The sequence below is a fragment of the Ixodes scapularis genome, unplaced genomic scaffold (genome assembly GCF_016920785.2).
Source record: "Ixodes scapularis isolate PalLabHiFi unplaced genomic scaffold, ASM1692078v2 PGA_scaffold10__122_contigs__length_95168666, whole genome shotgun sequence".
Taxonomy (NCBI): Eukaryota; Metazoa; Arthropoda; class Arachnida; order Ixodida; family Ixodidae; genus Ixodes; species Ixodes scapularis.
In genome coordinates this window covers 92,358,452-92,430,540 of record NW_024609836.1, presented here as the reverse complement: position 1 = coordinate 92,430,540, position 72,089 = coordinate 92,358,452, and the positions used below count along the sequence as shown (strand labels likewise).

Genomic DNA, 72,089 nt, shown 5'->3' with positions numbered 1-72,089 from the left:
CGGATGCCGGAGTTGGTTGAATGCCGTCGCATATGCACCACGGCGGAATGTTTTTACGGCGAGACGCGGGTGTCGTGTAGTACTTCATAAGGAGTTTCCGCTTCTGTATCACTTAGTGGGCGAACGCGGTTATGTTCCCCAGAAGTGACTATTAAATGATTAACTATCAGGTTTCCGAGGAAGGCTTACTAGCGTTACTATAGAGCGTTCCAGAAGGAGAGCTCCGCTCTGGATGGGGGATAGCTCCGCCTGTAGTCCGCGAGAGCGCGCGTTTACGGTTTACGGGCTCGTTGCATAACGTTAATACATTTGCTGTTAACGCGATGTTAGAAACAGGGCTCCTAGAATCGTTATTTAGTCAGCAGTCAACTTATACAACAATCCTCCCCCCATTTCTTTTTTTTTTTCGCTGGCAACACAGTATTATAAAATAGTTGGTTGGAATGTGTTTTTTTTTTTTGGTTTGGGTACGGTTTTTCCCGTACAGGAATGCCATATGGGGCCATATCAAGAATTAAACAAGTAAGGTCATATATGGCCATATTTTTTATTTGGTCATGTATGGCATTTCTGTACGGGTTGGCCTGTTTTCGACATGGTGGTAACAATAGCGCACACGAACTCGCAAATACTTTTTATAGAACAGGGGCGACTCAGCGGTCATAACGTAGAAGTAAAGTATGACGTACGCAGGGACTCAGTAGACTCAAACCCGTAACGGTGATACGTAGTGGCAGTTTGAGTTTATTGAGGAGCGTGATGAACCTCCAAAAGCGCATTTTTGCCGTTACAATTTAGCGATTTATTACGTTTATTTTTGTCTAGACTGTTTCGGCCAAAACAACAAGCAGAACTCTTCTGAACCTTTTAGCGCCTTTCTGCATTAGAGGATCCCAACTTAACGTTCGTTCATTTCAAGGTGTTCTCCGGCGTTTTCTTCATAGACCCGAATTTGCCTGGAAATTTGCTAAACATACCAGCAAACAACACTGAAATAGCTACTAAAATATTAGGCAAAATTAATTTTATTTTTTTCGCGCAATTATTGAATTTACAATTTTGGTCCTCATCGTGTTTTTTCTAGTGAAAATCCCTAGGGGCAACAATGAAAAAGATGACGTCAGCGAAAGTCAGGGGTTCACACTTTGAACTGTAGACTTGGTTCCCAACTGATTACAAGCAGTTTCATGAACGCTTTGGAAGCTCGCTTCAGCACCGTGCCGCAGCACGAAACATATGCTGGGCATGGTCCATTTTTAGACTGCCCGCTCGACCTGCAAGCCTGCCTGCCCTGACGTCACAGTATTGAAAGCGCGGGTATATTTGAATATTAGTTTTGACATCATGTTCACGTGCCGACTTCTTAATCACTATTTTGAATTGCGCGAAACTAAATAGCATACCGAAAAGGGTAAATACCGGTGATTCCGAAAATATAGTTAGGGTAGCTCAAAAAGTCACTGGGGTGAATCCCGGAGAAAAGCTCACCGAAGCTAATCTCACCGGAGAAAAGCTCACCGCAAAACCGGCGGATGCGGAGAAAAGCTCAGCAACCCTTGAGCGTATGCGGAGAAAAGCTCACCGATTTCTTTTTCTTCTTTTTATATGCAGGCTGTTTGATCGTCCTAAGATATGTCAATTTATTATCATTAAAATTCGTCAGCCTTGTAAAAAAGAAAATGTCCTTTTATGAAATATTTGTTGAGCTTATTGGGTATATTGCTCCCAAATCAATAACTGCGAGTGAGTGTTTTCTGTTGCTTACTCTCTAAGCAACGAAAGCCTAACTGAAAACTTTACGGACTTGAAGAACAGGAAAAAGTTCGAAAACTTAATAATGTCAGCCTAAAACCTAAAAATACAAACTGTAAATGCCAAAAATCCGAAAGTCCATGCGCAACAACGCGGTGCCGGAAATTCACTTTGAAGCTTTTGTTAACCTTTGCAAACAGGATAAAACAGTCAGTAGGATGATCGAGGCTTCTTTTTTCCACGGACATGCACGTTTTCTAGACGTTCGTACTGGTGTTTCCACACGTTGCCTTTTTGTGATAGTGCCCCTCTACGGTGAGCCACCCATGTCCTTCAGAGCTGCATACTGTCATCGTTGTTACTTGTCACTATATAAGAACTAATTTTCTGTAAGGTAGCGAATAGGGCGAGTTGGTAAAGGTTATGCATGACGAAAACCGGTCAAACGACGACGACGGAGTGACGACAACAAACACGACAGGACGAAGCTGTTGTCGCAAGTAAAGTTTTGTTAGTGAAATTAACAGAAAGAAAATAGCGTAGCTGACACTGATTACATCAAGAAGCACCTACTAATCTATTAGGCACTACACAATATTTGGAGCTGAAACGGTTCACACACCGCTATTCATATTAGCTCGCAAAGAACAAAGCTCTTTATCTGACAGAGCTACCGACGGCGCACTGTCAGCTGTCGATAAATTGTTGTCTTTTTTTACCGGTGTACGATGTTCTGATTTTATGCTTGCGGCTTCATTAATATACAGAATGGGTGATCACTAATTTTTGATGAATTAGTAAATAGGCCTAATGAACTTCAAGAATATTACAAAAACAAAGAGGACATATTTTTAATGAAGCGACGAATGCGAATTGTGTTAAATTGCCACGTTTGACGCAAAATGCGCTAAAAAAAATCAGTGAGCTTTTCTCCGCATCAGCTCAAAGGCCGGTGAGCTTTTCTCCGCATCTGCCGGTTTTGCGGAGAGCTTTTCTCCGGTGAGCTTATCTCCGGTGAGCTTTTCTGCGGTGGGCTTTTCTCCGGTGAGCTTTTCTCCGCCGCCCCGCCGGAGTATTCCTTTACTGGGAAGCTAAATCGGTTTTGAATTATATTAATAAACACTCGATTCTTTTTAATCCGACTTCAAGCATCACGAATATCGCAAACAGTAGCCTATTCCATGCCCTTTTTACCTAAAAAGACGCCCTTGAAGTTGCGTCAAAACCACGTCCCTCCGCGGCAGCGGGAGAGGGGAGTAAAGGGAGAAAAGGAAAACATAACGTCCCGAAAGGACTCTCGTACGTGCTTCTTGTCTCGCAGAGCCTGCGTCGCTCGTCGTCGATACTTGCTGCGACTAGCTGAGCTATAATCACCAACTAGCTGAGCTGGTTGGCGATTCACGCTTCTGAAAGATGCCAGCTGAACGTAGGGAGACGCACGAATAGAGAGAGAGAGAGAAAAAAGAAGATAAACACACTGCCGGACTAGCAACCATTTCCTGAAGATAAAACCTCTCCTTCTTCCGCACCCATTAGTTTCGTATCTCGGAACTAATGGGTGTGGAAGAAGGAGAGGTTTATCTTCAGTAAATGGGTGATAGTCCAGCAGTGTGTATGTTCCGGGCATCTTTGTACAGAAGAGGTAGGCACCTCACCGAATCAGGGGAGCTTACGCCAACCGGAGATGAAACGAGGTAAGTATTGTCAGTGGAATTTTCTGCGAAAGATGCAATTGGAATCGCGCCTGGTCCTTTTATGTCGTCACGGCTTGACCAACCAAAGACGTTCGACGGCCACAAACGGCTGCATGTTTTTTTTCCTTGTCTTTTTTTTTCTTTCTTGTTATGTGTTGTTTTGAGGACAAATGATGGTGATATTTAGATTCTCCACGAAAAACTACGCCGAATAAAAACATTATACCTAAAAAAAAAAACGTTTCAGCTTTTTATTAATGACAATAAATCCATAAATCTATCGAGGTTGATAAACAGCGTTTTTCTTTATAAGCGCTCGTGGCTCAACATTTACCGATCAGCATCTTTTCTTGGGGGGCATACACTATAACATAAAAATTCCACGCGGAAAAAAGCAAGAGGATTCCTGTCAAGAAGCAAACTTTCTTGTAATAAATGGTCACGGTTTTCCTTTCTAGCCAATATACCTTAAACACTCGTGCGCTCCTTGTTCTTCTTTTTGTCTTTGTATATTTATTGAGATACATGCATATATGTACGACATGCCAACCGTTTGCAGTCGGTTTAAAACCGGAAAATGTCCGCATGTCGTGCGCTCCCTGCCGAGCTTTCGCGTCGTTTCGGACATGAATTATTCAAGGGAACCACGCGCCTTTTGAGATATTCGTTTTTCTCTCTCCCCAAAACAGCGCAGATGTCTCGGTGGATGCAAAGTGCTATCGATTGGACACGTCACTGTGCTCCCGTCAACCACCAAAAGCTGACAGTGCGGTGGATGCTGCGTGCTCGTTAGGACCAATCACACGCTTATCCTTGACCACGTGACCACACTCCCACCCGGACCTGTACGTGATGCTTTACAGGTAACGAGTTGCTTGTACCTAGTTACTTTTTTTTTGTTGGTAACGAAGTAACGTCCTCGTTACGTTCGAGGAATTGAACGAGTAATTTATTTTCGTTACTTTTTGATGAAGTGACAAGTAACCGTACCTTTGGACAGGAACGTGTACAACACAACTACCCAACACAATTTTCATAGCAGCTCACGCCTGTAATTTGCACGACGAAAAAGCAATATATAGATCCTAAGAAATAAAATAAAATGTGTATAAATTGTGCAAGCAGATAGCCACAGTTATCCCTGAATGAACGCGTTAAAAAGCGAGAAATTATTAACGACCACAAATATTGGAAGCGGCTACTGCTTTATAAAATGGAAACATTCATAGTAACGAGAGAATAATGCGTTACTTTATGAGTGAGTATCGATTAACGCATGTAGTTACTTTAGTTCAGTGACGTGGACGTGTCTGTTCCCGCCCCATACCCATGAGCACAGACACCGGGGGCGGGGTCAGCTGATCAAAGGGAGGCTGCTGATTGGTCGGGCGAGCTCGTAGCTTCGACCGTACTGTCAGCTTAGGCGGTGACCTTAGGGGATGTAGGGGACTCGTGCAACCCTTCTGCGATCCGGAGAATGTGTTCTTTTTGATTATAATTAGTTTTGAGAGATAGAAGGTTTAGCAGAAATCTGCGAGCTTAATCGACGGTTTGATACGCTCGAGGAAACGCAGTAAGCGACCGTAGAAAGTTTCTTGCGCAGATTCTGATTAGGATTGCATAGGAGTCCATGTCGTTGTTGTTTTATCATTAAAATCTTTTTATTTTACCAGGTTAGAAATATTTTAATAGTTAAATTACCCATCAGTGAACAATGAAATATTATCTTAGTGTTTTTACGTTTTAGAAGTCCCAAACTATCTTCTCAATGTGCTCTAACACTATCGACGCGCGACGTTGTCAGTTCTGTTATGAAGTCGAATCTCTGCAGTTTGTTTCAATGTAAAAACCACGAGCGAACTTCCCTTCACAAGATGCAACGGATTTACTAACATACTGCGTCAATATTCGTTCCATGCTAAAAAAATATTTAGGTTGATTTGTTTTGAGCCACAAAGACAATTAATCAGGGCGAGCAATAGAAGGTTTTCAGCAAATTACGAAACTCAAAAACAATTAGACATAAAAAAAAAATGATGTGCGCAAGACGTTTTACTTGCACAAATTTCCCCGCACACATCGCATTTTCAAATCTAATCGTGTTTTAAGCTTCATAGTCAGCCTCAGGATGGTATTCGCAGGCATCTCCGAGGCAAGCAGGAATGTGAACTCACAGAAGGTTTTTAGAGCGACATTTACAATCAAGTTTCACAACCTGTTTTCTCTTTCAGTCTATCTTGCAGCAATAACTCTTTTTGGGTCGTGTCTCAGGGTGTAGCCTGCTTTGACTGCAAGCAAATAGAAACTGGATCCCGGTGGATCTTGATAGCGAGGACATTTAGACGGTAAGCGACTTCCAAATGTTTTTCAAAATCTTCGAGAAAGCAAAGAAAGAAAAAGAAATAGTCGGCGCAATATATATGTATATATTTTTAATTATTTCTTTGCGTATTAGGTGCTGTCAAATGTGTCCCAAATGTCGAAACATTCGAGAAAAAAAAACGCAACCGTTTGCTAACGTAGATTTGTCAGTGCCGAGACAATCGTTCAAATGGGGGTCTCGACCACACGAGACGCTCGATGGATTATTCGGTCCAATTCCAAGTGTATACGTAGACCGTATCTTGGGAAATTCCCTCGGCTTGGCTCACGAGAAGGGCGATCGGTTTCATATTGCTTCTGTGGTGTCTTCTGCCACTGAAACTGCAGCCGGTCGTACATTGTGCAACAGACACGGCGCTCGCTGAAGGTACGATGGCAGACGTATCTGCGGACACGCCACAAGAGCAAGGTCGAAGTACTTTCTGCTTCGTACATACGTGCGCTTCGAACACATGTTTGCAGAGACAGTTTTTGTATAGTTTTTTTTGTATGACCGATATTACAGGATCGTCATGCAAGAAAGAAACGTGCCTCGGACACTGTGTGCAGGTTGTCTTTCGTATGATGTACTGTCGAGACCGGTTGTGACGAAGTCAACAGGAATCGGGAATCACTTCGTTATATCCGCTATTTTGTTATAACCGACTTTGGTTATAACGAGGTGCAAAAGGGAATGGGAAATCGTGATCGCTTCGCTGTAGCCGCTACTTCGTTATAACCTACTTCGGTTATAACGAAGTGCAAATGGGAAAGGGAAATCGCTTCGCTGTAGCCGCTATTTTGTTATAACCGACTTCGGTTATTACGAACTGCAAAAGGGAACGGGAAATCGTGATCGCTTCGTTATATGCACTATTTCGTTATAACCGGTCTCGACAGTATATCAGAGGTGGAACCGCGATTCAAGACATCTGGAGCGTTTTCTCTCCCGCAAGACACTTAGTAGTGCCAAGTATACTTCTACCTATACGAAGCGAGCTCGGAGAACGACGAGGCCCAACTATATCTTCAGGCCTAAAAATGAACACCCGGCACCGTGGCCCTGAGTATGTCGTTTCACCATGCTCAGTACAAAAACGCAAACTGCTTTTTTTTTTCTTTCTTTTCTTGTGGAGGGGGTTGGGAGATGTTTAGACATGCTCGAGCTCGCACCGTAGATTGCAATGTTTGGCCGTCCCAAGTGCTTTGCGGGCAAGTAAGCGTTCCAGATTCGTTAGGGTTTTCCGTCCATCGTTCTCATTCGACGAGCCGATCCAACAAATGACTATAATTGGTCTACCAAGTGTAGGCTACAAGGAACTCGGAGACCTAGGAAAGTAGCCTACGCATCTGGCCTTGTATATGATACATGTGAGTAGCGTTTATCGGTGAGTTTTTACTTATTAATAATGGGCCCTGATAATGAGTAAAAGAACATAAGTCACCTTTTCATTTGCGGCAGAAATATTATAATACTATTAAATAAAAAACTACCTGTCAATACAGTTAGCTGTATAGACCAGTGCTATGCTCAAAGCTGTTTCACACCCTAAAAGAGATCTGCGAGTTTTCTTTTATGCATAACACAAAGACAGTCAATCACGTCGAACAATACAAGATTCGCAGCGAATGACGAGGCTCAGATTACGATCAGATCGGACAAAAGAGACAATGAGAGAACAAAACTTCATGCGCAATGCGCTTGCGCAAATCGCATTCTTTTTTTTTTTTAACTTACCGTATTTTGAGTTTTGCCATTGGTTGGGATCCTTTTTTCAGGAGCTGCGATTGGCTATCTTTGTGTTCAGCAGACAACGAAGCTCGCAGACTTTGTTTAGACTGCGCCGCCCGCTGCCAATACGCTTCGCAGAGTCCATTCACGTTAATAGTATTTTAGCCGTGTATCAGTAGAGATCATCTGTGTCTCAACTATCGCGAAACAATTTTGGGGGTATATAAAGTCATCTCAAATGTTCCTTTCGCACAAATTACGTCACTCAGGAGTTTATCGCCATTCTGTACGCAGTCATTATGGGATAGCGGATCGTTAATTTATATTCGTTTCAGTAACTATCGCAATGATCAAGCAGAGCGATCAAACAAAACGTACAAAAGTGGGCAGTGCTAGCCTAATTTCAGTTATTTTTTCCTGCGTGCACACACTATATACTTCATGGTTCGTTTCTCTGCGGAGCAGGTAGCGCTAGCCGGTTGCTGCCTATAGCAACATTTCTCGCCAGGCCCATTCACGTTAATAGCACGGCCAGTTCAATCAGCTCAAACTCGACAATCACGAAACGTATCTCATGGTCGTTAAGATGCTTAAACTGTACGCCCTTTGCATAAATTACCTTATCCAGAGTGTTTACCATTTAAGGGTCCCCAGACTTCGCTAAATTTAGGGTAATTAACTGATTTGTGTTCGTTGTCTTTTTCACGCAGTGTTTGTTGTTCTTTTTCTTTCAGAGATAAGGAGGCTGAGTCTGTTGGGCGAGTCGAGTTTTCCATTAGCTTTCTGGCGATGCGAATGGAGTAAAGCGTAATAGCACGATAAAGTAAAGTGTCCGTTTTCGCTGTTCGTTCGCGAACAACGAAACGAATATCATCGGGGGGCAGGCGCGGAAATTGAATCTCTGGTAAAATTTCCAGGTCTTCAGGAAAGAGTCATCAAGGGTTCTGTTTTTAGTTTTTGGGGCTCATGTAGCTAGTAGACGACGAAATAGGTAGAGCCCGATTCTTTCTTCTATTCTTCCGGGACATTTCGTCGTTGCTGCGTACGCTCTCGAATAAAAAAAACACGCACTAAAAACAGGTTTGTCGTTTTAGGTTTGGTGAAAGGGTTGATAGTCGGGCGATTTGAAACGACCCGTGGATTTTAAATTGAACGACTGATCTGTTTGTTGTGTTTGTTCGTAAATGATGGTTACTTCGTAACCTTTGTGTTTTGGCCGAGTAGTTGTTTTGTACCTGACAAGCTCTGTACACTGCTGTATCGTGTAATGTTTTTTTTGTGCGTGTCTCTTCGTTTTCCTCCGGATTTTGCTCTGAGAATTTGCAACCCCATATATTTTTTTCTTTAAATACATCTGTAAATCTTTTGCTTTCTGTGCCGCTTCTTCATTTGTGATTAGTGAGCAGTATCGAGCGCATACTCTAGAAAATCTGGTGCAACTATTTTTCCGGGCAACATTAAGGAGAGCCAATTCCTGCAGTTTCTAGACGAGGCTGGAAATATGTTGGAACCTAAAAAGAAAACAAAAACAGTTCGCGTTATGCCTATGAGTTAACATCAGCATCTTAAATATCATGTTTAGTGTCATAAAGTTAATATATGTGCGCTAGAGGTTCAACTGCCGGTAGTGTCTATAAGCGACTTCCGGGATACAAATTAAAGCAGACAGCAACGAGTCCACGTTTGCTGGGTTCCTGTGCATTCCTATAAAAAAAAGAAGCGCGCATTTTGTCACTTAGCCGAAAAATAACGTGAATAACCTTTGTTATTTGGGTTGTACCAAACCTTGATTAACACTGTAAAAGTGCAATTTCTTTAGTCGCCGCATTTGCCTTCATTAGTGAACGATGTTAAACTTTGCTACATTTCAGGCCATAACCTGTGTTCCACAGGAGGTGTGGAAACACGAGCGACGAATCTAAGCAAAATAATATTGTGAAGGATTGTAGGGTATGTTCAAGGTTCGCCAGCATTCCCTTGACGCTTATAAATTGCAAATATGCCAGTCCTGACAGGTATTTAAAAATTACCCCGTCGTGCACCTTTAGGAGCGGTTAAAAACATTCAAAACATAAAGAATAAAGTACGTCGGCTATGAAAGGTGTCTCTTTTTAATATTTCCAACACCGGGAAGCTTTTATCGCGCACCTGTTTTCCGGCTTCTCTCTATTTTCCAATATTTCGAGCGTGCGGGTGATGTTTTGAACGCGGAACAAGCACCTTTCCACATATCCACGGATAGAGACACTAAAGCAATACTTTTTTATATGGAGTTCAATCATCTGCTTCTTGTGCAGGGGTTGCGGTGACGTCAAAATGACGCCCGAGTTTTGATTGGCTCTGATTGGAAGGATAGTGGGTAGACCTCAAGGCATCTAACATTGAGTTCTACCTACTATTTCTTTTTTTTCTAATCAGTCAATAAGAGCTTGGTGTTGTGACGACATCGCAACCCTTGCGCAAGAAGCAGATAAACTTACGGTCCACATTGCAAATCGGAATCTATTGACTTGACCTTCACTTGATTTTGATCGTCTACATGCACAGAGAATTACTGATACAATTTTACTGCGTGGTTCTTGCAGTCTCTTGCCTTTCCACGCGTCCTACGTTCGCCTAGTACGTAAATCCGACATGCAGAAAAGCGCCGACGCCGGGTTCGCGCTAATAGTGCCCGACAGTGCACATAAATGCATGTATGACGCTGGTTTAGCACTGTGTTGAACGACACACATTTGACAAAGAAAAAGCACCGTAACTAACCAATCTTTTTATTTACGTGACTGATAAATGCTCCAGGCATTTTACTTTACGCGCATTGTAATTATTCGTAATAATTTCTCATATAATTGAGCGCAGAGAAAAAATGCACCAGTTTTCCTCCATAGCCAATTTTCGACTGGTTGCTGTCCGCTTCAATTTGCGCTAGCGCATCAGCACCAGCTGAACTTCTATCGTATATTATAATAACTCAACGTTCAGGGTCACAGTTCAAACAGTTTTTTTTTAGATCTTAACATATGTTCAGCTTCGCCATTTGCCTAGCACCCTCCGTAAATTTCATCGATTGGCTCACTCTATTACTTCGTGGGGAAAACTGACGCGCAAGATTTAAGGGTGTGCGCAAGAAGGTTCACGATTTAAGGGAACCCTGAGACAGGGCAAACAAGAAGGACAAACACGACCAAGTCTTCTGAGACTTTTTCGTGTTTGTCTTTCTTGTTTACCCTGTCTACGGGTTGTATTAAATCACGAATGTAAACCAGCTCCCCTGCGCCTTATCACTCATTACAGGAAGGTTGTTGAGAAAATCATATTTTGCAACCAAGCTTCCGAATTTGGCTCTCAGCAAGTCTAACCAAAGGACCTCCTCGCCTCGCAGTAGCTATTGGGCGAAACGAATCAATAATTATAAATCGCAACTACATGGTGACCTTTCAAGAAAGCTTGCACGACAATTTTTCCTCAATGGCTTCTTTTTCCCTTAAGAATCCTGCCTTTACGAAAAAGTTTTTATTTTCTTGCACATATCTTCAAAAAAGGGGTTGTTTCAGAACACAGACAGAGAAACTGAGTCTTGTGTAGTTCATTTTTCTTAAAATTAAAGACAAATATTTCTGTAATGAGAAAACAATCTAATGTAATGCGACCTACAATAGACCCTATTATAGTAATTGCTGCGCCAATCATCTTTGCTTGAGCACGCACTCTAGGCATGTATCAGATACGAAAGCTGCTCCAGCGTTCGGCGCGAAGTAGGCTTAACTCTTATCAAGATTGAGTGCGTTCGGCGAGGGCTCGGATCCAATCAGGCGCTTCGAGCCCATGTATAGATGAATGGTAATGGTTATAGACTTTGTAATGGGCGGTAGCTTGCGCCCCCTAGCTTAAAATTTGGTCATCCCTTCTATCTTAAAATGTGTATAAATGTTTTTCTAACACAGCCTCCCCCCCCCCCCCCTTTTTAAAGTGTTTCCATTGTTTATCTTTATCTGTATTTTTACCCAAGCAATGGCGACGGCCGATGTTGCTTGATGAGGTTTGAAAAGCGTCTATTGAAATAAGCACTGACAGTGTTTGCCCTCTGACTGGTATTAGTTGTGACTGGAAATAAATATGGAACACAGCTGGTGATCCTACAATCCTCCGAGACATAACACCTTTATTATACAGGACGAACAAAACGCACATGAAGTGAAGGTCCACCCCAAAAGCTCTACTCTATTCTACACTAATACAATTCACTGGTTTATAAAGAATCAATGGCACGTTTTGCTTCGCGTATGTACAACTAAAAAAGGAACCTCCTGTAGACCTCAGAATGGCACCCGACGTGTCGCTAAGAGACCTTATATCTCTGAGCTCCTTGTATGTACACCCTATTTACAAGCCATGCGTAGGTTCTCCACTCGGAGACATGGCCTGTACAGCTCGGAAAACATTGTACAGTAATGACGTGTATGTGGTGCTTGGAACACTTCCCCGACCGGTGCGCTCAGCGTCCTACTGCCCATGCATCGAAAGTGGTCCCCAAGTGGCTACAAATGACGTCATAAAAAGTGGAGCGACATTGATGGCGGATGCCGCGGTCCTGACAGTTAGCCTTAGAAGTTCCGGCGAAAAGTTCCGAGCGAACGCGAGTGTCGGTGTCGTCTTCGTCATCAAGACGGAGACAGACCTGTAGCAGTACAGGCATCTGCTACATCTACCACCACTGGTGTGACACCACCAGGATCGCGGCAGGTAACAGTATGACGCTTTGTGACGTCATCAGGAAAATACCAAGGGACCGGACTTGACGACGAGCTTAGCACACCCGTCGGAGACGCCTTCCATGATCCACAGGCGTGTAGAACTGTTCCAACAAGAAACATTGTTGACAAGAATATCCATATCGAAGTCATGGGCCTACAAAAATATGATTATATGTGAGCCGAACTCAGCGGGAACACAACAGCAACAACTCGTGAATATGTGTTAGATGTACAAGCAGAGACACTGATGAACATCTGAATGCACCCAACGTTGCCGAGTTGGCGGCTGTTTTGACGTCCTGTGATTGTGTACATTGTGACATGTATGAGCCGAGCCATGCATGTCAAGACATATGGAGCCATCAATGGTAACTAATGGGCAGGTGAATATAGAAGATGTGGAATGGGGTGGTATGCGGTTGAGATAGCAAAATATGTTGAGGACTATGGTGTCGTGTGTTATAATATACCTAATCGTATTTGTTTGCTCGGAGCTCTTGCTCTTTTGAGTGCTAACCCTGCGCTCTCATTGGTACCTTGGCGTATACTTCACGACGATACACTTGGAACACCAATCATTGATCCTCCTTTAACCAGATCAGCCAATGAGAATAGCCACGGGTATCATACACCAGTCAAAATGCGTTTCAGTAGATTAAGGGTCGATGTCTTCCTTCCACAGAAGCCGCATGGTCATTGTACGATAATACCGATCGTGCTTTTTATTGGCTGAACTAACTAAATCCTAAAGAATAACAAACGACTGGTGCTCTGAACGTATCACGGGGAAGAAAAAAACAAAAACAGCGTACAGTAGCTTCTGAGAGCGCATTAGCACGCAAGAAGCACAAGGAGCAGTAAAAATGTTATAAAATATATGCACGTACTTTGGGGTGAAATACTGGACATTATTGACACGAACGTCGGATGGCGTGGAAGTGATGGCAAAGTGATGGCACACGTTCACTAAAATATGTCCTAACATATTTGCGATAAACTGGAACACAAAATCATTTGGTATGTATTCGCAGATAACCGTGCTAAATGCATTTATAAGTCTCAAAATATTTTTAAATGTATACGTTCTCTTTCAATATGCTTACAGAGATTTTGATTCCACAACATCGTACGTGGTTTCTGACCGGCAGTGCGTGCACCTGAACCATTTTGCGTAACCATAATAACAACTGGGACTGCCACTAGTTTCGCTCCATAAACGCTTAGACGACTTCAGCATATGCCACTGCCCCAAGAATGTCCTATAACTCGGCTGAATTTGTGTTCTATGTGTTGTTACATTGAGCATTTCAGCCATCTACAGGACAAGGAAAGCAATGCAAGTTCTGTGGACCTCATAAGCTGAGCAAGGTAACATTAGAAACACGTATGGGGCTTAGAACCCAAATACCGAAGACATAAGTATAGCTAAAGGCCGTGGTCACACTGCGAATACCATCATGTAAAAAACAGTCGGCAGACACTGTATTTTATTTCATAATGATCTTTCACCATTGGTAGTTCAAAAACTCTCTGCAAACATATTCGAACCATGGAAATGTATGAAGCGAATATCCTTCGAACATGCTTGAGGCGCGTCCGCAGGCAACTGTTATGTCTGCAGAAAAGACAATGTCTTTTATATGATGCAGGAACAGTGTGACTCCGGCTTAAAGAGGGGCACATGGCTAGGAGACACATGCTGAAGGAAAATAAAACCGCGGACGTCATATGTTTTCCAGAAACGCTCGTAAGTATCGTCAAGGTCCTTGCGATGACGATGACTTGTAACACCATGACGTCGCTTTTGTAGACACACACACACACACAACCGCAGTCACGTCCCACAGCTCGTGTTCTTTTGTAACGAAGAGTCACAGTTCCCCTGGTCCGAAACGCAAAATTCTGCGCGAGGCACCGTTTCAACTGGTGATCTCGACCAGGAGGGCTTCGGAGGGCTCGAGGTACAGTTCTCTGAAGTTGACCCGAGTCGGGAGGCTCGCCCCGGTGCCTGCAACGACGTTGCCCTCGAACCAGAAGTCCGAGAGGTCCCTGGTGACGCCGACCGGCGCGAAGTTGATGACCGCACCATAACGAGCTCGCCGGGGATAGAAGCGCTCCAGGACCAGGACGTCGGAGGCTTGGGAGAGGACCCTGCAGTTGGACTTCTTGCGGCGGAAGTTGGGGACACCGTCCATGAAGAGGGTGGCGATGTCGCTCTTGACGTCCGTGAGTCTGGCCAGGGCGTCGATAACCTCGGTTGCGTTGTCCACGTTCCTGGACGTATGGTCCGGATGAACCGGGATCCACGGAGTGGATCGGGTGAAGTTGGCTTGCGGGGAGTCGTTCCACTGCATCAGACCCAGCTGCCCTGTGCGGTACGGCTTGAAAGACAACAAACAGAGCGGAACTTTTATAACCTCTGTGTAAGACTTCGAAAACAGTAAAGATAATTGAGTGGCCACTTGCATTGACCAGTTAACTGTACTAAGGTCTAGCATTCGGCCTGTTGGTCGGTCACATGTTAAACGTAAAACATTTAACAACGCTCAATAACAATGACTAATAAAACAGTGCACTCACGTCTGCGCTCTTCTTGCTGGTAATTGTTTTCGAGCACTCTTAGCTATTTCTTTGTTCGACCAGACAAAGACTTATTTATATAAGTCGTAATGCCTTTACGGTCTTGAAATGCCATTGCGTCTGTTTTCCAGGAAGAGCACACGGAAAGCCGATCACCGCGATCCGATGAGCGAGCATTACAAAAAAAAACAAGACCGTAAAATTATATATATATATATATATATATATATATATATATATATATATATATATATATATATATATATATATATATATATATATTGTGTGTGTGCTTTGTGACATCCGGCCATACTGACGCTTAACGTGCTCGGGTCAAGCTGAGCGTTACAACGCAGAATTTAGTTTTCTTGTGTTTCGCCTTTCTTATTCGCCGAGTTCCTTTCGTAGTTCCCAGTTATTGAATCTAGTGCTGGGTCAAAAAGCTACACGCAGAAGAATTTTTACTGTGGTTGTAATTTATTGTACAGTAGTCCAACAAGCTCCTTCAGGTGAACAGCACTGTGATAAAGTCAGTAAGCCAATGGCTCTTTTTTTTTATTCATTTAGCTAAGAAATTTATATTGTCATGTTGATTCAGTGACAAGAAGATGAGGATGTTGTTTTCCCACTGGGACTGAACGAGCTTCTCTCTGAATCAACTGATTAAAGGGCGACCAGCCATTGCTGTCCTGGAAGTATGGCGCAGAAGACGATCGGGTACTTGAGAATGCATATCTCTTTATGTCATGCTTTCTTTTCTTACCAGACGTCCTTCCATCTACACAGAAAATAATTAGTGTACCCTTGAAGTGCTGCTTAAAACACAAGAGTTATTTTCAACGTACAAATTTATTTCTTTCTTGTTCTCTATTGCAGCTGCTCTTTGTCCAAAGGGACACCAGATGAGAAACGACTGGCGAGCGACGACCATTCGGAATAATTATATATCCGAGACAAACAAAGAAGAAGAAAAGGTCACTCAACCGTATTCTCGTGAGCTCATCTGTTGTTCTCTTTTTTTTTCTCTCTATTTTTTATTCTTCTTAGTCTCGTTCCTCGTTAGGATGGCGAACACAATTGCGACGGGAAATCTAGAATCTGCAATGGAGATTTTCATCCTGACTTTGTTGTTTTGTACCGGGACCGCATAGACGGCTGGCAGTTTTAGTTAGAGTCTTTAACGCCTTGAGTTAGCAAGAGGACAGTCTTCTCATCGGAAGGCTTCACCAACATTGGTCCGCACTAAAATCCCAGTTTTTGTTTGGAGCTTTGAATGGTTTCATAAGCTGAACATTGCGGCGTCTATCGTACTGTCTGCGGATTAGCGAGAACCCAGCTGCGCTCAGAACTCGGCCCGCCGGAAGGGGCCGGTGAGGCGGTCGGCGCTTAGAGCGGGAAGCGTACGGAGCGGGAAGTGAGCGGAGCGGAGCGAAGCGGGGGGTTTCCGAGCGTAACGACGTCTGTTTGGCAGCCAAGCTTGGAGTGTCAAGCTAGCGTTGCCGCGTTGACATTAGCAGACGGTATCCGGAAAGCGGCGTCCTGTGTGGCTGGCTTCAGACACTTCCTTTGTGTGTGCGTCAATCCAGTAGACGCTCAGTTTCTATGCTGAGTGTAGACTCTATTCTGTACTGGTCACCCTCACGGCAATGGTCACCCTTCTCACTGGCCGGAAAGATGATTTTGTTTTCGTTTGAAGAAAACCAATGATTAGCTTTCCTGCTTCTAAGTGCACTGGTGCATGGGGGTAAGATTACGTCCAGCACCCTTTCGGAGTATAACTCAGCATGAACCATTTCCGATGGCTGATTTTGAACTGACAATGTCTACTGCAGGAATATGATCGCTGTTTGATGTCACGGTAAAATAATTGAAGCCCGAAGAAATAGGATCGTACCTTTATCTGGTCATATATACAAACTCGCCTGACCAGTAGAGCATATGAAAATAACTTAGCGTCAGTCCTTGTATATCGATTGTATAACCATTAAACCAACGAATTGAAGTTTTACCCCTTTAACGCCATCTTAGAAGCCCTAAGCTTTTACAGCATTTAGGATAAAGGCTGGTTCACACAGACCCGTTTTCTTACGTTACGTTACGAAAGGTCACCGGGAAATTAGCGCTTCGTATTAAGCGTGGCTACTAATTCAAGGAGATAGCCTGGCGCGCGATATTCGAGACACGAATGCTTCGGCGACTTAGACGTAAGGTAAGAAAACGATGCTGTGTGAAAAGTTGAACAGAGCTCAACTCCTTACATTACGTTACGACGAGCCTTGTGTCCTTTGTTGCCACGGAAACTCAGCGTCTTAGCTCGTCGTCACTGAAACATGCGTGTCTCGAATGTCGCCTGCCAGGCTATCTCCTCTAATTGGTAGCCACGCTTAGTACGAAGCACAGATTTCCAGGTGACTTTTCGTAACGTAACTCAACGTAACTTAAGAAAACGGGTGAGAACGCAGTCCTATTTCTTTATTTACTGCACATGACTTTCGTTGAATAAACGAGAGTCTTCTACTCCTGGCTTTAATTAGAACGGCACTCACTCACCCAATCCGGACATATTCATTAAGAGAACACACTGTACTCCGAATCTACAACAGCGAGTACCTCATTATTCCTTAGGTGTCATTAATTCGAGTTAGTGGCTCTAGTTCAGCCGTCCTCCATTCCTCGTGCAGAAAGCCGATGGACAAAGAGGTTAACGAAGACAAAGCACTTCCGCACGAGCCTCAACCTCTTCGAACTACCTCTCAAGACAAAAGGCGGCGCTGTTCTCTACTTCTCGCCCTGGGGTGCCCAGATCACAGAGTGTTTCCAACTCATTGGTCGGGCTCACGTGGTGGCGAATGGACCGCGTTTGCAATCCAAGCTTGCGAGGAAGGGACGGAGGCGTTGATCGTCCGCAAGCGTCTCTGCCTTTTCGCCCGCTTTTCTTCTCCACGCGACAAAGCGACACGCATGCGCACTAGCGACCAATCCGCCCAGGAGGTGTCCGCCATTAAATTGCAAACGCTCTCCGCGGTCTAAATTGCTTACTCTCTTAAATCCGGGTCCTCTATCGTCCTGTTTTCCATCGGCGCTCGTTTCGCCTTCGTAATTATAGATGGAGAATTTCGAGAGAAAAAAACAAATGTAATTGGTTTGTTTGGTGTTGTAGTGCTCTAACCGAGAACGCGAGTCTTGTGCAAACTAGTTTGTTTACCCAAGCCACAAAAAGGCGCGTTCTGTTTTACTTTTCTGTTTTCAGGAATAGATAGGTCGGAACCAAAAGCAGTGCCAACAAGGCGGCGCGGTGGCTCGGGAGCTGTGAAGCTGTATTTACGCTAAACAACAGCTTCGTTCTCCTTGAAAGACTTCGGTCTGAAGTGAGGTTGGCTTCCGCCCGGTTGGCTCCTGATCAAACGCACCCCGCTGTTTTCCTCTCGTAAATCGAAGAGAGCAGGCAAAGGAGGCCCCTACGCAAGCGTTCGGAACAAAGCAATCCCACGCAGACGCCGAGGCGCTCCTACAAGGAAGAGAAATGGACCTCGTCGACGAACTGCAAGAATTCTGAATTTGCGCTGGCCAAGTGCGGAAAATTGAGAGCTCTCGAAAATCGGCTCATGGGAACAGAATATTTTTTTGTTTTGCTTTATGTACCGTCGTGTATTGCGTGCCTAAGGGCTGTACGTTACTCTTGTCTGCCCCTTTCCAGTGTCTATACACCAAGGCGCGCCTTTGACGTCGCACCGCTGAGGTGGCGCTGTCGTCGGCGTGGCGCATGCGCAGTGGCGTCCCCTAACGCAAATTCGGTTTCTGCACATGTTAACAAACGGCGGACCTGTTGGTAAACAGCGTGTTGTTCTGTACGGAGGTAACCCGAGGGAGAGGAGGATGTGAAAGCTCGCGGTTACGTCAGAGCGCGACCGACGCTCTCATTGGAAGAATTAGGGGGGAGACGCAAAGGCTAACTGACTTTGTCTCCACTCACTGTCTCCGTCCGATGAGAGTGGAACAAGAGAGCCGTCCGCTCCTCGGGCAGTGTCTGGCCTTTGAGTACATACTCAATGTCCTTTCAATCAGAGCTCGGCGCTTTGACGTGGCTGCACGATCTTATATATAACTTGCTCTGCCATCAGTTTCTTTTGGCACAACTCGAGCGAAGAATGCTGATTCACTGGGGCCGTGTAAAAGGAGAGGAATTACGCATGTTTCGAAGCGCGTTCGGCAGCTCCAGTAGAGAACCATGGTTGCGGACTGAAAGCGAAGAAAAGGGGGGGGGGGGGGGGAGGGGGGGGGGGGGCGGACACACTCGTTGAGGTATCATCGAAATGGAATACATCTCAGGAAAGAGAAAGAGAGGCATCTGTTCTAATCTAGTCAAAGATTGGTAGAGCTGGACTGTAGTAGACGAAGGTAAATAAAAATTATAGGAATGCAGCAAAAAGGTTCTGGGGGTGCATTGATGCGCAGGGAAGAACAAAACAGAAGGGTTCCATTGTTGATTGACCACACAAGAAGGGATAAGTGTAGAGGGCGAGGACGCGAGAGAATTTATGAGGCAAACAATAGAGGCAACATTCGCAGAGCTTGAACCGAACGAGATTCAGCAGAACACAAACAGCAACACGGCACACGACGAGAACACTAACGAGACAACTGAGGCGACCACGGGAGAATGAGATAAAGCAGAAAGTGAAGTACCTGCTGGAACAGCGACAGTCTCGGATGGAATAGGAATGGGTCTAGTCGAGACACTAGGGACAGAAATCAAATGAAAGTTAAGACAGGAAACTGACCAAATAATAAGGGGGGGAGGGGTGCCCAACGATTGGAGACTAAGCAGAATGAGGTTACTATATAAATGCAAGGAAGAGAAGAATAGCATAACATCATACCGTCCAATAGGAGTAAGTACTGTCCTGTAAAAGACAGTATAGATACAGGCTATAAATAGAAAAATATAAGAATTGGCCAAAAACATTTAGGTGAGCCTCAGAATGGGTTCCAAAGATATCGAAGATTGGATTATAACTTATTTATCAGCACTCAATGTAGAGGGGGCACAGACGAGTAAAAAACCGTAATGAATAGCATTTATAGACATTAAGGTGGCGTACGTCAATGTGAGTCAGGGGAACGCCTGAGTACAACTGAACGAGTATTATTTAGATACATATTTAATCTGTTTTTACAAAACTGGAATACACAACTAATGAGGTTGTTACATCATGGGAAGCAGAAATAACACAACCGACAGAAATAAAAAGATGACTCATGCAGAGTTCTCCCTTATCACCTCTACTTTTTATGGTATACCTGAGTAGAATGGAAAATAAATTAGAAGAGCGCAATTTAGGTTTTGTTGCGTCCTATATAGAGAGAGGGGGAAGAATAGAATGTTCTACGCAGGCGACATTGTACTGTTAGCAGATAGCCGGGATAGGTTACAGGAGCTGATTAAGATCTTCGGAGAGGAAGGAAACTCTCTGGTTCTGAAATTCAGTTGCGAAAAGTCGGGGACCCGCTCGAAATTCTAGACGTTTTAATACAACACGTAGAGAAGTATAAATGCCTAAGAGTACGGTTGAATGAGGGAAAACAATACTTGGAAGAACATGAAGAAAATGTGCTGAAGAAAGGAAAAATGAATGCAGCAATTATGAAGCGTAAGTCACTATGGAATTACAATATATATGAAGTTGTTCGGGGAATATGGAAATGAGTCATAGTGCCGGAGTTGCATTTTTGGCAATGCGGTATTATGCATGAAATCTGAGGTCCAACTGAGCTTAGAGACCCGGCACAAGAGCGTGAGCAGACTGCCACTGGAGGGCGCATGGGAGTACACCAAATGGAGGAGTGCAGGGAGACATGGGAAGGGCATCTTTCGAGGCTAGAGAGGCGATAAGTAAGTTGAAATTCCAACGATGACTGGGCACAATTGAGGATATACGATGAACGAAAAAGGCGTATAAGCATATATACATGAACAGTTCGAACACTAAATGAAGAAACCGAACCCAAAAACTAAAATTCAAATGTCAACAGTCATGCGCGAAGGCAGAACAAACTACCTCTGTGAAAAAGGAAGCAAAAGAAGCCGAGAGCAAGATAAGGGAAGAAGAAATGCAGGGAAGATCAGCCTTATCAATGTATAGTCGACGAAAACAGGAATTAAGGAAGGAACATTTGTATGATAATTCACCGGAGAGCTTGTTATTCGAGGCTAGAACAGTAGTATTGAGGACTAGGACATATGGAACAAAGGAGGAGGGAATGGATACGCGGTGTGCCGCATGACGAAAGAATGACGAGACAATAGAAGATGAGGTGCTGAGGTGCACAGGGGCTTGCTCCCGTCAACCGTAGGGGGCGACGGATTTCGCCGGAGCGCTGGGGTTTGCAGACGAGAATGGAAAAATGGATGATAAGCGTATCCGAATAACGAAGAGGAGATAGCAAGACCGGTGGAAATTATCTAGGGAGATTTGAATGACCTACAACTAAATGACACAGCTGGGGACAGAGGAAAACTGTGACTCCCACCCGCTTGGCTCCGGCCCAAAGTCTCCACCCTTTCTCCTAGTGCCGGCGTAATGCCGACCAGGCTTGACCAGAGGAAAACTGGCGACTCCTTCGCTGGGGAGAAGAGGTGGGGGGGGGGGGGGGGGGGGCGGTTGAAGTTTTTAGTTTTTCTGCCCGATCTTCCGAAGGTCATCCTGGTGATATGCCACACCGCCTGGTGATAAATAAGAAATTGCTGAGGGTAAGCAAATTGGCCAAGGTAAGTATCATACTTTTGCTTCTTCATTTCTAGACTAGGTGGCGCAAGCTACCGCCTGATTTAAAGGGTACAGCCGTTAACATCTATTCATCCACCCATGCACCCGACTATTTAAATGTTTTATGGAGTTCTTTAATTTTCACTTTGCGTACGCCTGTCTTATGGTGGAAAAGTGACACGTGATTCGGATAAACGAGATAACTCGCCTATCAAGCTGTCTTTTCTACTCAGTCAAGTACGCTATACACAAGTTAGCGTCATTGGCAGTTTAAGAAACACAGGGCGAGGCAAATTCAGAGCACCTTATGGTCCCTATGCAGCCAATGAGTTAACCTTGTTCTCCGTCACACAAACTCCGTTACACAAACTGAACATTTTAACTACCGAAAGCGATATTACATTTATAGTGCCTTGGCTTCCACAAATATGTTTGGTAAATCTTTAGAAAATATCTTGTTAAACAAACGTAAAACTAGAAATCCTCATCAGTTGATAAAATCAACAGATAAAGAATCGCAAACTTCAAAATCCAAAGAGAAGAAACAGCAAAAAATAAACTCATTACGATACAAATTCTGCTTGCCATATAGATGGCGAAGTTACTTGATGTGGAAGCTCTTTATTTCTCGGGAAACATTTTACGAGCTGCCGTTTTGCGAGTTAGCCCTCTAATTGCATTCTTTCGTGTCGTTTGTGAAGCGTTAATGCGCGTTTCTGGAAAACGCTCGGCACGACGTTAACCTTTCGGTGGCGTGACAAAAAAAGTTGCCTCGAGCTCTTCGCTTCGCGAAATCGTGCGCCCGTGTCGTTTGTTCGGATATCCAACTTGGTCACGGCACAGCATCAACACGCCATGGCTTTGCGCAAACTTCAGGTATGAAGTTGTCGAAAACACCTTGGCGCAGGACAATTTCAATACACCTGGTGTTTCTGCTAGTACTTTCCAAAACCCCTACAAAAAAAGGTTTGAAGTGAAAAAAAAAATAACTCTTTTGTGAACAAATTGTCAGCCATGGCGAACGTCAGCGTTTGGAAAAACGCACAAATTAGCAAAAATAAATACCTGGAATCTACAAACTAATATTTTAGTTTATGAAAATAAACGCATGGTTATAATAAGAAACTTATACTGAGCGTCATCGCAAAGCCATAAATCAATCAGTTTTAGGGACACTTAAAGTACGTGAAAAACGAGGATGGGGGAAGGGCGAGTTGTTAAAGTTTTTGCTTGTACTGCTGGTGGAAGCCTGGCGATAAGAAACCACGGACGGTAATAAAATCACCCGCGTCTTCGAAATCGCCAGGTTTCCGCCTGCGGCGCGTGGGAGAACTGTAGTTTACACTCTCACTTCCCACATGCTTGAAGTCTCCCTAAAATTGACTGATTTTCTCCCTAAAATTGACTGATTTAGGGGCTTTTGATGAAGCTCAGCAAGTTGGCGTCATATAATGTCATTTATATGTAGCGATCGTGTCTTTATTCTAAGATTGACTAGAATAAAATGACTACCACAATATACGCCCCAGAATATAAAACCCACTACATCCACACGTCTATATATATACGTATATTTAGTTCGCTTTCTTGAATGTATTTAGACTGCAGTCTATCTGGGCAGAGCAAAGAAGGGAGGTACCAAACCGAACTTATCTCGTCGGCCGACGTTGGGTGCGCAGCCGTTTGGCTTCCCCACATTGCCGCGGACGGCCGTTACCCAAACGGGGGCAACCAATATTCCGGGAAATCCATTAGCCCGCTTCAGGCAGGTAATTATGTCCAATCTCGGGGGAGTTCAGTTTTAGATTATCCCCGGCACGAGCGCGAAATGAGATACCCAAGAGCAAGGGGGAAGGGGGACGTCGATGAAGCAATGCTATGGTTGGCGTCCGGCTGCTAGCCCTAACATCCGCGAATCTAAAGCTGCAGCCACCCTCTTCATACGTCATACAAAAATACATGGTGTTCGCTGCCGACATGACGACATAATCATTTGCGGACACGGCTCAGACATGTTTGAAGAATATTTGCTTCTACATGTCTATACGCTACGAACATGTCTGCCGAGAGTTTCGTATGACCAACATGACACGAAAGTCCCATTCAAGGAAGGAACACTCCTCAGACAGTGTGGCCAGATTGTCTTCTGCATGACGTATTAGCAGTATGGCCGCGGCTTTGCAGGGTACGTAATTCCAAGAGACCGCGCGTGTCTCACCGACTCACCCGTCCCGACGTCACGTCGAAGGCGTCCCTCAGCCCGATCTCGTCACCGTAGAGGACCGAGATGCTTCCAGGCAAAGCCCACAGGGTGAACAGGGCCGTCAGTGGGTCTACGTCCACCCGCGACGCCAGGCGGGAACTCTCCGAGTCCCCGATGTTCCAGCTGAACCAGGGACCAGTGCTGGAGTTCCTCAGCCGTAGCACCTCTCGCACCCTACTCCCGAAGACTTCGGACACGTTGGCAGGTCCGCCTTCGACAGCCACGGGGACGTCCAGAAGGTCAAAGAGCTCCAGGACCGGCTGGAGGAAGACGGAGCCCGCCAGATGCCCCACGATGTCGACGGACGTCATAAGGATGCGACCCCCGGCCGTCGACCGCGTCCAAGTCATCCAGGAGTCTTCTCCAGGACAATAGGACCTCGTAGAGTTCTCGGTCGTCCTGGACTTGGAGACGATCCAAGTGCTTGACGTAGAAGCCGTCGATGCCTTTGTCCAGCCAGAGTTTGACGGAACGGAAGACGTCCTCCCGGACGCTCAGATGGGACCAGTTGAGGTATAGCTGGTTCCCGAACAGCCGGTGGGGGTCGCGGCGATCGTCGTCCCAGTCTTCGTCCGGCATGCTCTGGAAATTAAACCAGTGCGAGAAGTGAGAAGAGGCTTAGGTGGCGTGCTCTTTTCGGTGTATACTGATAAATCCTGAGCCGTTGTTATCAAAATCGCACGAAATAGAAATATACCCAATGGCCGCTGTCCTTGAATATGAAAAAAAAACCAAAAAATCGAGCTTAACGTGAAAAAATTTTTAACCGCACCTTTGTTTGTCTGTTGACCCGGAACACAATCAACAATGAACCGTTTACGAGGCTGCTTATTTTTGCCTAAAACCACTGACCTCATCCATATTTGTTTTTGTATAAATTGTGTCAGAATGTTTTTTTCCATGCACTATTCGAGCCACGCGCATCTAATATGGAGTTTCGGGAATCTCACGCCCTCGTCATGTTTTGTTCGAGATAAGACCCGAAAAACACTGATTTCTTGTTCAACACTCGAAACGGCGGCTGAAAACACCTGATTTGCGGGGAAAATATGCCCCCAAAACAGTCCCCGAATTAAAAAAAACAAACAAGGAGTGCTATAGTTAATAATCCGTTCGACGTGTAAAGTGGATACTGGTTAGCGTAGTTACACTTTCATGGTGTCATTACGTCAAGATATATATACACGTGGTGTTTTGTTGTTTTTTTTGTGTTTTTTTTTTTTAAGCTTCGCAGATTTGTTTAAAAAAAAAAATCCGTGAAAGCAAAACTTATGTGGTTTGTGCAGGTGAGTTATACGGCCAGGGGGATATCGTACAGGGGGCTAATCGTAAAGGTCAGCGGGCTCATGAAGTAAAATTAGTTAATTAACCTTCTAATTATTGAATATAGACATGTTGCTCCAATTAAAACTTGCTGAGCTCCATCGAAAACCACAAAACAAGGAATTTCAGAAAGACTTTGAGCGCAGTTGTGCGCAAAAGTCACCACTCGCGCAGCAGGAGCGAGGTCACCGGTCCGACAAGGCGAACGGGCGATTTTTCCGTCTCTTATTATAGCCCCAGCCTTTTTACCCGGTGCACGAGTGGTACGTTTAGCGAACTACTACGCATCCCACGCGCTCAAGGTATATTTAAATAACGATTGACTTAGCGGTTTCGGATGACGCTCAGCAAGTTCCTAATTAGAATCATGCATTATTTCACTCATTAAAAAGCTAAAATTGATCAATTTCGCTTAATTCGCCGACTAATCGTTACGATTAGACTCATATACTCTGTCCCCCTTGCCGTAAAACTCACGTGCACAATCCTCATAAGTGTAGCTTTCACGGCTCTTTTTAGAGAAAATTGTAAAACTCAATTTTACAGGAGGACGTTGAAGCTTTGCCTTATATTGAGCTATCGAGTGGAACTCAATAGCTCAGTATAAACCTTCGCTCGTTCCCAAGCCTGCGAGCGTGTATATGCGGATTAGTAGGTAGCGTGTCTGTCTCGCGAACCGAAAGGTTCTAAGTTCGAATCCGCTCCGCCTAATATTTTTTTTTAATATGAATTATTTATTGACCAATCAGGATCTTACCGTCCACTGACAGGGCACCGGACCCTGTCAAGTCTCCTCATGGAGGCTTTTTGTCCGGTGTCCTCGGCACAATTTGGCGAAAATAAATTCGATTCAATTCAATTTCCGTGTGCTAATAAAAAGACAAAAGCAGTTATCCTCACTAAGCGAGAATGTCCCAGAGACATTTTTGGCTTTTTTATTCTATATAAATTCTTGTTGCGAGGAGTAAGCCCTAATATGCATGCTTTCATGTTTTGAAAATACACATGGTTCCGCCGATCGAGAGTGTGTTTGCTACGTTCTGCAGCGTATTATCACTTCTGTTACAACTTACAAGTCATCAATTAAGAAACGTTCTGCATTTTCCTCTCCATCGTCATTTCCAAGGCTTCTTTGGTAGATTGCACTAGAACTTTGGTAATTAATAGAGTAGGTCATACTCAAGCTAGTAACTTATAGAGTAGGTCATACTCAGGCTAATCCGCCTAAGTATTGACAGGCGGAGAGCAGCCAACTTATAACACTTTGCTACGAACGTAATTGGCTTTGGGACATCCAATTACGGTGAAACTATAATTGGATGACGCAAAACCACTTCTTCCTCACGTAGTGCCGTGACTTTTAGATCAATTTTGTATGGTTGTGTGCACGTATTTCTAACAAATTACCAATGTCCTTATGAACCTTATTAATTCCTGCAGTCCAGTCTCAAAATAAAGTTTCCGTGGCACTTCATCCCCAAATGGGGCACGGAAAACTCCAGGGAATTGGTACTTGAGGAGCCAATCCCCTTCAATTTACAGTTGGAGCTTGGCGAATATAGAAGCGAGAAGAAAAAAAAGCCTATACTTGCGCAGACACATAAAGTTTCACGTCTCTCATGCGCACGTCATGTTGAGATTCACATTCCATTATTATTCTTACGTAGAAACGTTTCTCCAAGTGCACAGTTTGTTTTTGCTTGCAAAACCATACATTTAACGATTTTCCCCAAAGCCGCCGTCACATACCCAGGATGACAATTTTTGACTAAACTAAACTGCGAAGGATTACAAAGAACGACACTGAGACTAAAAAGACAACACGACATGCGCGAACCGGTTCTAGGCTGAGGCAGATATTTGTAATCCTTCGCAGAGCAGTTTAGTCAGAGCATGAAACAAAACCAACCCCAAACACTCTTCATTCCTAAAAACACTTCTGTAAGAAAAGAAACAAAGATATCTCAAATATACCCTAGTGACGTGAGCGCCCCAAAGTGCAGTAAAGTATAATTGATGTCAGACTGAACTGCGGTCAAAGGTTCCCGTGGAACTAAGGTATCAGTCAGGCACGTAGCCAGGGGGGGGAGGGGGGGGGGGGGGGCCAAGGGGCCCGCTTCCCCCCCCCCCCCCCCGCCCCCCGAAATCTTCCATTTTGTTGGGACCTCCTCTCCCCCCCCCCCCCCCCCCCCCCCCCCCCGAAACAAAATCCTGGCTACGTGCCTGGTATCAGTGTCTCCTTCTGAGGTTCATGAAATTAAACTGAAGTAAACTCGTATAGTAGCAAACAAAAGATATTAAGCGAGTTGACTGTCAAAAGCTGTACATTCAAAACGCCTTTGCAGGTTTTTTTAACAGGACAATCCGTCGACTTTAGAAACGTCCATATAACAAATATCCAACTTTACAGAGTTGTACGTCGAAGTAGAAAACGGGAGTGCCTCTTAGAGAACTTCGTCGTCAAATGTAGTCATTCCCAAGACAGAAATATGAGCCATTGACGAATTCGGCGGTTCTAGACAGTACGTTGGCAACGAGCCCATGTTACGCGCTACATATACTTTTTTTTTGTACGATTCGGTGTGTAATTTAAATACAAACGCTGTTTCCTTCGCCACGGTGCTTTTGTATTCATTTACAATTTAAGAAACGTAGAGCGTGTCAAGTTCCGTGCATCAAATTATCGCTGTAGTTTCGTTTATTTTGGATTAACAGAAAGGTCACTAATAATATTTGCACACGCCACTAGGATATAGATGTGCTATTGCATTGCACTTGCAAAGAGGCACCCAAGTCGGAAATCTCTCGATACTGTTGGACGTAGTCTGTAAACTGTAACAGACCCAAATTTTCCAACTCACACAATGTCGCTCACAGGCTTATTAAAAGGGAAGGTAGACAGGACTGATTCCAGGATCAATTCCATCTACGCTGCATCAGGACCCGAATAGATGTGCACATGCGATTGTCATTAACTGTACAAGAGAGCATTCGACCGATTTCTCAACTAAAATTTCAGCCAGTTATATTAGAAAGGCATCGAGTGACTGTAGTTTTGTTTATTCTTGATTAAGAGAGTAAGGTCGATATCTAAATTTCAACGCACCACTTGGATATTGATGTGATATTGCATTGCAGTGGCAAAGAGTACCCTACGTCGGAAATCTCTCGGTAATGTTTGATTTAGTCTGCAAACTATAACAAATGGGATTTTTTTTTTCTAAATAGCACAATTTCGTTTAGAGACATGTCAAAAAGCAACGTAGACAGAACTGATCCCTAGATCGATTCTCTCTACGCTGTATGAGGACCCACGAGCGACTGGCATGAACCGTAACGAGACAGCCTTCGACCGATTTGTCAACCAGAATTCCAGTCAGTTATATCAGGGAGGCCTCGCGTGACTGTAGTCTCGTTTATTCTAAGCTACGAGTAAGCCCATTATCCCAATTTGAACGAACCATTCGGATATTGATACGATATTGTATTGCAGTTGTAAAGAGTTCACAAAGTCGGTAATATTTCGATGTTTGGTGTTTTCTACAAAGTGAATCAAATGGGAATTTTTTTTTTCTAAATTAAAGAATATCGTTTAGACCTTAAAAAGCAACGCGTAAACAGGATTGATACCTTCATCAATTTTGCCTTGGCAGCATAATGACCCGTGTACACGTACGATTGTCATTAACCATACGAGGCAGCATTCTACCGATCTGTCACTTATATTAGGGACACATCGAGCGACTATAGTTTCGTTTATTATAAATTATGAGTAAGGTCAGTATCTAAAATTGAAAGCACCTCTTGGATATTGATGTGATATTGCAGTGCAATTGCAAATAGCCGACCAAGCAGGTAATCTCTCGATACTGTTTGATGTATTCTACAACCTGCAACCAATGGGAATTCTTTCTAAATGACACAATGCCGTTCACAGACATATTATGGTCCACGCTGCATGATTACCCGTGTACATGTACGATTGTCATTAACCGTACGTTAGAGCATAATATTGTACCAATCCGTCAACACAAATTCCAGCCGGTTATATGAGGGAGGCATAGAGTGACTGTAGTTTCGTTTATTTTAGATTAAGAGCAAGGTTAAAGTTAATGTTTGCGTACATCACTCGGATATTGGCTCCCACAGCACTGCTTTGTTTACGTTGCGTTATGATACGGGAGCTTACGTCTGCTCACGCCTCGAGTCACCGGGGTATATCTATGGGCGTACCAACCGGCGGGGCAAAGGGGGCGGTTGCCCCCCCCCCCCCCAGTTTTCACAGTGGGGGGCAAAACATGTGTTTTGCCCTTCCCCCCCCTCCCTGAAACAGCCGCCACCGGGCAGGGTAAACACTGGGCGGCGGCGCGCAAGGGATACCAAGGGCACCGCCCTCCGGCCCTGGGGGGGGGGGGGGGGGTTCTGGTTTGCCCCCCCCCCCCCCCCCCACTTAAGAACAAGTTGGTACGCCACTGGGTATATCCGTGCTCCGTATGAAGTGTAGCAACCAGTTCAAGGTGCAGCATCGCACGCAACGTATGAACCACGGATATTGCGGTTATTTATTACGGGACATCAGAAAACGCAAGCGATCCCTCTATGTGAATGGGTCTTTGGACACTATAGTCGCTCACATAATCAAGCGCGTGCTTTTTGCCTTCCGCCGTGCTTTGGTTGCGCACTCGAGAGGCACGAGACGTCGAAACGTTGCCAAATGTAGGCAGCTCGCGCTGGAGGCGAGGGGATCGAAGCTCCACCTCCCTGACCTTTTCATCCTGCCAGGGACTATAAGACCTCTCCTCATACCGTGATAGCCTCGAATACCATATTTTATTTTGGTTTACTGGTATTGTTGTTTTTTTCTTCTCTAAGACGCGAATGTTTGCACGGTTATGCGAAGATAAAGCAGCGTTCACACTGACATGTCGAAACTTTCGCGCGACAAACTTTTGTCGCAAATGCGACCGTCGCAAATGCGACAGTGGCAAATCGCAAATGCGGCCTGTTTGGAGCAGTCGCTTCCAGACCAATTTTTGCGACCGGTCGCCAAGTCACGTGACGGCCGAACCAATTAGCGGCTCCTCGGAAATAGCGTTGGCTGTAACGCGTTACAAAGAAAGGCGTTACCGGTAACACGTAACTTTGTTCTCGCTAACGCGTACCCAACTCGTTCGATTTTCAAAACAGTAAGGAGTAACGTACTAGCGGTACTTATTTCGAGTAACGTGTAACGGAGTTACGTTATTCGTTGCGCATTATCTCCTCGAAACTGAAAAAAATAAAATGCGTTGAAATATTTTTGGTGTTTTTAGGTGCAGAGCCAAGTAAATTTTTCGCGTTTTTTTGCGTTTTTTTTTTTTTTGCGTGTTTACTTGTGAATATTTAGGTAAAACCATAAAAAAATATAAAGTAATTATATCCAATTTCTGTATGAACATAAGGTTTCTTGAAATATATCATTTCTGCATACCTGTAATATCAAAAGAGTAAAACGTGTTAATTCATAACCAAAAAAAAGTAACTCCAAAGTAACGTGAGTTATTTTTCATCGGTAACGGTAATGCGTTCCTTTTATTTGCAGGTAACGAGTAACGTATTTCGTTATTTTTGTTTTTTTGGAGACGCCTACAACGTTGTTCGGAAGTAACGTGAGGTGCGCCTCCCGTTTGTTTACATCGGGCGCACCGAACTTCTGTTTGTGGGAGAAGCAACCAACATATTGTCGCGAAGGACAGACGATGAGGCAGAAGAAAACGGAATGAACTAAAGATTTAAGGGGGGCGAACTTGTGCCAGAACGAAAAACAAAAGAGCACACGTCGAGAAAGCAGCAGGGAGCGTCGATGGCGGAAGCATCAAGCGACGGTTCGTCTACGTAACCGCTGGCTACCGCGAGAGAGAACCCGTGAATGAATAGCCAATAGGCAACCTGCAATGCTGTTTGGTTTGGCGCTATCTAGCGGCTGAAGCATGAAACATTGGGTATGCCTGGGAGTGGCGACTGCTTTGTTCAAACGGTTTTACTCTGGTGGCGCCGCTTAGCGCAGTCTCTGAAGTAAGCAATACTGGGTATCCCAGGAAGCCCTGATCGCGTAACATGCCAGTTCGGCGGAAGCTACGGCCCTGGTGAGCCAATCGGAACGTGACTACGTATCACCAAAGTGCGCTTTTACTGCGAATAATTAACAGGCTTTTCGCTGCGTCATGCTCCAATATGTGTTCGTTTCGCTCGTATACGTCGAGCATTTTGAAACCGTCGGCACGCAATCTGGGGCTTATTGTTCACCCTTTGCAAGTTACAAGGAGACAGGGTATAACCGTGGGGTCTCACCCTGCCGGCGCCGCCTGCTTGTTGCCGGCTGGCTATACGGCGCTCGGCTCTTTAATCTGCTATGCTTGTCATCTCGAATATTCGACCTAGCTAGAATATTCGGGAAAAAGCTAGGGGGGACCGAGTAGGCAAGGCCATTGTGGCCTCCTTATCTTTTTTTCGCTCCGGGTAAGAGTGTACATGAATCTCCCAGATGAACTAAGAAGCGTACGCTTCTTAGTTCATCTAGAAGATTTATGTATCTTATATCTGGGCCGTATCTTATATCTTATATCTTATATCTTAAATCTTATATCTGGGCCATATCTGGCCATATCAAGCATTATATGATTATATTCGGCCTATATACAGCCTTATCTGGCGTATATACAGACTTATCTGGCGTATATACAGCCTGATATGGCGTATATACAGACTTATCTGGCGTATATACAGACTTATCTGGCATATATACAGCCTAATATGGCGTATATACAGACTTATCTGGCGGCCGGTTTTCAATATATTAAAAACTTAAGAAAAGTAAAAAAAATATTCTTTGTTAGCAAACTCTGAATGACCCATTGTTCGCGAGCTAAATATTAGCACAAGTAATCCCAAACTTCAGCTTTGACAAGCTTAAGTTTGATAATATTTGTGCTAGTTTTCACGAGGATTTCAATGTAGCTTAATTATTTCAAAGTGTTAACATTACGCCCAAATAGACAATTTGCTAAATCCCCAAGCGCTTCGGCCCGTACTCGAGGAATCATGGGGACAGTGTTTCTTCAGCTGCCTAGTGATCGAAAGTAACGAGCAATTCTATGGTTACACAGATTTGAGTGTAATTCGGAGTCACCCTGAACACGTGCCGTACAGAACCCAAGTACCTGCCATACCACTTTTAAAATGTCCCGCCAATGTCAGTACTGTGCATTCCGTCCAACCTTCAACCTGGATGAGCTGCAGGCATATCTCTTACATTATTATCATTCTCGTACAGCTTCAAAGACGCTGATATTAAGTTAGAAACGCTAAAAATGTCATAAACGGCTTTGATGAATCCGAGCTAAATCCAGGTTTTGTTTGTTGTGACTTCTCGACTTTAAGTAATTCCTGCTAAAACGACAGTCACGAGAATGATAATATGGTAAGAGATTTCGGCGGCTCAGCCTGGCTGAAGGTTGGACAGAATGCACAGTATCATAAACGCTGTCATTGACGAGAAAATTTAAAAGTGATATGACAGGTACTTGAGCCCTATGGGACGCTTGTTCAGGGTGACTACGAATTACACTCGAAACTGTGTAACCATGGAATTCGTCAAAACTAGCGATCACTAGGGAGCTGAAGGATCACTGTTTCCATAACTTCACGAGTGCGGGCCGGGGCACTTGGGAGAATTGTAGACAATAAAAATATAAAGTGCTGATTTCTGGATTGTGTCGTTTTGAAATGCCTGGCCACATTTGGAATGTCCTTACTTAGCCAGATCTGGGGTTTCCATACCTAATCAGGGGTATCAGGCTATATCTGGCATTATGAGGCTATATCTGGCAGATATACCATATCAGGTTATATGTGGCCAACTTTTGATATGGCCATATCTGAAAACTTCAGATCTGGCCAGATATAAAGTTTTTGTAAGGGGTATCTTTTCGATCATGCACGAGGCAATATCCATCCAACGCCTCGGTTCATGGCAGCGGCCGTTGAAAAAGAGCCACGGATGTCTCTGTAGTTGCTCCGGTCAGCATAATTACTCCGGTTTAAACAAGCTCCCGAGAAAGAACGCGGCCTGGCAGCAAATCCGCGCCACCTTTGTTTTGACGGGTACGTATTGCGACCCGGTAGCCCGAGTGAGCGCACGTCGATGTAGTGATTGCTCTTTTTTTTTTTTGTACTGCTCAGAAGGCACTAAACCACCATAAAGAGTATTTTTTTTATATGGCAACAAGGACGGGTGTGTATCTGTGAGACAACGAAAATGGTAAAGCAGAAAAACGCGAAACCGAGCTGTGGCGGGGAGGGCGGAATCGATCGCGGTTCCCGCGTTATAGCTTATTAGAAGCGACTAGCCGTTAGCGGCCATGGATGCAGAGTCATGGAGGCTTTTTGCGGCGGCTCTTATCTGCTAAGATCAGAGAACCTAAAACTTTATAACAGGCAGCACCCCTATTCGAACGAGCGCCCGGAAAAAGAACTCGGCCTGGCAGCAAAATCTGTGGCTTTCGGCTCGACAGGTCCGCGGGAGCTCGAGTGAGTGCAGGTAATTAGTGTAGTGATTATGCTTTCATTGTATACGGTTGCAAAAGTTCCATGGCCAATACCGCGAGTACTTATTTTGTGGCGAAAACGACGCACGGGAAATTAAAAATGGGAAAGCGGCGGAATGTGAACCTGAGCTGTATTGGCGACGTGCGCGACCAGAAGTGTCGCTGTGGTCGGCATTCGCGATTGGACACACCATAACTTCCTGTATGGCGATAATGCCTGCCCAATCACCGGTTCACGGCGAGGTGAATCCTGCCAATCACAGCGAGACAAATTCTGGTTGTTACGTGACGAACGAAAAGCGTATACAGTATCGCTTTAAGCGCAGTCCACATATAACAATATATACCACATATAACGATATACCGCTTATAACGATCATTTATTGAGTTCCTGGATGAAAAGTTTCAATATAGGCACCACCGAAGGCACCACCGAAATATCTTGACGCTAATAGGTGCAAGGACGGAATCGACGCCGGCTTCCGAGAAATTCCGAGAAAGTGACTCGCCGGTAGTGACTGGCCAATCGCTCGCAGTGTTAACGTCGCCGGTGGTCGCTTGTCGTATGTCGCTAGTCGCTCGCACGACTGTCGCTAGTCGCAGCAAGTGTGAACACGCCTTAACATTTACGAGACGGGTCTTTTTTCACGTCCGAAGTTCCCGACGTCTTAACGAATGTAGGGAGTGTCTTAATAACTTTAATTTTTTTTTCTTCGCGATTCTATCTCCGGCGACCTTATCGGCTAATGCAGCAGTCTCATTGACTGCAGTGATGATATGTTAGAGCATAGCTTCCTATATACTGACAAAGCCTGGCAGTTCGCCACGAGAAGCGGCAGCCGAAATGGACAAGGTGGAGCGGCAAACAACATCAGGGAGGAGAGCCACGTGACTGGCGCCCCGCTGCGGCGAGACACCGAAAAACACTTCTACCGAGCGATCAAGTGTGTTTCTGGTCCTCGCCGCTGCAAAACCTGTGCGCTGACGTCCACGTTCCCCGAGGAATGGCTCTTTCATGCTCTTTGCTACCAGTCTGCGACCGGGAACTCTATGGCCCCGTCGTCGAACTGCCAGGCTTCATAGAGTTAGCGACTTACCACGCCTCGCGCGTTTCTTAAGATCCCAGTGACTATACTCGTTGCAATAACAATAACAAACGACAACAACTCGTGACCTGACGCCCAACGCAATCGATAATGTTATTTTGATGGAATCATCTATTTTAAGTGCCATTTTTATTATTCCCGGCTAACAATCAATGAAGCACAACAAATAACCCATAATCCTGGCTCTTGTTTTTTTTTTTCTGCACGGGATCGGTTATATTGGTGATAGGGTGATAGGAAACTCACAAGGACGACGAGATACGTGTCAATGCATGTTTAGCGCTGCTTGTTACCGAATCGACGCCTCGGCTGCTATCTGACTTAAGGCCGGTTCTCACATGCAGCGAAGCGTTGATGTAGCGCTGCTCACGTGCCGTCAGCTCCTTATCGTCTGCCACGAGCAACAGTTTTGACGGTGTGATACAAAGCTGGTGAACGCTCCCGTCGGCACGTGCTTAGCGCGAGGTCAGCGCTATGCTTGTAGCGCTCCTCTGCATGTGTGAACAGGCCTTGACAGTGAAATAAGAGCCAAGTTAGTAAAGTAAATAAGTGCTAAGTAAAAAAAAAAAAAAAAAAAAAAGCATTTTAGAAGTAAAAAAATAAACAATCAAACTTTATTAGCGATCCACAGTACGCGGTTTCTGTTTTTCGGGCAAAGCAAAGACTCTTAAATGTCTTCAAAAAGAAAATTGCTAAAACTGCAAAAACGCAGAAACGAAAAAAAAAAAAAAAAATCACTCGTCTCCTTTGTAAAAACATTACACAGTCAAAAGAAGAACAGAAGCCAGACGTGGGGGACTTCGTGATATGGAAATCTCTATTACGGCGAACTGCGGTGATTGAAGGTATAAGAAACATCGACGGCAAAAGACCGCAATTTTATTTGAGCCGCCCGTATATCAATGATTGTATGATGGCAAAAGGTATCGTACCGTAATCTTAATTCCTATTTATTCGTAAATGCCCTATTTTTTGTTTTGTTTTTTATTACGAAGCTTGTTTTTTTTTATTTTTTTATTTTCACTCGAAAATGGCAAAGGGATCGCGACACGTAATCTAATATTAGATTGCTTCATCGCTTCTCATGAATGTAGTTGGGAAACACTTCCCGCCGCAATCGATCACAGCTGCGTCCTCGCTGTACTTCGTTTTGTTTTCTTCGAAGACGCAAGAATTCGCAAGATCGTAAAACAAAATGTCGACATTTCCTTCGCATCAATGATGCGCCCCCAAACTCATAAAATGCCGACAGTAAAAGCTCGCAGACAAGCTCTGCATACAAACCTGCGATACGATCTCTCGGCTCGAGAATGCTCGATTGCCTCGACGCCAATACCTTATTCCATTAATCATAATGCGACCGGAGTGATGAAAGTCCAAACTATTTGATCGATACCACTATTGGCGAACTTCCCTCGGCGAACTTCCCTCGGCGAACTTTCCTCAGCGAACTTCCCTCGGCGAACTTTCCTCTGCGAACTTTTTTCGGCGAACTTTCCTCGGCGAACTTTCCTCGGCGAGCTTTCCTCGACGAACTTTCCTTGGCGACCGTCACACAGTGAACTTTTATCACTGACTTTGGTCAGCGAACGTTTCTCTGCCAAAAATTTATCGGCGAACCTTCCTCGGCGAACTTCCCTTGGTGAACCTTTCTCGGCGAACTTTCTTCGGCGGACTTATATAGCCTTACTTTCCTTGGTGAACTTCGATCGGCGTACTTTCCTTTGCCAACATTTCTCGGCGAACGTTTGACGGGAAATCTTCCTCGGCGAACTTTCTTCGGCGAACTGTCTGTGAGTTTTTGCGGCCCAAGATTTCACGCCTCTATCCACCCCCCTCCCCCCCCCCCCCCCCCAGAAAAAAAAAGAAAGAAAAACAAACAAAAGAAGCGAGACAAGTTCTCAAGTCGGAAAAACCTGTCGGTGCGCGCGAAAGCGTGAACAAGGGTGCTATGTCTGAAGGCCAACGCACCATGCGTCGACGTTCGATCGAACGTTCTGGGTACAAATATATATATATATATATATATATATATATGAAGATGGAGGGAAACTTCCGCTGTCGTTGTTTTCTTATGAAGCATGGTGTAAGGTTCAAAAAACAACGGACACGCCAAAGAGACCTCCACTCAGGCGCCACTCACAACTATATTTGAAAAGTGCAGAGAAAAAAGAAATACATATCCCGTCACCTTTATCACGTCCACGCATGCCCTTGGCCTCGGGATGAACGCTTAATCTCTCATTCACTGAAACTTCTAGACAAAATCTTATCTCAACGACGACGACGACGATTGGAATAGGAAGGACCATTTTCTGATGCTGCTACAGTAAACTTGGATTTTTCCGATTTTCTGCTAATTTTCTTGTCATGGAGGCTCCTAACAAGACGGACGCGTCGACTAGGGCTCCAAGGAAAGATCAACGTGGATCCAGTGCAACTCATTTCGAACCTTGTCTGCTCCACCGGCTGCGACAGAAAATTTCACTGCAGATGTTTAAACATCAGCCTCGAGGAATGCAATACAGTCGACTCTCATTAATTCAAACTCGAGGGGGGCCGAAAATTTGTTTGAATAAAGCAAAGTTTGAATTATCAGGAGTTTCTTCCCAAAGAGACGCATAGGATGGGACCTGCACATTAGTTTGAATTATCCGAAAGTTTGAATTAAGAGATTTTGAATTAACGAGAGTCGACTGTATCTCTACGAAATCTGGCGCCAGCACTTTCAAATGCACGAATTGCACCTTGCGCCATAGCAAGTCACCGAAAGGCCAGGATGACATACGAGACACGCCGAAGGACAACATGGCGAACGCTTCCACCGCTAAGCCAGCGGCAGCACGGGGATGACCTTTACGTCCCCGCTGGTTTGCTGCGCTTGATCGACAGTCTAGACCCGTTGCTGTAGGCATAGCCACGAGACGCGGCCGCCGAAATTGAGAAGGTAGAGCGGCAGACAACACCCTAAAATAAGGGTATATTCTTACACCCTTTATCACATATACAACACCCCAAAACTTCAGATGGATGTACTGCGCACTGACGTTAAACCGACGCTACCAAATTTCACGAGTGGCTTAATAGCCGAGATGTACAACTTAGTAAAATAGCTGATGTAAGTGTGACTGACTGCAAAAAGGTTATCGGGGTTTTCATGGTTCAACTGCAAAAATGTTTTTTTTTTTCTGTAGACTTTGATACGTACTTTAGTTGTTTAATATGTTATATCGTACCGACATCAACCCTCTCGTGAAAGTTAGTAACGTCAGATCGACGTCAGCGCGCTGTACGTCGAGCTGAAGTTTTGGGGTGTCGTTTACATGTGACAAGGGGTGTAAGAATACACCTTTTTTTTTTTTTTAGAGTGACCGGCTGAGAGGAGAGCCTAGAGTGCCGTCATACACACCCGCTTTTGCTTGAGTAGTGACATCTCAGCCATTTTTCCGCCCAATCGTTTTCAATGCATTTTGAAGCGCGCGCAATCCGGTGTCACTCAGCCCGAGCGCGTATAGCTTTGGCTAATGCATAGACGCCATTTTACCGCCCAAGTCACGCACTCAGTGCACGAGAGCGTCACGCGCTGGCACATTCAGGGAAACAATGGATGTCTTCACCCTGAGAGAGACAGACATGTAGGCACCCTAGGAGAACTAGGTGACGGGCGCCCCGCTGCGGCGAGACGCCGAAACACACCTCTCCCGAGCGATAGAATGTGCGCTCGAGCTCCTCGCGTTCCTCGTGCAACCGCTTCTTTTCTCGTCGAGTTTGAGAACCATGGTTTGGGTCCTCGCCGCTGCATAGGCTGTGCGCTGACGTCCGGTTTCCGCGAGAAATGCTCTGTGCCACCAGATCCTCGCGCTCCAAATCTCCGACCGGGCACTGTATGGCTCCGTCGTCGATCCCGTCCTAGACGGGAAGTCAATTGTGTGTTCCGAAATGGTTACTCGATTTCTCTCGTATTCTTCCTTTCATTTTTCTTCTGACCATGCCGTCTTTGACGCCATTAACAAACCGGAAGTTTGGTCGGAGGGCAGTATTTTGCACCAGTTCTTTGGCCAGCTGCGGAATTGTAATGGAAACAAAGTATTTTCCGTCCTCACCAAACGTGAAAAGTTGTTTTGCAGACTATTTTAGTCGATGCTACACAATTGGTCAGCCAATTATTCAGCCTATTGACATAGAAATAAATTGCCACGATGTTTTATCGGATGATAGAGTAGATACGGATGAAATTGAGGAAGGTAATTAAATATTAAACCGAAGTTATCTACTGGGGTAGATTGTATTCCGATCTTTTTAATCAAAGGTTGTGGTGACTTGTTTGCACCGATTTTGAAACACATTTTCAACCTGTCACTTCGCTCTGGTGTGTTCCCATCGTTATGAAAGAAAGCTGTTGTGCCACTATTAAAGGGGGGGGGGGGCGATTTATCGGTTGTCAGTAATTAGCGGCCTGTTCCTTTACTGTGCGGCTTTTCTAAGGCCTTTGAGGAAGTTACTAATAAAAGTATAAATTATTGCTTTCATCAGAGACTAACGGCTTCGCAGCACGGATTTGTTACAGGATGGCCAGATGAAGCCAACTTGTGCTGCTTTTTACACTTCGCTGTACCAATTGTTAAAATAGGGGATAGGTATATGCTATTTATTTTGATATTTCTAAAGCATTCGACAAAGTTACAAAGTTACTCCACAAATTATCGTTACACGGTTGTTGTTCTGAACTGCTTCTCTGGCTTCAAAGCCGTTTGTCATGTTGTACGAATCAAGTTCGAATTTTCCGTGTCCATTCTAAACTATTTTGCTCAACTTCAGGTCTCCTCTAGGGGTTCATTGATAGGCCTCTTCCGTTTCTGATATTGGTTAACGACATAGCCTCATGTGTCAAAAAAATCTGAGCTCGTACTGTTTGCGGAGGACATTAAGATTTTTATGCGCGTTGCTACTCCTCTTGATTGTAATGCTCTTCAGCACTACGTGAATAACATACTGCAATAATTTTGGGCGAATAATTTGCTCCTAAACCCTTCCAAAACTAAAATTGTCTCTTTGAACAGACGACACGCTGTTATTAATTTTAATTACACTTTGGGATGATCTCCAATCGAAGGAGTGACTGTAATGAAAGATCTCGATGTGTGCTTTGATAGCGCGTTAAAATTCAATGCTCACGTTTCTTTTCTTGTTGGCCGTGCGATTAAAGCTTTTGGTATTTTATCTCGTATAACTCAAACGTTCAGACACCCTGCTTGTATTACTCGTTTATTTTGTTTGTGCTTCAGTTCGTTCATGGCTCGAATTTGCCTCGGTGGTTTGGAATGCTCTTACACGTACATAATCTCCAAACAATTAATCGGTGCAAAAGAGAATGATACTCATTGTATACGACAGACACTTTCAGCGTCGCTTTTATTATGATCATGAATTTTTTCTAAATTCTGTTTTACTTAGGTATTTGTCAAACAGAAGATTTGAGCGTTATTTGATATTTTTGCACAGGGTGGTAAATGGTTAGATTGATGCTAACTTACTTCTGAATTCTCTCGATTTTCATGTTCCTTGTCGCGTTATTGGAAATTTTGCTGCATTTTACGCTTAATCCATGTCTAAGCTCTCACCACTGTCCGGTATGCAGAGTTTATTTGATGGTATCGCATCCTCTAGCTTGGACGTTTTCACGGATCCCTCTGTTTTTACGCCGAGACTTGGAGAGTCTAGTTGAAAGTTGAAACTGCACTACATTTTGTGTGAAGTGTACCCACTATTTGTAGTCATGTTAATTTTTACGTGTGATGATGTGCGTGTGTATTGTTTTTTATCTTCTTGTTTGCGCCAATGTGAAGACCCGTGGTTTTATTTGGGCACATAAAATAATCAACATTACATATTATTATCATTATTATTATACAGCTTAATAGATGTGTCATTTGAAAAACCCGAGAGAATAAAACATGTAGGGACTAAGAGAGACAGTACAATTACAGTACGGTCTCTCTTTATATTCTGTACTCTTTGTCAGACGGTATACATACAGTACGGTTCGTCCCTACAAGCTTTCCTTCGTGTATTTTCAAACTTTCTTTGCCAACCCGTAAGTTAATTTTAGATGTGTCACTTATGCATTATGAAGTGTGCTTCTATTAACGCGCGCTCTTTTTAGCACTTGCCCTTACCCAAAATCGTTTTCTCAGAAAGACGCGACTCACAATTGCTTTTCCTGCAGTCTTTAGGCAATGTGCCCCATCATTCGTCTTTCAATTTTGCGCGTGCTCCCTTGGTCGACGACTCGCACATCTTCCAGTTGATCCTACGTAGAAATTTCTACACGAAAGGGGGATTTCATATACCACCCTGGTGACGCAATCAAGATACAAGCCTGGCATGCCTTGTGGTGCAGCCTCGCCTGTTACAGTTGCCTTTCGCAATTTGAGGGCAGAGTTTTGGTCATTTGCTCCAAGCTAAAAACAAAAAAAAAAAGAACGAGTGGTATTTCAATATGATTTGCCGCCTTCTTGAGGTTGCGCGACATTTTATTCACGTATGCCTCATTTTGTGCCTCATTTTGCTCAGTTTCGTTTGCGTCTTTGCCGTATTGGTATGTTATTTTACTTTTTAAATGATTCCTTCCACCAAATTCGACACGATCGTTTCAGGGTAGCGCTCTGATAATAGTCTGGCCACCTGGTTCTCAAAACTTGTCTGCATCCGGTGTGCGCACGATCTTCTGAAAGCCGACTCTATGCATAGCATGGTGATACCTCTTTTATTTACCTTACAATGCGCGGAATCATAAGGCAAGAGTTGCTTTTGGGACCGTGGGAAATACATCCAGGACGAGTGTCCTTCTAAGACCTTAAAACTCAAATCTAACTGTAGGCCACCATGCTCACGCAGTTCAACGGTGTAAGTGAATCCTTTCCCATGCTGCCTAAAAGCCTCCAACACTGAATTCACCTCATTAAAGTACGTCAAGGACCATATTTTTCCTTATTGACAATTAATAAATCATCCACGTATCTAGAAACTTTAAAAAATGTCAAAATCATTCAGAGTCTTTCCAGGCGTACTATCTGTTGTTGCTAAAGAGCGAGAAAAAAAACTCACAAAAGTGTGTGGTGAGATTTTTTATTTCTTCAAGGAGAACCGATGCATGGGATATGCCGTTTCCATGGATATTGAATACTTGCTTTCTTCAGTACCACATTCTGAATTGTTTGAGGCCGTAAGGGCATGTATAGATGACTGTAGCGTACCTTTCTGGAATTGTATACAGGAGTGACAGTTCGCAATTTTCTAACTGTACTATATTTCGTTTCAGCTTCGGTCCGAGCGAGGCGAATGTTACGAGCTGAAGGGCCAATAAAATAGCGAAAGAGGCCCAACGTCATGGCGTGCTCTTTGCAGTTGGGACCAGCCGGTATTCGCCGTCTCTCCGTGCTCCTCCGCCGGCTCCTCGTATCAAGTGCAGAGAGCACACCATGACGTTGCGCTTTTTGCGCTGTTTGATTGGCCCTTCGCTTCATAACATCGGCCGTGCTCTGACCTAAGGTAAAACGAAGTATAGAAGCGCACCTTAATAGCACTTTTATTTTATTTGAAAACCAGCTTTTCTTACAAAAAAGAGTGTTCTGAATGGATGTCCTGCTGACAAATTTTAGACGGGCCCCAGACCTCGTCAAGCTGCCACTGGCAGCTTTTTGTCTAGGGTCTCCGTTAGATTAAAGGCCATAAATAAAACGATTGATTGATTGATTGATTGATTGATTGATCTGCATTGGGTCGTGCCTGGCCCCCATACTATTTACCTTTTTTTCTTGGCAAAAATAAATTGCACGTTTGAAAAAACTCTCAGTGGTTTTGACGTTTAAAGTTTTTAGATAACATGTGTAGATATCTTTTTATTGTTTCAGTGAACCATTGCCTTTGACGAACAGTGACGATGTGAATTCAGTGTTCGAGGCTTTTAGACACCATGGGAAGTTATTAACTTTCACCCATGAACTGACGCGTCTCTTTAAGTATACATCTTTGTTCCATAAAAGTACAAAACTAGCGTACTTTATTTGCATAGCTTTTTACCAAGGGAGAACGAAGACTCGCCTACCGGGCCGTTCCTCGCTGCAGTGTCCCGTCCATAACGGAGTACGCCAGTAGAAAACGCGCAGTTCGTTGGCTATCATGCTCTGCGAAGTAGGGCGACCGCCGATCTCCGCAGAACAGAACCGTGAGACGGCAATCTTTGCGTTTAAACAAAAAACAGATGAAAATAAAACGACGCTAGGAAAACTTTAAACGAGGAGGAATATTCTCTGCTGGCGGCGTCTGGCAAATGGCGTGCGCTTCATCAAGCGTGAAGATAACTGCAGGCAATCGACGCCGGCCCGGAAAAAAACTTTTCCCGAGCGGAGAAAAAAAAGAAAGACGATTTCGGCTTTCTCTTTGAATGGCAAAGCCGCACCTAAACGCCTCAAGAGAGTTATATAGGGAGGCGGCGTCGTTCGTAGGGTCGCAGAAAGCCTTAGCGGCTGCGATAGCGCGTTTCAGAGACGGTGTACACGCGCATTAAAGGTAATGCGATCGCAAGAAGCCATTCACTGTTTCGAAAGGTAGATAGATATGTTGTCTGGAACTGCGTCGAAACTATACACTAAAGATAAATAAAAGGTTGAGAGGTATTTTTAGGGAGAACACCGAAGCACTCAATCACATCAAACTCGACCTATATCAGCGAGTGTCGAAGCTCAGAAATTGTATTAGATTAAAAAGAAAAAGTGATGAGCGGAGGGGAGGGGCAAATAATAATTTAAAACGTTATGCTCACTATTCCTAGGTATTTATTTTATATTATTTTTGTTTTTGGCCAATGGGATATCGAGTTTAGTGGTTCGCTGGGACCCTTATATTGTTCGCCGTGGTTGGCTGTCTTTGTGCTGTTCGAGAAAGTGAGCTCAGAGGCGTTTCTTTCTTAAAGTGTGTTCACTGACAGCGCGTAAGAAATGTGCGGTGTGCTTTATTATGTTAATGATTCTTATCGGCAGATGACAGAATCTGATTGGCTGCAGAACGAATTATGAGATGTGTGGGACTCCCCCCACCCCACGTTTCTTGAGCTATCGGTGACCAAGTCGGAGGTATGATTGTGCTCCAAACTTCGACGGCAGTACTGCGCGGGGTTGCTCTAAAAATTATTAGGGCTGATCGAATCGCCGATAATCGCTCCTTTTATGGAGCACTCATGTTCAGCCGATCTTCGCGAAACACACAGAAGTTGGAAGATCTCACAACGCGATTAGCTGATCGAATTTTCAGAATCAAACATTTTTGCTAAAATTTCTTTTAAGTCAATGTTGTAACTGATATTTATTTGCTTATATTATCAATTTGTTTCGTAATCGAATATTAGCTATGTTTTTTTTTTTTTTTTTTGCGGGGATGATAATGTTTGTGTTTGTGTTATGCAGAAAAGTGGATGGGCGTACGGTTGTTTAGAGTGCAGGCTCTTAGATGGACGTGGCCACTCCGAGAGGCTGTGCGCAAGTTCTTCCAATACATACGGCGTCTCAACAGCCTTGGCGAAATATTGATAGTCACCGATTTGGCTCAAAATCGGTTCAACACACATCGGAACTGGTAACCAAAATTTCAAGTGACTATATATATATATACTATATATATCAGGGTGTCGAACCGGAACCGAACCGAACCGAAAACCGGAACCGAACCGGTATTTTTCCGGAACTGAACCCGAACCCGAACCGTTATATTGTTATCGCGATGAACCCGAACCGGAACTGAACCGGAAAAAAAATAACGGTTACCGGCTCATGTCAAAACGGTTCGGCCACGCGCTGTTGACAATGAATGTGCTATCAATGCCATTTGTTTGTTAAGTGCCGTCAACTGACGCACACCTCGCTTACATATTTTTTTTCTCCACTCAGTCTTAGGAATATAAACGCTGCATCCATGAATCTTGACAAACGCTGCATCCATGAATCTTGACATAGGAACCAGTATTGCGCTGGTCGCGGCTTGCACGGAAAAAAAAAAATTGGAAGGCTGTGCAAAAAAAAAAAAGAAATCGCGTCACGGGATTTCATTTTCCTACAATCTCGTAAATCCTAAATGCTGCTGTGTGCTCATTTCATAACACGTTTCTAGAACACGCGAGTTCTTGAAGCTTGCTTCCATCAGAATGAGAAAAGAAAAGGCTGTGGAGTTTGATAATAATGTAACATATTTGTGAGACAGCGAACTCTTCTATTTTAATATTTATCCTATTACGTCCTTCTGGCGTTGCGTTCGGTGAAGTGTTTTTCATATTCCGTATCTTGTTTAATGAAAACTTCTTTAAGGGTCTAATTTGAGTTTCCGAAGGCTAGTTCAAATAAAGAAAGCTGTATTTTCTCCCCACTGTTCCCTCAATTGCTTACACGCCGAGGTGACGGGATAGTTAGCGAGTTCTACTTGTAAGTGCGTTTGTAAGGAGGTCGCGGATTTTACAGCTACTGCGTCGGACCCAATTAGATGAAGTCCGAATGCGTAAACGTCGGTGAGGTAACCTTTGAGTGCACATAAAGAAACCATTCCTGGTAGAAATCCCTGAGCCTTACACTACGATGTATCCCGTTTCGTATGTGCTGATTTCAGATGTTTTATTTGTCATTTATTTTGATGTTGCAATTTGTCATTTATAATTTCCGAACCGGTTCGCGAACCGGTTCAGCGCTCCGAACCGGTTCGCGAACCGCTTCGCGGATCGAATTAATCGAACCGGAACTGAACCGGAACAAAATTAATTTACCTGAACCTGAACCGTAACCGAACCCGTATTTTTTTCGGTTCGACACACTTCTATATATATATTAATATTTTTTTTTTCGCGAAGTTAGTGAAGCTTGAAATTTGGTCCGGGAGACTTTACTCGCGCAACACTGCCAAAAAAACATGTTGTCAGGTGGCGCAAGCTACCGACCGTTATAAAGGGTCCAGCCAAACGATCACCGCGATGATGGCGACTCAAACCGCGCTGTCACTCTGCTCATACGTGCACCATGCAAAAGACATGATGTTCGTTGCAGGCATGATGACATAATTATATACAAACACGATTCAAGTATATTACAAACACTTTTGCTTCGAACATGTCTACAGGCAGTGTTTGTACGAAGAATGTTACGGGACCACCATGCGTCTGAATATGCCGGCAGGCTGCTTTTTTATTTTTTTTTTGTTATGCATTAGTAGTAGTGTGACCGGAGGTTTAAACTACCTCGTTGACCTGACTGACCCCTGCCGCATTGCAGTCTTCTGATCTTTCAGTACATGCTGACCGAGCATTGTTAGAGGATCAAACAAAAAATCCCCTTAGGCGCCTCTCTCTTGAGTCATGAACGAAGTGCAAACAATCGATTGGCCGCCCACCGCACATGTTCCTAATGGCCCAGCGATAGCGGGGCGGTTGCATCACGGACGTGCCGCGAGAAATATATGTTGTTTATCGCTTTTCTTTTTTCCCTTTTTTTTCTTCACATATATGTATTCACTGTCGAGGCCCCCAGCCATTCGGGACACGGGTATCGGCATTTGGAAGATCGTTTGGTGGTTCAATAACTCGCTCGGTCCTCGGTCGCCGCTGCGGTCTTTCGATTGGGCAATAATGCTTTTGTCTGGATAGCAGAAGAGGGAAGATGAATTGGGGGGGGGGGGGGGGGGGGGGAGAGTGATGCAACATCTTCTAAATATTAAAGCCGCAGCTCTAGATTGTGTACATCAACTACCGCCGGCCTGCCAGCAGCGCAGATTGTAGATTAGACGCGAATGCCTTGTCAACGTTCGGCTGGGAGTCGTAACCAATCAGTGAGAACAGCTATAGAATTTGTGGCTTCGGGCTGACGCAGCACCCATCATATTCAATTTGTACCTTGCGCCGGCCTGCGGTATGTGACGTGAAAGATAAAGCACTAGGGCTGTTGATCTGTAAGAGCATATCCTCCTCTATACTCACTAAGTCTGGCAGTTCGATGACGGAGCCATAGAGTGCCCGGTCGCAGATTTGGAGCGCGAGGATCTGGTGGGACAGAACATCGAAGAGACATTTCTCGGGGAACCTGACGTCAGCGCACAGCTTTTGCAGCGGCGAGGACCCGAAACGCACTTGTTCGCTCGGGAGAAGTGTGTTTCGGCGCCTCGCCACAGCGGGGCGCCAGTCACGTGGCTCTCCTCTCATCCGTAGTCTGCCGCTCCACCTTTTTTCATTTCGGCGGCCGCTTCTCGTGGCGATTTTCCAGGCTTTGCCTGTATATAGGAGGCTGTAAAAGGAGGCGCCGAGCGACACCGGCGTTCTGAAGCATTTAGCCATTTGTTGTGTGTGGAACGCTCCCAGACTGTTCCTCTACGTATACCGAAAGAAATCTGGAGGTTCTTCTTTCCTGCAAAGCTTTTTGGAGTGCCAATCTCAGTGATATCCGGAAAGGTGTTGGCGCCGTAAAGTAACGCCGACCCCACGCCTTCGCGCAGCAGATGACGTCAGCAGTGCAATGGAAAGGATAGTGCGGAGGGATCGACTGACTGACGCAGCTCTTCGGTCACTTAGTTTCGGTTTCGAGACGTGTAACAGTGTCACATTTCTTGCCCCGCAGCGCCCACTTCGAATATTTAATCGAAATGTCTCGCCACGGACAGAACGAATGTAGGTCGGGCGTCTATCCTCCACATATATGTGGAGGATAGACGCCCGACCTCCATTCGTTCTGTCCGTGGCGAGACATTTCTTTTCAATTCCCAATTCCTTAGGGCATAATGTATACATTATGCCCCAAGAAATTGGGAATTGAAAATTTGTGTATACCGTTTAACACAAAACGTGTCGTATCAGATGAATTTTATGAGAAGACCGTCATGACGAACCGTCACGGAAATCCGTCACGTAGGAGCGGCTCGAAAAGACCGTCACGTCAATTTCCCCGCTTTATTTAGCAGGGAAATTGACGTCATGCGACCATCTCGTGCGACATCAACACGCGATGCCAATCACCCGGCGTAATTTTTAGCGGGGAGATTGATGACACGTAAAGCGACCAAGTCATACGGTCGTCAAGTCATGTGACGTCCATTTCCGCGATGTGGTTCAGCGAACTGGTTGTTTACGCTCGACACAGTCGGAGGTCTCCTGCCTTCGTGAACAGGATCAAGTTTGTATAACTGTGTTAGGCAATTAGACAACCAGTTAACCCATTTCTTTTCTTCTTTAGTGGCCTCCGTGACCATCGATTTAACTCAAATTCAATTTCAAAAAAACACAGTGGACCGACTAATAAAACACTCTGTATATAATTACCTGCCTGCGACCATTACAAGAAATATATTACATCACTAAATATTTCTGATGATCGTCAAGATATCTATTTTCCTTAAAAGATAAGATAATAAATCTTCTAATAACATGATAGTCTATATAAGACCGAGAAATTTCGCTGCAGTGCCTCTTCAACGCAGGCGAGACAACTTGCGCTCTCCGTGTAGTGCCGGGGCGTGCTCGAGGTTCCCTACTCGACGCGAATTCTACCTGCGTTCTTTGTTCATTTCTTTCTTTTTCTACCTAGCTTTGAAAGGGCGAAATTGAGACGTGCTGATGGGCCTCAATCTCGTCGGAGCACTTTAGATGGAGTCTACGTGCCAACAAGCCCATTCTCCAACTCCAACTACGCTCGTTTGCGCGAAAAATTAACCTGCTGTTTCGTCGTTCGTAAACTGCTTCTTGTATTTGCCATTTGTACTTCTATAGTAACCTACACCTTAGGAGACGCATAAAAAAACAAATCAGAAAGCAAGACACGTTTTAAAGCATCAAGTGCTTATTAACGAAACCGTCCACCAATCCCGAAAATTCTGTCCGTTTGTCGGACGTGTTTTCCGCTAAACTTAGCGGGGATTTTGACATGACGTGGACCTAGACACAGGGGGAAAATTGACGTCAAGTGACCTATGCGTCAATTCTGTTTCCCCGCTAGATTTAGCGGGAAAAATCCCGACTTGTGTCATAAACAAATGTTCAGTTTCCCCGCTAAATATAGCGGTAAAATTTACGCCGCATGACCTAAACGACAATTCAGCTTCCCAGCTAAATTTAGCGGGGAGTTCGGCGTCAGGTGATCCGAGCACAAATTCTGTTTCGCCACTAACTTTAGCGGGTGAAAATCGACGTGATGTGACCTATAGAACAGTTCGGTTTTTCGACTGGATTTGGCGGGGAAGTATATGTCACGAGGCACACCAATTCCCTCTTTCCCACTCTCTCCTCCCTTCCTCCTCGCCGTTGCCGTCGCCGGTTTCGTTTTTGGGCGCTCGTACGCAAGTTGGATTACACCGTTTTGCGACGTCCCGGTTTGCCCTTTTGACATCTCTTTTTTTTTAACAAAACGTTTTTTGGCAATCTGCTCCGGAATTCGTGAAGCCGTGGCCAGTGACGCCCCATAATGCCACCGCGCAGTGTTGCATTATGGGACGTCACAGACCTGCACACCAATTCAGTTTCTTCGCTAAATTTAGCGGGGAAGTTGAATGGGCAAATGCAATATAACAGCGCCCCTAGCGGTTCAGGTGCACTCTGGGAACAAGAGACTGTGCCAACGGGTAGTTTCGGTTTCAGTTTCGCCGGGATCTGTCGTTTGCTATCGTCTCCACAACCGCAATTGCTCACGTCGCCGTGGATTGCTCTACACTTACGCAAGATACAGGGAGTATCTTTTTTTTTTTTTTTTGTCGTCGCTACATATCTGACGCAGTAAATAACGAAACAATTACGATTTTGCTGACACGGGGAGCGAGCGAAAACGCCGCAACACCGAAGCTGAGTGAACGCAGATCGGCATTAGCCGTACGTTATCTGCTGCGTTCACTTGAGTTCGCCGTTGCGGTGTTTTTGCTGGCTCCTCGTGTCAGCAAAATCGTAATTGTTTCGTTATTCGCTGTCTCTAATATGTAGTGACGAGACAAAAATGAGGGTACTTACTGCATCGCGCGTAATTCTGGAACAGTCTACGACGACGAGAGCATTGGCGGTGCGGAGACGATAGCAGACGACAGATGCACAACCCGGCGAAACCGAAACCGAAACTACCTGTGACAGTCTCCTGCTCCCAGGGTGTATGTACCCGAACCGCTAGCTGCGCTGCTATCTTGCATATTGCCCATTGGTGTATAGGTCTGTGCCGTCCCATAATGCAACGCGCGCACTGTTGCTTTATGGGACGTCACAGACCTACGCACCATTTCAGTTTCCCCCTAAATTTAGCGGGGAAGTTCAACTGGTGTATTGGTCACGTGACGTCGATTTCCCCGTTAAATTTAGCATAGAAAATTAACATCCCGTGACCTACTTACCAATTTAGTATCCCCGCTATATATAGCTGAGAAATTGACGTCACGTGACTTGAGGTCACGTGATGCTAGATCGTTTCATGTATGCAACACAATCCTCCAACAATTCGCCATGCAGTCTTTTTTTACGCCGTGATGATTAAGCAGATCTGGTCTGCAACGGCTTTGAGTTAGGTTCCGCAGCCAATGAGGTCGCAGCATTCGCCGACGAGAACGCCAGAGAACCAATTACGGAGCAAGAAGCCTGAACGTCACAAGCCACGTCCTGCCTTTCTTAAAGAAAACTAAATTTAAGATAAACTTAAACTAAAAAAAAAAACTGAAAATATGAATTTAATGCAGGCCCCCTGAATATTACTAGTGTAAAGGTTTGTTTCGATTTTATCAGAAGGAGCGTTCGGCGCAGCCGAGCGTACTGTTGCTGCCCAACGAGCATAGGAGAGCGCGAGAGCGCAGGGTAAAAGCAGACTTGTACACGTTACTGAAGAAAAGTAACCGATTACAATTACTTCACTGTAAAAAGTAAGCGATTACTATTACAATTACTTCACTGTAAAAAAGTAACCGATTACTATTACAATTACTTCACTGTAAAATTAACCAATTACTGTTACAATTACAGCCTAAAAAGTAATAAACATTACTCTAAAGTAATCGATTATTTCCCACGTTACTTTTCATTCAACGCGTTTTATTACGGTAGCATAATGCTTGGGGTGTCACGCTCAGTTATTCCGAAAAAGAAACAAAAACCTTGACCGTTTTTGTTTAGAGCTGAGTGAGTGACGCCGACACACCGAATCCCTCTCGTGAAAAATGAATAAAACAAAAGTAGCGCTGCTTAAATACATTACTCACAAGAGGCTGGATAAGGTCATTTTTCATAGCCAAACGTAGTCTCCTGTGTACCAAAAAAAGAGTACCCAGGAAACGAAGCATAGTGAAGTGACCAACTAATCCTCGAGGCCCAGTGATTAGTGACTTCGAAAAAGAAAACAAAAATGACCGTTCCCCAGACCTGAGTGACTCCAGCACATCTACCCCCCTCCCCCTCCCTCCCCTCCCTCCCCCTCCCTCCCCCCCTCCCCCCCCCCCCAAAAAAAAAAGAAATTAAAAAAAATTGTAAGGAGTAATTTTGCAATCAATTACAGGCAACAAAGTAATTCAATTACAAGGATCGTTACTCCTTAAAGGAAGTAATTGAAGCGTTACAAAATTACAGTAAAATGTAATCGATTACAAGTAATCCGTTACTTGTACGGCGTTACGTACAAGTCTGGGTAAGCGTAACAAAACTGACGTCATCGGCGGGGTCACGTGGCCTCTCTCGCCACTAAGCCGACTCGGAGATGCCGATGATGACGTCACGACGTCCTTGACAAATTACAGGCGACGTGTACTTCAACAACCCCTCCATGCATTTTTTTCTTTTTTGGGGGGGTGGGGGGGGGGGGGCAGTTTTAGTTTAGACATTCAAGTGCAAAAATCAACTTCACGGTACAAAAGACAACAGAAGTATGACACTGGTCAGTGTGCTAAAATGTATTTATTTGGCTAAAAATACGAAGAGGTCCGGGTAGGATCATATATCACACATAACGGAAATGTTGACCTGTGCTAAAAAAAAAAAAGAGGCATATGTTGATTTTTAAAAGTTTAGAAGCAGAATGTAACAATTCCTATTCTTCACATTTTTTTTTTTTCGTTAAAACTGCACGATGCGCGAACCGGCCGACCATAACCATGCGCGGTAACAGAAGCACCAAGGGCAACAGTCCCTGCCACCGTCTCTGCGCCTTCCCCGCGGCTCCTCTGGTTCTTCGTCCTTTCGCGAGAGGGCGGGCGGCGGGCTGGAGTGGCTAATAAATATTTAAAGCGGCTACATGGGATTACACTCCAAGACATATACAGCGCCCCCTTTTTCCGGGAAGCCCTTGGGCGAGTACCCATCGCCGCAATCAGCGGAGGAACAGCGACGAAGATGTTGTTGACCCAAAAAGATCGTCTGCGCTGTCAATCAGGATAACGTTGCGCCATGCTCAGTGCGTAAACAGTTCTTTTTTCTCGGTTATATAAACATTTTCAGCCTCAACGTTCACCGAGCACCCTCCGCAGTGACTGGCTCTATTAGGTGTTTTGCGGGAAAGTGGAAGCTCCAGGTTTTCTATAGGCGTATGAATTCATCTTCGCTCTACGTGGGGCTTTGTGTGAGCGACGTAACAAAAGTGGAAGGACGGGCTAATTAACCAGAGCATCAGCACTCTGTACGGCAACTCAGCAGCAGAAAATAATCCTCCATATGAGCAAAGGTACGCTCCATGATAATCACTGCCCTGTTTGCGCCCACCTACGAGAAAGGTCTTACCGAACTGGAACGCGAATTCTTGTCCATCTATACTCGCCATGTGCGGCCAGCGCGCTCGCTCCTAAATAAGCCGGGATTATCGCTGGATTAGCGTCCCGTCGCCTAATCCCCGGGGCCCATTCGGCCATTAAGTGGGCGGCGGTGCGCCATCCAACGAGTTCTCTCGATTAGAGTCTCAATGAAGGTTTGCGCATCGGGTTCTCGTTCTCCTCAGGTTACGTCCACGTGTTCGGTTTCGTCCTTTCTAATGTGTCTGTTGCCAATTAGGATGCACGACGGTATTTTGTTTTAGAGCGCAGCTCTTAGGCGCCCGTTTCCGGCTTGAACGGCGTCGGCGTAACCGCGCGGTGCATTATGGGTAAATTTCCCCGCTAAATCTAGCGGAAAAACTTCCCCGCTAGGTCTAGCAAAAAAATTTCCCCGCTAAATTTAGCGGAACATTTTTTCCTAAATGGGAGTTGAGCAGGAGAGGAGGAGGGGCATAGCCTCCTTTCCGTACCTTACCCTCCTCCTCCTCAAGAGCTGCGCTCTAATTCGGCGTTACAGGAAGTTGTAAACGGATTTCATTTTTTATTTGTAACGAAGGGTGTTTCGGCAGCAGTTTCGCAAGGTTCCCCTTCTTTAATGGAGGCTGTATGGGAGCGACGTGATTCATTTTAAGTTGTGAAGAAGTATTACACATGATGGGCGAATTACAGGACAGCTGCGTCTCTTTCAGCTTTGTAACTTACCATCATCAACGCAAACTGCAGTTCATTTAGCTCGTTTATCTTCCTTGTAGTTTGAGTAAGATCAAGGGTGTAATATATAGCTGCTATGGTCATAAATACTCGTAGAGCAGAAAATTGAAGGAGAGGAAAACCCTCCACTGAAGATCAGGTTTTCATTGCTCATTATATCTTACATATATTGAAGCTAACATGGTAGACCAATTACCCGATCGTTGGAGCTCGGTCAAAGAATGACAATGCCAAAACAACAAAAATAATCGATTTTACCCGCAAAGTGCGTGACCAATAAAGCTGATTAATATGGTACGGTTTTGCTTGCGATTTTGCAGCTGCGACGTCGAGCACCACAGCTTCCGAAACTTTTTTCGTGCCGCGCGAGCGACGTAGCAACTGCAAAATCGCATGTGAAATTGCAACAGGGGCACAGGTAAGCAATACAGATTATCCTGCGTCCTTGGCATTTTCGAGTCAAACGGTTCCCCGCGCCTCCTCATTCGGTGAACGTGCTTCGTAGGTCTCAGGGATTGGCCGAGCCGTACAGCAGACATTTCTAGAGTGTGGGGAAGTCAGCGTGAACTGACTCATTGATCCTCAGAAGCTCATCCGTGTATACTGCTCCGTGAAGCACTCGGAACATTGATCCTTGGCCTTCAATGAGTCAGTTTGGCTAATAAAAAGTGTTATTGGTACTATAGTCTAATGGCTAAGCATTCGCCGTAAAAAAAAAAAAAAGATGGCACTCCTCATACTACCTCAAATCGCACGATTTATGGCGCACGATACAGACCGCCCAATTGATTTGTAGAACATTTTAAAGAACGTCGAATGATCGGTTTTTGGTTGCCTTATAATGCAGCATATACTTAGCGACTTTCGAGAATTCTGAGAATAAATACAGGAAAATATAAAACGCACTTCGTTGCGGGGGTCATTACTAAGCGCACGGCCAATCAATGTCACATGTCCGATTTTCAGTCCCAAACATATGGTGTCAAACACTTAGATAGAGAAATGCAGTCTCTCTCTTTATCGCGCGCGCGCACACACACACGCAAGCATGGACACACGCTAACATACATGTAAGCACACACACACACAAACATACGCGCACACACGCACACACACTTGTTCACAGACAAGCATGGACATACGAACACACGGGAGTGTATACTTAACAGTCCTATCGTCGGAGGTTTCCGTTTCTACTCTTTTGAAGTTAAAGTATTGGAATATGCAGATGATATAGCTTTTTTTTTCAATGTGCCAATAAACGCAGCGTCGACAATGTCCTTACAGTAACACAAAAGTTCTGTGACGCAACTGGCGGACTAGATTATGAGGACAAAAGCGTAGGTTTCTGGTGTGGGCAATGGGCCGCAACACCTTCAGAGTATATATGCTGAAATATCGTGGAGCTACATTGCTCTTCAGTACTTAGGAGTTGCTCTTAACTGTATTGGCAACAGTGGTCATTACTAGACTGAGCAGGTGTCAAAAATCATATGTCAAAGCTGGCAAAATGAAATCCAACCAGTGGTCAGTTTTCGTGCGAGCCTAAGGCCTGTAATATGTTTCTCGGAGCCAAACTTTGGTACATAGTTCAAGTGATTTGCTGTACCATAAGCTATATTCCGAAATTCCACAGAGTGTTTGCTACTTTCATATGGAGTTCCACCTGGGAACCTACACGACGTGATAACCTTTTTCGCCCTATCGATGCCGGTGGTCCCGGTCTCATACACATCTTTCTAAAGAAAGTAATATCTCGGTTTTTATTCTTCAGAACTGCATCTGATCATTTTCTTCGTACTTACTTAAAGACGGAACTCTCGAGTGCATTACTTATTTGGTGGTTACGACAACATCCGCAAGCACATCGCGTCTTTTGGGGTACCTCAAAGAAGTAGTGAGCGCGATTGAGTTTCTAACAGCTCGTTTTTCTTTAGAGTATTTATTTAGTGTTTCACTCAAAGTCTGATATGCTGATCTAATTGACATAACGTTTCCGGAACCTTTGTACCGAAGCATAAGGAAAAGATGCTCTCGGACGTGTCCGAAAACTACATGTCATTCCTACAGCAAAGTCATTCTTCTTTAAGCTCCATACCTCTACGTTACCTGCAAAACCTTGGCTCCGTGAACGCGGATTTTTTGTGCCGTAGTCCATCAATTCCTGCATTTGTACCCAACCGGAAACTATAAAGCATTGCTTTATTTTCTGCTCAGGTGCTTACCTTTTCTGAGATGTCCTACAAAAGACACTGAAAAAAAAAAAAAAAGACTTGGATATTAATGTTTACAGACTCCGATTTTCGCTTTTAAAATTGAACGATAGTTTTCCTTACGATCTGTGCACATTTATGGGGTTGCATAGCCTCTGGAAAACAAAAATTATTAACAAGAACGCTGACCCTCTCCGATCTACCAATTCAAATATTATTGAAACTTTGACCCGCGTACAAAATGTATTTAATTATCTTGACGAGCGGCCAGAGTAGTACGTTCTTTTTGGTCGATGCATGAGTCCATCTACCTAACTTTTAGTGTGTGCATTTTGTTTTTATTTAATATCCTTTTCTGTATACCTTCTGCCTATTTACGGCGAGTCTCTGAGAGTATTAGATAAGAGATTATATGCAATAGGAAATGTGACGTGGTAACCTTACCATGTTGTAGTTTTGACTGGTGTCTTGCTGATAATTCCATGCAATAAATAAATAAAAAAGGAGATCAGTCGCTGAGTGGGCTAGCGTACACCAGCTCGGTGCACGTGGAGCGAAAGCTCGCGCTGCCGAATTCAGGCATCCTGTGTTCAAAAAGTGGGCCATTCATTGTTGTAGAAATGCTCGAGGCACGTGCCGCGCGCATCTTCTGGGAAGAACATGGCGTCTGAAATCTAGCTCAGTTAGCTCAGTTACAGTGTAGCTCAGTGCTGCTCTGTGCCGCCATGATTTTCCCAAGGGATGCACGTTGCACGTGCCTCGTGCATCGATGCACCTTACGCTACTTTTGAAACATGAAGGGACTTTAGTGTTCAATCCCCACCCCCGCCCTTTTTGATGAGCATGGTACCGGCATGTGGTTGTGTATAACTTTACATTACTAACAGCTTTGGCGACGCTGTTAGTAATGGTGTACATTTTTCGTATCAAAATTCAATATTCCTTTCATGTTTAATATTTTGTGTTGATTATAGTGTGCTTGTCTTTATTCTTATATTGTGTTTGTAAGGCCCTTCTCCTATATAATGCTCCGGCTTTGAGGGTGAAATAAATAAATAAATAAATTCTGCGTGGTGCACGTTAAACACCCCGGGCTAGCGGTTGTACTGCACTGGCTAAATTTCTCATCTACAGCTGACTCATGGGTAAATTACTTTCAAAATGTAATTTAATTACCATTACAATTATTTTGCTCAAAAAGTAGTTCAACTACAATTACAATTACTACTACGCGAAAATAATTCATTACAATTACAAATTACTTATAAAGAGTAATGCAATTACTTTACCATCATTTATTTCTGAGAGCTACCCACCTTGGGCCATATAACTTTAAACGAGTTATATGGCCGCTGCATAAATGTCACGTATTGCACCTTTCTTTTATTAAATTTGTTAAATGAATCATAGAACTTAACAGTTTGGAGTAGTGAACTTCTGCCTTCTTATATTCTCAATGAATAAAAATAATTTTTTATTATATTCTTATATTATATTAAAACACGCTCTTGACAGTCTAAAACCGCGGTTTGTAAAGTTTTGGAATCTCTTACAATCAGTTTCAGAAACGGTTGAAAGGGTTAGGGGTTGAAGCAAACAGTAAATAACGAAAATTTATGCAGAAAGGTAGCCGAGGATTGGCAGAGGGAAGAGCAGTGTTGCAACAACGGTTGGAAGTAAGGCGGGGTGAGTCGTGTTAACGAGACCTGCTGCTTCTTCGCCTCAATGTTAGAGTAGCACAACTTACTGTGAGTGGTACAAGGACGTCAAGAACTCGTAAAGAAAAGAGAATACTTTCATAGACAATAAAATTCCCAACCTTGACTGAAATATGTAAGCGAATATGCTAGAGACGAAGACGCGTAAGGAGGACCTCGAACCTCCCCGCCTCGACTGGATGATGTGATTGGAGCCCACCCAGCTCGACTTCAAACCCCGATGCCTCCTGATGGTAATGAGAAATAAGAGAGACTCCTAGGAACACGAGCAACAGGAAGCGAACGAGACGAAGGGCAGATTTCGACTGCGATCCGAACGAAAAGCGACATGAATGTAGCCCTCATTTATCAAATTATTTCTAAAATTTTTCATTAAATCGTTTTACAGTTTACAAAACCTTTCAATCCGTTCTCTCCCAGCCTCTCTTTCCCATTCCTCCTTTCCCTCCTTTTGAGCAGGTTGGGATACATCCTGTCCCCTGTCGCTTTGGCTGTGCTGCAGTAAAAGCGCCGGCGCCATAAAATCTTGCAAAGTAATTGTAATTGTGCCAGAAATTTTGCAATTACTGACTGTAGAAAGTAATTAAATTACAATCACAATTCCTTTTAGCTAAAAGTAATTAATTGCAATTACAAATTACCAGGAAAAGTAATTAAATTACAGTAATTCAATTACTGTAATTGAATTACTACCCAAGTATGCAGCTGAGAGACAAGTCGCCCGTTGAGGCAGACTAAGTGCAGGCTGTATAAACGTACCATCACCCGCATTTTTTAACCCACACATAATGTACACACGCGTACACACAAACACGCAAGCACATACACATACATATGTTCCCACACAAACGTACACACATGTACACACAAATACATACATACCTACACTGTAAGAAATATCTGTGCGTTTATACTTACCCGTAACACACTCGAAGAGCCAATCTCTGCGATCTACGAAATCAGCTCAGCAAATGATGAGGCGGAACATCTGTATAGACCTCAAAATTAAGTTTGCTTTGTGGCATTACACAATGCAACAATAACGCTTTGCATTGCGTAATGCCACAGCGCAAACTTAATATTTAGATCTAAAGGGATGTTCCGCCTCATCATTCGCTGAACTGATTTCGTAGTTCGCAGAGACTGTCTCTTCGAGTGTTTTGCGGGTAAGTGGCATTTCTTAGAGTGTACATAGTTACGCACAGACATACGCGCGTGCATACGCACGCACGCATACACAAAAAACCCGCGCACGCAAATGCACACCTACACACGTGCACACACGCACATACACGCACACACGCACACGCAGGTACAAACCTCCGCCCAAGCACACGCACACACGTATAGAGACAACGATAGGTGGGAGTGACACCTTGACAGGAAATTAGGCCTAGAATGTCTCTCGACGTGCGGGGATGACAGGGTGCGCCCCCTACCGCCAGGTCGTATTAATTGCCAACACCGTGACAGCCTCCCGCAGCGCCGCTGCAGTTCCGCCGAAAACGTCGGGCTGTCGCTTCCGCTTTCAGCCTGTTCACGGCATGCGTGCCCTCACGGTGACACCTTTGTCGACCTCGCCGTCACACGCGCGGCGTCGGAAAGAATGAACGCTGCGGCAAAAAGGGACGCTGATTAGGCCCGAAGAAGCGAAAATAGTCCGCGTCTTGGGTTCGCGCTCTTACAGCTGCCGGCACATCTCCATGTGTTTGTGAGTCTTTGGTATCGACGAGCGCGACCGAAAGCATCGCTCTAGTCGGTATTCGCGACTGGCCAGCGCTCTCACTGATGCCTTTTGTTTCGTTTCATTTATGGAGCCATTAGTGGTTTTCGATGACGCTCAGCAAGTTTCGAATGGAAACTATGTGTCTATTTTCAGTAATTAAAAACTTTATTAACGAATATTAAGTAATTATCCGACTTATCGCAAAGATTAGCCACCCTCATAATGCCCACCCTGGCCGTATAACTCACCTTCACAAGCGGCGTAGGTGTACCTTTCACGGCTTTCTTTAAGCAAAAATCTCTTAAGCTAAAGAAAACTCCTTATATATATATATATATATATATATATATATATATATATATATATATATATATATATAGATATATACCGGGTGTTTTTGCGAAGACTCAAAAATCCTAAAAATTAGGGCGATTGAAAAAAGAAGAAACTCTCTTCGGGAACAAACTACCAGCCACAGCGGACGTCCGGAATTGCCAAAAGCCTACTAATTAGCCAGATAATTAATTAAGACTTGTTAATTAACTTTTTAATTAGGGGAAATAGACATATGGTTCCAATTACAAAGTTGCTGAGCGTTATCGAAAACCACTTAATCAGTCATTTTCAGAAAGACTTTAAGCGCTTGAGAAGAATAGTAGCGCACTAACATTACCACTCGTGGAGCAGGTACAAGGCTGGGGCTAGATAAGAGGCGGAAAAATCGCGCGGGCGCCTTACCGGAACCGCTAGCCTTGTACCTGCTCCACGAGTGCTAACTTTAGTGCGCTACTACTCGTCTCACTTGCTCAAAGTCTTTCTGAAAATGACTGATTTAGTGCTTTTCGATAACGCTCAGCAACTTTCTAATTAGAACCATATGTCTATTTCCCCTAATTAAAAAGTTAATTAACAAGTTTTAATTAATTATCTGGCTAATCAGTAGGTTTTTGGCAATTCCTGACGTCCGCCGTGGCTAATAGTTTGTTCCCGAAGAGAGTTTCTTCTTTTTTCAATCGCCCTAATTTTTAGGATTTTTGAAAGTCTTCGCAAAAACACCCGGTATATATATAAATATATATATGGGTGTTTCAGAGAACTCGGGCCAAATCGCTCCTGCGAAAACTACTCATCGCAACGAAAAAAGGCTTGTGGCGTCGTGGTTCTGGGCCAGGGGTGGTGGTGGGGGGGGGGGGGGGGGGTGGGGGGGGGGCTGATTCGAGGTTAGAATGTTTGACACGCCGAACCTTCTACGCCGATTGTTCCAGAAGCCCACGCGTGTACAAAAGCGGCTCCGCGTGGCAAGCCGGAGTCAGTTTCGCCCCAGCGTTCGACTCTTCCCTTTCGCCGACTTCGACGCCCGTGACGCTCTGCTGTTATCTTCTGTTTCCTTTTTATTTTTGAGCACAAGTTCGCCCCCATTAAACGTTTAGTTTCTTCAGCCATTATCATCTCATCACTTGTCATCTGTGACAATATTAGGGAACCTGCATTACAACGTAAATTTTATGTTTGCTGTACGATTCTTGCGATTTCTTAACATATTCATTCCAATTCTTTATTTGTGTTTCACTCAAACACTAGAAGATCAGCTAGGTTACAACATAAAAGTAGGGAGTCGAACCGGTCAATATTCTGGTTCGGTTCGGGTTCTGGTTCAGTAGCTTTGCATTTTGTTCCGGTTCCGCTCTGCTGTTCCTTTGAAATAACGGTTCGGTTACCGGCTCCAACCAAGCGCTAACCAGTTCAAACCAGTTCTTAAAAAGAAAAAAAAAATGTCCACACCTCCCAATCGTTTGAAAGGTAAGTCGAGTTCAAGACGGCGTCATCTATACTTAAAGAAAGTATACGTCATAAAAAGCCGTGTTGCGGAAGTCAGGACAGCAAAACAAATATAGGCTTAATTTCGTTTAGTGATCTTGACTTTTACACGCAAACACCGTTTTTTAAAAATTGCGTGGTTATGCGGGTGCTTTCAAACTACGAAAGTACAGTACTCACATGTAAAGTCAGTCAGCCAGAACGCCCAGTGAGAATTGTTACCCAGATCATAATTTAGAGGAGTATAGGACTGCTAGCCTGGGGTCTTTACGGGCAGTGATTTCCTTACACACCCCCTAGGGGGGGAGGGGGGGGGGGGAGTTTACGTTCCCCCCTTTTTTTTTCTGAAGCCACCCCCTTAATTTGCAACGACTCCTATTCTCAATGCCTCCCCCCCCCCTCCCCCAACCCCCTCCCCGTAAAAGTTTACACGCCTTCCATAGTATCAATTCCTGGGAAAACCCTTGCTTACGAGCTCACGCAGTAGTGATACACGACCGCACGCCGGTACGATTCTCATCCAGGGCGAAACGGCAAACTACCCACGCTGCACGCCCGAACAACTTGCTCGAACGGCTGAGTTGAAGAGGAGAAAGACAGCGAAGGCCAATGGAAGGACGATTAAAACGCACGGACAAAAAAACAATTTCAAGCAGCGTCCAGGGCACTGGGCGACCGGCGACGAGCGCCGCAGTGTCGCGCTGGTCGTGGCTTCACCTCTTGGCGCCACCAGATCTCGCTACAGCGGAACAAAGCGCCGACAGCCTTCAGCGTTTTGTTTTTATTTTGGTGTTTGTGTTCGCTTTGTTGTTCCTCGAGGAATATTGCTTAGCAGCAAGAAAGCGCACAATTGCACACAAAGAATAGATCTTTAATCTTTCGGCATGGCATATGACGAAAATAATCCCTGGAGAAAGGGAACAAGAGGGACAAAGGACCAACACAATATCTGTTTCTCCTTTGTCCCTCTTGTTCCCCTTCTCCAGGGATTATTTTCGTCATTCTTCCCCAGCTCGCTTGCACCTTTGCATTTAATTGCATTATATTCATAGGCAGATATATTCCGTTTCACTGCGATGGACCTACACGAGCCCATTTGCTATATTCCCCAAGCATCAAGGAGGATGCAGGGATTGGTGTTCCACGTGCCACACGCGCACGCCTTCCCCGTAGAAAAGATTCGAAGTAAATAACCAAAATAAAGCGAGGACGAACGCGCGTGCAAGATGCGATTTGTTTTAGGTTTTTGCTTTAGAAAGGTTACTACTGCTGAGGCCAGAACGTGCGGCGCGTGGAACACAAATTCCTGCATTCTCCTTGACGCTTAGGTAATATAGCAATAGTTATATAGGGAGTATTCACTGGCGGCCATACCCGTGTGCGCTGCTGCTGAGCGCGTGCTGACGGCGAGCTTCCGCAGTCCCTTTGGAGCCTGCATTTAGCACCATCAAGGTTGCCGGTCTTCGCATCCTATTGATGTGAGCTCGTTCTGAGCATGCGCTCTAAACATCGCCCTCAAATATGGCGTCCAGTGAGCGCATGCTCAAAACGAGCTCACATCAATAGGCTGCTAAGACCGGCAATCTTGATGGTGCGGAATGCACGTGGCAAAGAAAGTGTAGAAGCTCGCCGTCAGCACGAGCTCAGCAGCAGCGCACACAGATATGGCCGCCAGTGAATACTCCCTATTCATTGTTTATACCTTGTCTCGTGACTTTCCGCTCTCCACGTCGCTCTGCCAAACCGGAAGCACACGTGAAACCCTCCGAGTTATAAATTATCTCTGCTGGCTCGTAGCGCTCTTTGCGGTTCATGGAAAGTAGAAAAACAAAAACAAAACAAAAGAGTATAGAAGTGTACTTCAGTTCGTGCTGCACATAGACGTGAACTTAACCTCTTTGTTTAATTATTTTCGAGCTGCCTCCATGTCGTTGCTGCCGTTTGTTCAACCAAACGGAGCCACTGCCGCCACCGCCGCGAATATTTAGTTGCATTGGCGCCGCCACCCGCAAGAAGGCCCGGCTCACATTTCATCGAACCAAACCGTTTCCAATCGGAACCGGTAACCGCCACTGAAATTACGGTTCCGATCCGGCTTGGGTTCAATAACAAATCTTTCATTCGGGGTACAGTTTTGTTCCGGTTCAGTTAAAAAAAAAAAAAAAATTTTGCTTTGTTTTTTTTTCTTCCCCGGTTCGGTTCGACACCGTGGTTAACAACTACAGGCTAATCGCTCATGATTACAACAAACGCTTTGCCGCGTCTCGCGGTGCCAGGGACACCTTGTCTGTCTACAACTATTCAGTTTTGGTTACTTCACTGAGGGCGCGATATTTTCATCCTCGAAGGAGCCTAAGCCAGCGAGACGATCAGGGCGTCAGTCATCTCCAGCGCAATGATGCTGTTTCAAGAGCCACTTAGCGATTTGCGCCATCAGCCCGTAGGCCCTAGATGATAATCGACAAAGCTCGCATAAGAACCGAGCCTGTTCCATTCCCCACTCCACTCCTGGCGAAAGGTATCCAGTCCCATTTCCATTCTATTCTTCCCAGCGCAGCCGGCATTTCATTCCCATTTCATTCCGGGGTCGCGAAAATTGGGAATGATTCCGGAATCACTCCAATTCCGGAGTGGCAAATCCGCAATACTGACACACACACGCACGCACGCACGCACGCACGCACGCACGCACGCACGGACGCAGGACCAGACATGATAACTTTGGGTTTTTGTCCTTTTCTAACCACCCTACTTCAAAAGGTGTCAACTTGGACGGTGTTGCTTTCAGAATGCGATGATTCTAAGCTTCCACCGTACTTTTCACACTCACCATCGAACTTGTGGTTCCGCAACCTATGATAGATAACCAGGATCACAGCTCGTGATGACACGGCGAGGCAAATCCTGGTCCTGACATCGCGAACGGAAACCATAAGAGGGCGGCGGCGAAACATTGCGGCGATAAGAGTCACATAGAGCTAGGGCTCCATGTTTTCAAATAAACCCGAAAAAAATCCGAAAAACACACGCCGGTAAAGTTTTCGCCATTTCGGATTTATCCGAACAACTCCGAATGTTCAGTTCAAAACAACAAAAATAAGCAAAAAAAATACGGTGTTTTACAACGAAAGTTCATAAAAGCATAAGGTCAGTGGTCCTGAGGAGATGCGCCACCTAGTTTGCTTTGAAATCGAGAACCAATGACAAAAGGGGCTCGTCTTTTAGCACGTCGAGGTTCCTTCAGGACAACGGGTCATGACACACAAACCATATTTATTTGTTTTTGAATTCTTAAAATACAAGAACGCAGTAAAAAAAAAATAAAAAAAAGTTATGGTATTCTAAAAAAAAAAAAAAACTGAAATTTGATAAAGCCCGAATTTTCTGCGAAAAATAAATTCCGCAAAAACAACCCTCCGAATTTGAAGACAGCGAAACTCCGAAAACACGGAATCCTACATATAGTATAGAAAATAAAGGGTGTGGGTTAATCTATATGTTCACGCTCGTTGATAAGTGATCATCTGCTTTTTTTTCTTTTTTTTTGCAGGGGTTGGGGTGACGTTGGGAAGAAGCCGAGCTCTGATTGGCTCTGAATGAACGATAGTGTGTAGACCTCAAGGCAGCTTGCTTCGAAGTCTACCCACTGTTCTCCGATCAGAGCCAATCAGAGATCGGTGTATTTCTGACGTCACTGCAACTCCTGCAAAGGAAGTAGACGAACTTGCGCTCCGGATTGCCGCAGTCTCAGTGCCGGCGGAGCGATGGTAAGGAACTCGGGACTCGCCCCGTCCTACGTTCCTTCAGCTCTTGTTGACTATGCACGTTCCGCGCTTTCATTTCCTGCAGATGTACGCCAACACGCTAGCGAAACATCTCTTAAAGTGTTGCGCATGTTTTTGAATGCAAAAAAAAAATGCTTGGTTAAAAATTACAGAGGGGGCGCTGCGTGTTGGTCTTTCGGGACATTGCCTAGGTGGCTTAGCCTACCGCCCGATCCAAGGGGCTCAGCCGGATTTATCCATCCATCCATTCGGTCCCTTTGGAGTTTTGCACCAAACGGGTAAAGGCTTGTCGACACAAAGGCTGTCCGTTGTGTACGAGAAGCGCTTGTACACTCCAAGACATTTTTCATTTTATTTTTTAAAGTGCGCGACAGATTTTGTGACAGGATTTGACGTTTCAGCCACTTTTAGCCGATTACGAGTATTTTTGGGGGTCCGTCAAGATGATAAGATTTCGCCAAGTTGGCATCTGTTCCTTGAAGGTGTTCATATTGTAGGGCAGCATAATTTATTCCATTGACGGGAGCTTAAGAATGTTGGGAAGCTACTACAGTTTTTTTTTTCAACATAAGACCTACAAAACTGGCTCCGCCGTCAAATTTTCACAAAAAAAAAAGGCTTTACAACGCCACTAAGTACAAACGTACTGTTTATTAACGTCACAAAACTTTAAAAAAAAAAAAGAGAGAACGATTTTTTAACGCTTTGCCGAATGCCAAATGCGCCTCGGTACAATCGGGCATTCAGCTAAGCATTTTTTTAAAGCCCAAACTTGTCTGCAGCTTTTATCTAACGAACTAGAATCGCACAATCTTCTGTCGTTTTTTTTTTTTTTTTTCTGGGGGAGGAGGGGGGGGGGGGAAGGGCGGATGTTGTAAAGCCTTTCCTTCATGCGCATGGTGGCAAAGGGTTTTTAGTAATCCTGCCCCTAACACCCGCTCGGGCTTTATCGGCTGTTTGCGTCAAGCCTCCGGAATGCAATGCAATGTTTTGTTTTCTGTGCCACTGCTGCCAAATGTAAGGATGGGGGGCCGAGGACTTGTCAAGCTGCATCATGCAGCTTTTTTCCTCGGTCTCCCTCCGTCATACACTTTTGACGGAAAATAAAACATATTATTATATTATTATAAAGGTCTGTTCACACATGCAGCGGAGCGCTACAAGCATAGCACTGACCTCGGGGTAAGCACGTGCCGACGGGAGCGTTCACCAGCTTTGTATCGCACCGTCAAAACTGCTGCTCATGGCAGATGATAAGTAGTTGACGGCACGTGAGAAGCGCTACATAAGCGCTTCGCTGCATGTGAGAACCGGCCTTAAAGCTAGTCTCGTTTTATGGATGATGACCAAACAACACCAATGTTCAAGCAAGATTTCATATGGATTTTCAGTTTAGCAGTGAGGACTAATTCACAAACAAGGGCATGCATCTTCAAGGGGGTAATATCTTCAATATCTTCAGGGAGGTAGAGACAACGTAACACGATGAAAATCAGCCGTACGTTACGCGTTAAGAGTAACGCGTTAGTCTAACTGGTTACTGCTTTCGGCAACAAAGCAATGACTTAGGGCCGGTTGCACCAACGTCGCTTAGCGCAAAGCGGAGCTTAGCCGGGAACTTAAGCTTAGTTTCGGTTTCGTTCGGTTGCACCAAACTCGCTTATCGCTAAACCTAGCACTAAACTACGCTTAACTTAAGCGCCCAACATTGGGCGCTTTGCTTCTGGTTGTTTCTTAATCCTGGATTAAAAACATGGCGGCTGGTTTGTCACGGTCGACGCGGTGGACAAAATTGGTTGTGCAAAGTGTTTTAGGCTACATCAGCGTGAAAGTCTCGACAAAATGACCTTCATTTGTGACAAGAATGCAAAATATTGTCGCGTGAAGTGTTTATCGACCCCTGTTTTCAAGTTGGCTCTCCACTTTCAGGGCGTGTTAGCCCTAACCGAGAAACGTACGGAGCTGTGGGGCTCACGTCTGTCTTCCCGTTGGTTCTTCTGTCAACGAGCTTATTCGTACGTACTTACTAATTTTCGCATAGCTGTAACGTATTGTTATTTACCACCTTCTTTATTTACACTTGCAGCGCGTATCCTTCAATCTGATCAGCGCGTTGAATAGTGGCAGTACATGATCTCGGCGATCAGCTGATTGTCGACACCTCTGCCGTTTGCATTAGATTGCGGCGCTTTTAAGTAATAAAACAGCGAAAATTCAATTTCTTTCGTTTTCTGAGTTTTGAGACAATCTTCAGTGAAGTTTCCTTATCTCGCGAGTAGAATCTTGGCTTCAGAAAACTGTATCGTTCCATAACTGTAACTTTTTTGGTGATCGCATTTTTTTTTATATACTTTGCTTTATATCTTTCATTCGTTTCCCGAGAACGAGATACTGTTGTTTCCGAGTTGTGCTCTGTGATGGTGTTTTCCCTTTACTTTTGTCGTTTGTTGTCATTGTGACGATGGTTGAGACTATATACCGGAACACGTTTTCAATAAAATTCAGTTGAAAGTTGCGCCTTGTTGTGTCCTCCGTAACTTTTTTGGTGATCGCGATTTTTTAGGAATATTTTGCTTTATATCTTTCATTCGTGGCGACGACAAATCGTAACGACTACTATGTTAGATTCGTTCATTGCTGTATCGGGGCAGGCTGGGGCAGGTGATGCGAAGAGACGACCGTTCTTATCGGCGCGATGTGATGTACTAGTGGGAGTTGTTTTTTTTCTGAACTCGACAGTGTGAAACTGAAGTTCGTTTGAGGCTGCAGCGGATGTTCAACGACGGTACAGTGCAGTTCTGTCACCTTGCTGATAGCAACGAGTACCGTCGATGCAAGGTCTCGTGACCTGACCTCTCGACGACTTCTATTCGACGATTTCCGGGCATTTTCGCAGCTGCCGTGGCGAGTTCGTCACTGTTTTGAACTTCATCGGTCTCAGGCTTGACTTAGTTTTAGTAGTCATCTTACCTGCCTACTTATATCCATGATGTTTTGTCTTCAGCGATGTAGGGAGTAGAGTGTCCTTCTCGCGTTCGGTGAGTTTGGGGCCCCCGATGGCTCCTTCGCCTCAAAATGTGAGCACAAAAACTACTACCACTGTCAAAATATCCTGTTATCAACCGATATTAAACACACAATCACAGATGTAAAGAGCATTCGTGTTTATTTGAAGCTTTGACTTCTGTTATTGCAAGTTAAACGAAAAAATGATTGAATTTGGAGACCTTTAATTTGTTACTCACCGAAGGAATACAGCCAAAAGCAGACGCCGACGACAACAACTACGGCAGTTTTTCTTTTTCTTTTTTTTTTGTTTACATCACGTGATTCCTCTCCGCCAATCGTATTCGTCGCTCTGAGCGTTCCCTAGTTTGCTCTGTTTGTCCCTAGATTCCCTACGCAAATCCAGCGTTTAGCTAGGGGCGCGTCTGTAAAGCCGCCTTAACCTTGGTGCAACCGGAATTTAAACCCGTGCTTACCTAAGCTCGGTTTAGGGCGCTAAGCCGGCTTAGGAAAGTGCCGCTTTGGGTTAAGATAAGCGACGTTGGTGCAACCGGCCCTTAGAGGTACTCTTCCAGAGAAGAAGCGAGTGACGTATTTTCATTATTTTATTCATGAGAACGCTAATTACTGGTTACTTTTAAAGTAGTACGTGTACAACATATTTTGATCCCCCATTTGGTCCCCCCCCCCCCCCCCCCCTTAGCTATAACTTTAGAGACCCAAGAAAAACGCCAACAAGAAAAAACAAAAACAATAAAAAAACGATGCCAATGAAGGCGCTTAAAACCTAGGCATTATTAACGACAAAAATGTTGGAAAGCTGCTTCAAAAAGCATTTAAAGTAGGAAGAAAGTCACTCGTTACTTCAGGTGCATTTTGAATCTCGGCAACAAGTAGCGTTCGTTTTGTGCGAGTAACGTACGTAACGGTATTTAGTTACTCTTGTTCAGTGTCTGGTGAAAATGCCCGCGATATCTTCAAGTAGGTACTTACATTCATCGATGTGTCGTTCACCAGAACGTAATAGTACGCATACTCCCCGCGCTGATCAAGCAGCCAGTGGGCAGCCCAGGTGTGCTGGTCACTCGTCAGGGCCGGGTTAATATCCAACACCACACGGAGGCCGTTCCGGTGCACTTCACGGACGAGGTACTCAAAGTCACCCATGTGGCCCAGATGAGGATCCACGTTCTCGAAGTCGATGATGTGCTCGTACTCTAGCGGATAGTCCAACGCACTGAACACAGACGTCAACCTCAGGGCGGACGCCCTTAACTTCTTGATGTACCCCAACTTGGACGCAAGTCCCCTGAAGTCCCCGAAGCCGTCGTCGTCCGAGTCCACGTACGAGGCGGTGAAGACCTCGTACATGAGGCCTCCCTGCCACCAGGACCTGTCCGGGTCGCAGGACGGTTGTCTGAGCAGGAGGACGCCGACGATGACGCACAGGACGGCAACCAGGCAGCTGACGCAGACTAGAAGACAGCCCACCCGCAAGGCCGGCCAGTTCCAGCGGACGAAGAGCGACTCGCAGCACTCTTCGGCGAGTCCTGCGGTCTTGGGGGGCGTTTCCAGGAGCGTCGTGGTGCTGCCAGGTTCGAGAACGCACGAGTCGCACGAGTCCATAGGCGACTTGGAACTGTCGAACACGACCTGCGCCAGCGACGGGTAGGACTGCGTCGGTTCGGTTGGGAAGACGGTTCCGGGCGTGAGGCAAGGGGTCTTGTCGACGCGTTCCATCTGGAAGAAGTCCGATATCGGGAGGTCGCCGTGATTGTTGTTGTTGTGGTGGTGGTGGTGGTTGTTGCTCGCTGGACGGTGACCAGGGGGCCTTCGGCTGACGTCGGTTGGCGAGAGCAGGGATGGAGCATGGCCCGTGATCTTGAAGATGTCCCTCCGCGGCGGACAGCCGTGGTGGTAGTTGTGGTCCTCTTCCTCGGCGTTCATGGCCGCACCCTGCGTGAAGAACAAAACAAAACGACGCCACATTTAGCTAACGGGCTTGGCGAAGAACCGGGCGTTTGTCGAAGGGAAAGGGCAAAACTGCAACGAACCATGGATGTCCACGGCTCGTGGACATCTATGGTTAGACAAAAGCCCTCCGCACGCGTCATAACGGTCAGATCGATCAAGGCATGAGGTTGGGCTTTGTAAGTGTTCGGCTGGGGCTTGTGTCCAATCAGCGTGTCAAAGGTCGCACTCGGACCTAATAGCCAATTAGCGCGATCCTACTCTGATGACGTTTTATAGAGGGAGAGGAGACCATGCGGAGGCCTTCTGTCTATAGGTGGTGTTGCTCTTCATCGCGCGATCTGTGTGCGTTTTCTACGTTCACACACACACAAAAAAAAAAAGACGCTCAGGATCACGGCATTCATTTTGCTTGGATAGCAAACGCACGGAATCAAGGAGCGCCGTGACGGTGCACATTTGCAGCTGCTTGATTGGCGACATCGGACCGTACCGGCGGCTGCGCTCCGCATTCCTAATACATATGGGGCGAGTTTGCTTGCGATTTTGTAATCGCAACAATCGTTCGTGCGAAAAGCAAAAAAACAAAAGTGCGGTGGAGGCTGCGGGATTTAATGTCGCAGCTGCGACATCGCGAGCAAAATCGCGCCATATGAATTAAGCTTTGGTTTAAAACAGTGTATAAAAATGGCTATCATTATTTTTCGTTCATTGGAGTGAACCAAACGTTAAAGAACGCGGCGGTACTGCGCCCCAGTGTTTGTTTGTTTGTTTGTTTACTGATAGAGCATCGATATTGATGTTGGCACAGCTCATGCTAAACTAATTTATTTCTTTATTTATTTTACAGTTCTACCAGCTTCCCTCAAAAAGCTGCGAGTGGTTACAAAATTCGAAAAATTGGAAATGCGGTGAAACACCAGCAGAAGCAAAATAAAACTAGCAAAAGTGTAACTCCATAGCCTCTGCAAACAGACCAGAAGACAGCAGAGTGACAGTAGCATTACTTAAATTATTCCATTCTTCAATTGCCCCGAGGAAAGAAAGAATATCTATAGCAGTCGTTTCTTATCGGTACTTCTTTGAGCACTGCGGTGCAGCATAAAGTCAGGAACTTTATTTCAATGTCTCATGATGAAACGGATGTCTGTACTTATCGAATTTTCTAGATTGTCGGTAGTTCTGAGTTTTTCTTTTTAAATGCATAATCAACAATTCCTTTGTACACATCTTTATTGCTTCGGTGGATGTCCCGCGCGATGCACACTGCGGCTTGAAACAAAGCCTATACGGTCTACTCGTCACAAGTAATCAAATACTTTTTAATCAGCCACTTCGTAGAGTAAACTTGTAAGTAATAGATTACCTTTATTATGTACTAATCATGAAAGTAAATTATTTACCTTCGAAAATAATACAATGCCTCGTCCTTAAAAAATCCTCCGTCCCTTTTTCAAACGCGGCCTTGTTCCCACAACCTTCCCATGAAATAATCTTTGAACCCAGTGTCCGAAAATGGGACAACCGGTATACCAAAGCAGGTCGATCTAGAAGATGAGTAGTTTGTAATCCGGTGATTTTATTACACGAATAAACAGTGCGAAAGGTTTTTTTTCAAACCGGCAGAAATAAATGTAGTTCCGGAAATCTGAAGTGACCGGAAAAGTAAAGATTACTCATTCAAGTAACGTTCAGGTATTTTTCTTCTCGAGTAATCAAGTAATCTAATTGAATACTTTTTAATCGAGAGTATTACTCGCCGTAATCAATTAAATTTTTGTTTTTTTAGCAATGTACACAGGATTGCTCTAAACTCGTCTGACGCGACAACGTAGCTCGTCAATAACTCGGAAGGAAATTGCTACGGGCGTTCCATGTCGCTCGTGACCCACTGTCGGAACCTGAGCGATCCCCCAGTGGAAATAAACGCCGGGGGGTTGCAATATACAGGCGGGCGCCACTCCAATTTCCACCTAAAGCTCCGCACTCGAAACCCGCCCCCGCCTTCTGAAATTGAACTTTACACGAGAGGCATCGCTCAGCCCACCCCATATATATCCTCCATATTGCGAGCCCACCAGCGACCGTTCTCGAATGTCCCGGGTGTTGGAGAATCATTGGGTGTGAGATTTAGCTGTATAGTGTGTATTATTTGGCTGTTTTGAGGCGGGTGCGATGGTTGGTGAACAAACTTGCGAAACAATTACGCAGAGAAAGACAGAACACGGGCGGCACATCTTTCGTCCAGTCCGTGTGATGTCCTTGTGTGTGTATTAACGCGGCGATGCAGGCGACTTGGTTCATAGCAATATCGAGAAACAGCGAAAAAAACAACACAAAGACGTGTTGAATTTGACGGGACGAACGCTGTATGTAATTCTGTGTAAGATGTGTAATATGTGTAATTCTTCCGAAAGATTTTTTAACTATTCAGCCACTCTGAACT

The 72,089-nt window shown here is 44.8% G+C and overlaps 1 protein-coding gene across 1 annotated transcript; it reads right to left on the bottom strand.

The window, feature by feature from the left end:
- Nucleotides 1-14,212: 14,212 nt before the first annotated feature.
- Nucleotides 14,213-69,301, bottom strand: LOC8032528 (neutral and basic amino acid transport protein rBAT). The gene is given in 5 exon segments (XM_040501290.1): nt 14,213-14,674; nt 23,867-24,226; nt 24,228-24,469; nt 57,736-57,748; nt 68,666-69,301. Coding segments are annotated over 5 exon segments (1,710 nt in total). The 5' UTR covers nt 69,299-69,301.
- Between the last annotated feature and the right edge of the window lie 2,788 nt (nt 69,302-72,089).